The sequence below is a fragment of the Strix uralensis genome, chromosome 4, assembly GCF_047716275.1.
Source record: "Strix uralensis isolate ZFMK-TIS-50842 chromosome 4, bStrUra1, whole genome shotgun sequence".
NCBI classification, from domain to species: Eukaryota; Metazoa; Chordata; class Aves; order Strigiformes; family Strigidae; genus Strix; species Strix uralensis.
This window is the reverse complement of record NC_133975.1, coordinates 58,504,499-58,567,309: the sequence shown is the minus strand read 5'-3', so window position 1 is coordinate 58,567,309 and position 62,811 is coordinate 58,504,499. Positions and strand designations below refer to the sequence as shown.

At 38.7% G+C, this 62,811-nt stretch overlaps 1 protein-coding gene across 2 annotated transcripts; it reads right to left on the bottom strand.

Moving 5' to 3' along the window:
- Positions 1-2,743: 2,743 nt before the first annotated feature.
- Positions 2,744-40,790, bottom strand: SGMS2 (sphingomyelin synthase 2). Of its 2 annotated transcripts, none has more exons than XM_074866898.1 (7): positions 40,756-40,790; positions 40,606-40,678; positions 17,119-17,775; positions 16,216-16,333; positions 14,254-14,407; positions 11,365-11,531; positions 2,744-10,541 (listed from the first exon to the last, which is right to left on the bottom strand). In XM_074866898.1, the coding sequence occupies exons 3-7, from the start codon at positions 17,571-17,573 to the stop codon at positions 10,338-10,340; spliced, it is 1,098 nt and encodes a 365-aa protein (XP_074722999.1). In that variant the 5' UTR covers positions 17,574-17,775; positions 40,606-40,678; positions 40,756-40,790; the 3' UTR covers positions 2,744-10,337. The 2 variants fall into 2 exon arrangements, with proteins under 2 accessions (XP_074722999.1, XP_074723000.1); XM_074866899.1 differs by having other exon boundaries at positions 40,606-40,675; positions 40,756-40,766.
- Positions 40,791-62,811: the final 22,021 nt, after the last annotated feature.

Genomic DNA, 62,811 nt, shown 5'->3' with positions numbered 1-62,811 from the left:
AGAAAAACTAAGATCACAGATTTAAACAGGCAGAACAGAATGCAGCTTTTTTTGTCCATATTTGGCAGAAATTCAGTGGTTAATTACAATGTACACCAATAAAATGCATCTGTTAGAAAAATACAGGAACAGGTGAAAATTTATCTGAATCAAACATTTTAAATCTGAGTCTGAAGAAAAGTTTAAGTTCTGCAGTCTGAAAATAAGAAGCTAAGTTATTCAGCACAGCTGAAACACATGACTGTTTTTGCCTATTTTCTTTATAGAAGAGTAATCTACCCTCACTTCCTTCCCAGTCTAGTTGAGAACTAGCACTAGATAAAGAAATTCTCTCATTTCCTCTATATGCTGTTAAAAGATTGGTTTCAGGGGCACATGGCCAATTCTAGGCTGCCCAGAGATTAAATTTCATGTTCATTTTTATAAAAATAAAGCTACCCTCATAGTTTTAAGTGAATTTACTGATCAAATGTAAACTTTGCTCTGAAGTATCATTAAATGGAAGTTTCTGCTTAAAAGTAACAGAAGTTGTTGCAACATTACTCAGCCTTTCCAATTCAAATCAAATAGCCTCTTTTTAAAGCATAAAATTAACAGCAAAATATAACCAAGTACTTTACTAGTATTCTGCATACCCCAAAGAACTACATACACAAGTTTTAGCACTATAATGCTTTCCTTGGAAGTCATTCCTCTTCAGTCCTAGTATCAGTGTAAGAACCACCACCCCAATTTAATCCTGCACTTAAGGAAAGTCCATTCCTCAAATTTTTGCCCTACATTGAGTAATCAAAACATTTGGTGACTCTACTTTTAACAGGTAAAAAAACCCTCCATGTAACAAGCAAACAAAAAACCTCAGAGTGAAGACTTGTCATTGAGTGTTTTTTTAAAAAACATCAGAATAGTTCAAGTTAACTAATTTTTCCTTTAAAGATAACCATTACAGAGTTAAGGCCAAAGCAAAAACATTATAGATTTAATTAATAAACTCTTAAAAGCAATATAATATTCCTTTCTCAACCTTTATCTTAGCCTTTGAATCCTACCAACATGACTGTTGACGAGTTATTCTATACAGTTGTTGAGTTCTCTTCAAGTATGGGCTGTGTTTTTATGTGCTTTATTTAAGCTTGCAGGCAACTTTTGGATTTTTATTTCCACAGGCACTTTATTCACAAAAAAAACCCCACTCCTTGTCAAAAGAATATTGAAAATATTTGGAAGTTCTGAGTTAGACTAGTGCACTGACAAACATGTTTCTGTAACTCACAGCAGATGCCAATGATAAAAATCCGCTCTCAGTCAAGTGTGTCACATGCTCGCAAAGGTTTTGGTTTTGCAGGGCATTTAAACATGCAGCCATTTATCTCTGTTAACATTTCTGTACATATTGCACTTTTTTGGTAAATTAAAAAAGACAGCCTGTTTTCCCTGAAGCATCTAGTAATTAAAACATAGGAAAGTTGTATTTCAAGGTGGCTTTAGAACTGTTATGGATGACTTTGTTCTATCTTTGGCTCTTCCAAGTGTCCCCCTATTAAAGCAAGCACCGAGACATAGCAAGACACAATACCGACTGTTGTTACTAGACTATCCATCTTTACTCAACAAAAAACCCAGTCAGCCCTGCTTTTATCCTGGATGGTGGGTTTGTTGCTGCTTTAAATTAAGTTATTCTAGACCTGGACTATTCTTTGCACAGACACAGAAGTTCCATAAAATAAATCTTTGAAAAGCCTTTTTATTTCTTGAAGTACTAGGTGCAAGTGATTCAAGACAACTTATTCCAGGATATGAACAGTGGTTTATTGACCAAAATCTCAGGGTGCAACTACTTCAGAGCAGTGAAGTGTGCCAGTGTTCCAGACTGTACCCTGCACATGCACCCTGCTCGCTCACTAGTGTGGACACGGCACCTGCTCTGCATGTTCACATGTCCGTATCAATTAAGAGCATCATACTTATTTCAGAGTTGTCTATAGCTGTCTATAGGATTTCCAAATATGTTTACAACTGCAGGTTGAGAAGTGAGGGGCCTTTAACAAAAAGTAAAGGCTTTGTATTGTCCATGGAGACAAAGTGTAGGTATTGCTGCTCCAAGATGCCTCTTGAAAAGATTTGGAAATGCATTGTCCTTCATTATATGCAACATAAAATCATAACCAAAGAGAAAAAAAGCAACAATATCTTCTGCAACAGAAGGCACAAGCTAGTTTTTTTTATCTTGAGGTTGCTTGTGAAGCTTTAAAAATTAAGTTAGAAAATTACTTTGCTGTTCCACAATCTAAGTTTAAGGTTTTCATGTGTTTTTATCCTGTCCAGAACTTCTGTTCTGTAGATACAGTTACATGGTCATGTTCCTTCAAGCATTTGTTTTTCAGAAGTTTCAGCAAAATGGATCTACACTGCATAATCAGATGTTCTCCTGATACAGTTTTGTCCATTTCACATCCTCTCTACTAGGCTTCAAAAGTGATGACTAAGCCAGAATTTTTTTTTAAACTATTAGCCTATGCCTTAATCCTACCCAATACAATTCTTACACTTTAGACCAAGTTTCAGATCATCAGCTATCCCAAGCATATATGAAAATTTAATCCTGGACATGTAGTCTAGACCCATATACACTTCTAACATTTTCCTGCATTAAAAATACTGTAATGTTTTGCAGTTTTTATATAAAACAGAAATAGAAAAGGGTCATATTTATACAAAAAGCATTTGGAACAGGCTTAAAATGTAGAGAAATCTTGCTTTATTGAAAAGGTGTCACAACAAATTTCCTTAATGTTCATGGGTAAGAGAGTATCAGCTCTTGATAATTTTTAAGAGATCATTAGCACCATAAATGGACATAGGCTTTTGATTTTTAAAGATGTGTGGTCATGTAAGTAGTCCAACAAAGTACTGCATTTTTTACTACACAGGCTAACCATAAAAACTTTCAACTTGTATGTGCTGAGTAAACCACATAGGACAGTTTCTTTAACATGTTTTTACCAAATTCACGGTCAACAGTGCAAGTGATCATGACAGATAGCACCTTTGGAGATAAAAGCTACAAGATGCTCACATTATTGCTTTTTTTTTTTTTTTTTTTTAAGTACAGCTAGTGCAATAGCTTTTTACACAGTGAACATTGATTGCAACATCCTACAAGGCACAACTCTAGTATCTCATGGTATACTCCAAACCACAACACTGAGTTGTCATCCACTTAACCAGAACAGCTGATGTGCTAGAAAGTGTAATCCTGAACATTTTGCAACATAAAAGCCAACTCTTACTAACTATGAACAATTTATGTAAAAATGAGGCCCAGTTTGCAAACATTAGTAGAAACTACAGCACAAAATGTCTCTACATCGTATCATTTGTTATTGTAGCATTATGCTGTACAGCATTTGCAGAACTGGACCCTAGAGCTATAAAAAAAGGCCTTATATTAGCTCCTTATCATACAAGCATTACAGCATTCCTATATTACCATCTAGGGTTCCTCAGCTGCCAACAGCCATTCTTGCCCAGTTTTCCCAGGTTGGATATGTATCTCCAATTAATGTGCAGAGCTATGGATTAAACCTAGGAGAAATCATGCAAGAAAAGCTGTCAGCCGATGAGGATGAAACCATGTTGCAGTTAAAAGTGTTTTTACGTAAGTCTTCAGAGTTCTCCTCTAAGTCACATGGAAAGCACGAGAACTGCAACCATCAAACCATTGTTTCCTCTTTTACTTTCAGGTTCCTTGGTGTGACCCTGACCTCACAACTGCCAGAATTTATCTTCTTCACATCTCACACATGCTCTCCTGAATCAGGAAAATAAACAAAATTAATGTACCAAACATTTAAAGAGCAAGAATTGATTCCTGAGATAAAAAGTATGCCCTAGGATGTTAGGTTTTGTACTTTAATTTCAAGTCTCAAATTTGTGCAAAGATGTGTCTGATAAGAACACCTTTTGGATTTAATTTTGGAGCCTTCTCAGATGTAAATTCTACTCTTCTGTATTGAGCCATTTAGGAAAGGCAGTTAATAAAGACAGGAGCCCAAAGCAGGCTAGGCTAAAGCATAAGCAGCATTTTGAGTAGCAACAAACGAAAAAATTAGAATGCAAAACTGTTTTTCACATAAGTAACAAAGCACTTGTAACAAACCACTCAAAATGGAAGAGGGGTTGGAGTTTAGCAATATTGTTTAAGGTCCATATATGAACATGTCACTGGTAGAGGTAAAAGTAAGCAGGGAGATAAATTTCCTCTTGATATTCTCAGCACTCCTGCCATCTCTAAAAAAAAATGACAACATCAATAATATAAAAAGAAACAGACCCACTCATTTTAAATGCAACTCACATGCTTGAAGTAACACCAGATTATATACTCCGTTGAATTAGAACACAGCTCTGTGATGACTGGCTTTACAGTGGTTTGCCTTTTCAGGCCCCTTTCATAGTTTTCTGGTTTGTAAGTGATCTTCACTACACTTTTTAGCTATTGCCACCTTTGGTACTGTGCCCTCAGTCTGAAAGGAGCTCAACAGGACAAGCAAAGATGGCTCACAGCCTACTATGCAAGTACAAACTAGTTTATCTTCTCAGAGAAGCCTCTGTGTATTGCATCCAATACTGCATATGCCGCAGAGACCCCTCTCCACACACACAAGTGTGCATGGTGCCTGGGTCCCCAACTGCTCATGATGCCTTTACTTCAGGCTAGTTCCGACCACTTTTTATTTTAACTTTAAAAAAAAACAGAAGTCACCTTCAAACATATTTCGAAGTTATTTTGTGAAAATTAATCTCAGTTGGCACAAAGTAGATGCTTCTGTAACAAGTCTTTGCAATTTCACAAATGCTAACCTCCTAAAGACCTTATTATGCAGAGCACAAATACAAGAGCTGAAATAAGTATTATATAGGCATAGCTTGAAAGAAGAATATTCCTGCATAGAGACTTTAAAAATACCTTAGGCACTGTGTACAATGGATTGACATTTTTTCCATTGCCATTTACCAGAACTAAAACTAATTATAACTAACCATACAGCAAGCAGAGAACAAAAACACTCACTCCTCATCTAGGGGATGGACTGGGCCAACCAATACAGAATCATTTGAAAAAGAGTGAACACTAAATATAATAGTATAATACAGCATCTTTTTTCCACTATGGTACAGATAAGACTGCCTGTAGCATTCAGCCAGTATCATTTGAATTCAAAGAGTCAAAAACTACTTCCAGCAAGAGCTGGTTTGCCCTCCTCTCCTGGGTTAGCCCACAGCAAACAGCCACAGTAAACAAACTTCTCACAGTATTGGCTAAACTCTAAGTCCTTAGGAATTAAAACGTTTTCATTGAAAAGTGAAATCTTCCTGAGTTTTTAAGTACGAATTTTCACCAGAAGGAATCTTCAACACCAGTATTTAGATGCACACTAGAGACCGCACAATATCGTTATTTCATCTTAAAACATGATTCAGGCATCCTAAGTGTTTTGTTAGGAAAGATTATCTACTGAAATAAAAGATGAGTTCAGAACTAGAACTTTTTCCTACAGTATTTAAGTTACATGTAGGTAGCCTGAAATCCTTATGTGCTGCCTGCTAGGTTAATAAGATTTAATCAAATGGTTAAATCCATGGAAACTTCAGCCAACTAGAAAAAGCTTCAGTATGTTTTAAACATTGCAGCACTTTGTTCCTGTCTTAGAAACTGTTAGTGACAGATTGGAGGAACAGCTTATGAAAATTTGCTTATCATATTTAAGTATTTTTATATCTCAAAGTATCTCTGAGTTGGGTTTTATTTTTATATTGTAAGTTATGGATGAGAACCAGCACAATCCACAGCACAGACACATCTGTACTGTAGAATGAAGTGCTTAATGCTGCCTACTTCCTTGTGGGGTTTTTTACAGTACTATTACCTATGAACAATTTAATTCTACATTACTTAGAAGTTAGGTACAGTTTTAGGTCAATTCCATGTAAAAAGCAATGTATGATAACCATCTACTTTATCTTCATTCTCAGTTTCTTGGCACAAATTATTTGTTTTTTGGACACTGGGAAGCATCATGAAGTAGCATATGAAGGCTAACTTACAAGCAAAGTTACTTCAGCTAGGATATTTTTCACATGTGCACTTAAGCAGCAATGCTCATTTGAATGGTGTCCAACAGAAGTATTTATTTTTAAACGCCTTTTTTTTTCAGTAACTGAATTTAAGACACTGATTTTACAATGTCTGGTATAGAGCACTTAAATTCAGAAGTGTTACAGTATTGCTCTGGTTTTGTGTGCCTATAGAAGACTTCTAGGTAAGCCCAAAATGCGTATGTTGTAAAGATACCAAGATGACAATGAAGCTTTACGGCTGTTAAGTCTGCCAGTAAGGAAAAATGGTTCTAGTACATCTGATAAGATCAGGTATGTTTTCAAAATTGCGCCACGAATCTTTAAAATAGTTTAAGTTTTTTTTTAAAAAAAAAAAAGAGCTCTGGGAAAGTTCATTTAAAATAAATGGAAAGACTTCATCTTGCACTGAAGTTAATGGATCTGGTCTCTAGAACTGTAAATCATACTTTATACCTACTGAAATAAGAATTTGGGTTAGTACCAAAGAACTTAGGACAAATTGACTGGGATAATGATGGGATAAAGCCAGAGTTTGAACAGATTCTGATTTAAGATACAGGTAAGTGGATTTGCAATGATCTAAGAATTCTCTCTCATCTCTTAAAATACTTCCCAGGTCTGTTACTGAGCTTTATTTCTCTATTACGTGAAGCTAGTGCATCTTAACATATAAATAGTCTTGATTTTTTTCTTTCCTTCCTTCTCTCCCACCCCCTTTTTTAAAGGAGGGAAGCAAATCCAATACTAGGTTCATAGCAATGTTTAGCACAGCTTTTTGCTATTACCCCACCTGTAGCTATCTTTCCAAGAAAACAGCAGTAAAGGATGATTAGTACCATTTGTGTCCACATGGGAGTGCTAAGCACATACCATAAAAATGTCAGTTTACAGTGGTTTCAAGTATATGTTAATCATTTCTGGCATTGGAATTAAGCATCTGTAGCATGACCACGCAGCAGCACATTTCTCTAAATGCTCAAGTTAACCTTTTAAATCCAGGTTTAAATTTAGGTTAGGCATTTAAGAAAGCTTGTTTCATAAATGGAAAGCACCCAACAGCATCTAAGTCATACTGATATGCCAGATATATAAGCATAGAAACTTTTTTTTTAAGCATCTGGGAAGTTCAACATGTAAATGCTCTTCAGTAGAGAAGTGCATTTTATTTATAGTCACCATACAGGTGCAGTTCATGTGACATCTATAAGAAAGATTATTACTGTAACTCTAGGAAAAAATAATTACAGTGACATACTACAAAACACTGGGCATCTACAGCCCAAGTAAGCCTATAATCAAGTGATCAGTACATTAAGTGAAGTCTAAGTTTCTCCGGTTCTTTTTGCCCACTGCAATCCTTTTTCCTCTTAGGATGAAACCATGTTTTCAGATTCATAGTATGTATATACAATGATCACTAAGGTCTTAAAATTAATAGTTTTTATGTATCAGCTGTGGTTTGTATTGGATAAACTACTAGAGCAGTAAGCACTAGCATACACCATTACTTACCCCATTTTATTTCCATACATACAGGCCTAAAGAGTCTTCAAATTACATCTATACCATCCAAGTTTGCAAAAGCAATTTAAAGCTATTGAGAGAGTAGAGAAGCGGGGTTTTCTGCTAATTAAACACACACACCCCTGGGCTTCGATACAGTGGAGAGAATTTAAGCACTTAAGGGAAGGCCGAGCCAGAACAGGAATAAAGTATTTTGAGCTAGAGCTGCCATTATAATTTTCCTTTTGTATTGCAAGAGAAGTTTCTATCAAATTCAGCAGTAGAATGAAAGCTCACACTGCCCAACAAAAGCATAATCTTTACTTGGTTCTATTTCATCACTTTCACATTTTTTCCTTCCAGAAATAGAAGTATAAAAAACCCAAACACCTCATCCTGCATAAAGAAATTCTACTTTGCTGATATATTACAGAAATCCCACTGAGACATGGTGGTGGTTACGCAGAGAATTAGCTATCTAGACTACCAAAGCATTTATTATTCAGCCACCAGATGAAAACCACTGCTTAAGCCCCTTACTGGAACACTTTTCGTCATGTTATTTTCAAGGCATGGTTACCACTAATGAAATTCATTCACAATTTCTGAAAGATAGTATTACAAGTGGCTTAACATGACCATATTTAAGATATCACAAAGCTTAGAACTCAGTTTAAAAAAAACCCTTTATGCCCTATGAAGTAGTATTGATATAACAAGTATCTTCAGATATTTACAGACTGACATTGAACAGACTCATTTCTGTGATACAGAAAAAGGCCTTTCATATAAATGTTTTGATAGTGGCTTTGTAGCTACTCCAGGTCTGCCAGGAGCAAGCAAATGAAAACACAGGTGGATGCCCATACACACACAACTTCCAGGGGCATGTTACAAGACTTTAAGAAGCTAACTTTAAATAAAACCAAACATCCCACAGAATTTCTTTCTTAGCTAAGTTTTACCAAATATGTATTGTAAGGAACATTGTTTATTGTATTACTTTGATAATGCACAAAAATATTTGAAATGTACATCAATAGTACAACTCATATCAATTAATCCCCTTAACTAAAAAAAAAAAATTTGAATACTCTGTTGCATTTTATAACTTTAACTGGACTTAAAAAACAAGTTGTCATTATTTAAACTGTTCAAACTTGTCACTCAGTTCAAGACATTCTTAAAATAAGCAGCATTTCCTTTATATTAGTATCAATTCAACACTTAATGCAGTTTTATCTTTGCTATCAGGTTTTACTGAAGATCTGAAGATTTGAGTTAACTGCAGAAATTAATACAGAACATAAATGGTTAAACATGGTATGCTAATTTTCTACTTTCCTTTCCCAACAATACAAACAATAAAACCCAACAAGAACCAGGTAGCTGTTAATTTGTGGTTTTGTTACATGTTTACCCCATGGTAATTCCCCACCTTCTCAGCCAACTTGCTTAAATAGCCATTTTAGTTGGACTAAGGAATCTGCATGCAAGTTCTACCACAGCATCATTTAATATTAAATGGTTTTAGGTAGTAAGTGAAGAAATGCTACTGTTGTAGGCATTCACCTTGGCATTTCTTTGTTTGGTTTTGTTGTTTTGTTGGGTTTTTTTAAAGTCACAGAAATGTGTGCCAACAGGTAAAAAAGAAATTAAATGCAGAACTATGGCTCCCAAGCAAACTTGCTACATAGTTTCAGCTACTAAAATTAAAAAGTTTATTTTAAATACAGCCCCCTTCTGGATTGCATTCCTCAAGCAGGTGAGATCTATAGGACTTTTGCCTGAATTAAGAACTGTATGATCACTCTTTCCAGTAAGTAGTTTTGTTTAATATGTGTTTAACTACACAGCAGTGTGTGCTTTTGTGTGTATATGCATGTACCTACGCTGACAGGCACTGTATAGCTATATACACAGGCCAAACCGCAAGTAAAAATTTAGACTTTGAAACTGTGTCCTTTTTTAAAAAGAAAATTTTAGGCTCCTTGAGCTCTGATGTTAGCAGCTTTTCCTAATTTGCGAAGTCATCAGGTAGCACAACAGTTTAAATATAAAATTACTAATAAAAACGTAAAAATTGGTACATAGTAGAATATATGGGAGATAGTGGTGGTAAGTAGTATTTTAGGGTCATAAGATATTCATACCCACAGAGTGTAAAAAAAGTCAAGACTCACTTCCAGCTGTACCAGTCATGCAAAGGCCTTACCTTCATTAGCAAGAATAATGCAACAAACCACTTCCCACAATTGTGGGGTTTTTTATATACCTCTGTACGCTGATATTGTGCCTTTCAATTTTAGCATGTTTTTGCCCTTACGCACTCCAGAACTCTGAAGATGAGATTTTTGGGTGCTTCTGTGGATGAGTGATAGTAATGAGAGTGTTAATGTGGTCTTTGGCACCTCTATCTCATTAGTAAAGCAAAGGCCTGCTCCATTTTTTCTTTAATAAAAAAATCCCATCAGTGGTGCATTCTATTAGTACTGAAGAGTAGAATAGGTCTGTACAGCCTGATGATAGGAAAACATATGAAATGGCAATATGTTTGTCTACAATTGTCTTTCCAATCAATTGCACAGAAACTTGGTCCACTTCTTCAGTTACAGCATAGTCCTCTTAAGAACTTTGGTTACAGCATTAATGTTTTGGTAAAAAAAACAAAGCAGATGCTTTCCTTGTTTTCTTCAGGTAGATTTTTCATTATCCTCTCCCGTCTTCTGAACCCGTGAATACTTTTTGCATGAAGATTTGAAGCAGCTCGGAGGCCAAGATATCGGCCAAGAAAAACTGCAAGGAACAGAGCCTTGCACATTCTTCTCAAAGAAATAAAATATTGGATACCACCATGCTCGAGAGAGAAAATTTGTCTGCGAAGAGACCTTTAAAGTCTGTATTGGCATAAGTAGGTAAAGAGGAAAAGGAAACAGACAATCAGTTTAAAGCATTATAATCAATTATGTTAAGACAACTACAAAAATGCAAAATATTTGCATGCATTTCTGCAAAGACAAGATGCGTTTAGCCTAGAAAAACAGTACTGAGATAGTATAGACACCATAGTCGAAATGTATAGTACAAACTGAGCATCTAACACAAAGACATGCTTTGCTGATGTACAAAATTTAGAGAAACAAAACACTCAAGTCTTTCTGAACGTGAGTCTTCTCAGGCATGTCATGTTTCCATTGATGAGTAATCTAGTTTTCAACTACTAAAATGGCTGGAGAGCTATGCTCCTACTTGAAAATGTTCTTGAAACAACTGCAGCCGATGCCTTCTGAACAATGTACTTTCAGTGATATTTACAGAACTGTCTCTAGAATGTTAGGGTAGTCTAGGTAATTTAGGTTTGTCAGAAATTTTATTACTAAACTACTGTTTATTCATAAGCTTAGACAAACTATTCTATACATCAACTACAGCAATAAAACCCTGAAGTTCAAAAAAATGTGTTTAAGCCAAAATACCAGAATTTCAAAAATAACTTTATAAAAAAATAGATTTTGAAATAACTTAGTAACAGGCGCAGATTAAAAAAGAACATCTTAATCCGTTAAATATTTACCTAAACCACAATAAAATGGAACTCCTTGCTCAATTTGTTTGAACTTCAATATGGAACCTCTGTTCTTATTAAGAACTAATTTTGACCTTTGAGCAGTATTAACAAATGAAGGCTATATGTTGATTCTAAAGGTATCTGCCACTCACCTTTTCATTAGCCATTGAGTGGTACCACCAGAAAAGCCGTGTGGTGATATAGTAAGCAATGATGACATCTACAGTATAGTGTTCATGAGCAACAAGGATACAAATTATGCCAGCAGCACTCATTAGCCAACAGATTAAGTGATACCACCAGAAATGACGTGGTGAATCTGTGAAATAGGGAAGCGATGGGAAAAAAACACACAAAAAAGCCATATACGTTATTATAGTAGTCCACAAAGGGAAGGGGAAAAGCTAAAAAAAAAAAGACGATTTAATTAAGGCTACTAAATTTTAAAGCACAACTCATTTATACCACACTAGTACAAGAACCCTGTTTTGACACAGAAAACAAGACTAAAGAATTATGCAAACTTACTGAGGTGTTCTAACTTTGTAAAATGAACCCAAGATGAGCTTGCAGTTAGGCAGCACTGTCACCCGTTTTCTAGTCAAATTAAGTAAGTTTTCCAGTTAAACAACTTCTAGGGTATGGGGTGCATGGGAAGAGACAGAATTGAGGCAAGACATACACCTTGATTATTTTACTTGGGTATATTGCATCTCTGCTCTTTTTACAGTCTACGCTCAAGTAAACTTACACTCAAGTAAAATGTCTAGAATTGATATATCCCAAGCAGAGATCACAGATTAGAACAGGAAAATATACTCTTATTTTAATTCCTAGGTTTTAACTACTTTGCATGAAGCCTCTGTTCTCTGAAACAATACACTGTACAAGGAAGTACAGTATGTGAATTTATACCCTTTCATTAAAGATTAACAAATGGGAGTGAAGCTATTCTTCAAAATGCATTTAAGCCACTTCAGTGGAAAAGTTCCCCTGCCCTTCTTTTCCCCACTGAAAATGCCTTGGGTGTCACAATTACCATTCATAACTTCTGACAGGCTAATGGGCTTCATTTCACTCACAGTGGGAGGTTTTGGCACCCCTTGCCTTGTGGTGCAATGGTCAGCCTTTTCTTTCACATAGTACCAGCAGAAAAGTTACTGATCTCAACAAGCCCACCCAGTAGCAGTTTGAGAGGTCTGTGCAAAACAATTACTGTAGGAGGACTTAAATTTTGCTCTAAGTGTCAAAAGAGTAAATTCTCTTAACTCTTCCCAAAACATTGCAGACAAATCTGTATCTACTGATTAAAAAAAATAATAAATATCAGGAGCCAAGTCATCTCAGGAAGTTGATGAAAACAACCCCAAACAAGACAGACATACTGAGGCTAAAAATGTAAATAACTATTCTGGGCAAAAAAGCTGAAGTGTGGGAGAATAAGTGAAGAAGCAGCAAACATTGAAAGGAAGATAAGATCAGAGCAAAAAATCCACTAAGCCAGAAATAATAAAAACTTCAGAACACATCTTGTACTGAAGACATGTCATCAAAAGAATAGAAAAGAACACCATAGGCAATCTCTAATTCAGAGCAATTATAGGGCTTAGCCCTTGCTCAAATAAGATTTTGCTAATTATATGGGAGGCAGAAAAAGGAAAGCTATGCACTTCTCATTTTACAGAGCACAACTCCACTGAAATATATGCCTAACAATTAGGCAGCAGTCAAAGGGCTTATTACAACAATTTGTACCATACAATTTCTCCAACCCTTTATGATAAAAGTACATGAGTTATACTGGCCCCAAAAATACTGGGTTATCTGCAGCTTTCTTGATACTAAAGATATTAAGGAGTACATGACCAGCATTAAGCTGCAATAACGTACACAAACCAAGGCAAACAACAAGTCTACTATAAGGCTATTTTCCTAATTCTGTTCTGCTCATTTTGATGAGTAACACATGCCATTCCCCCAGTAATGTTCATTTTACAAGAAAGACCTAGGCCTAAGAATCAGCAGAGTATAATCAACATCTTAAATCACTGAAGAAGAATGTCTCACATCCAGAGATATGAAGTTTGTCATATTAAACAGGCGGTTTTATATTGTGTTTTTTGTTTAAGGCAGAATGTAGCACTGCAACACTTGTTAAAATGTTGAAGGAAGGAAAAGGAAGACATTCAACAAATGCTGGCTGGTCTTATTTTTGTTTCAGTGAGAACCACACATTCCCATGAGCCAAGCTAGCATTTGCACAGTTTGGGACACAATAGTAGGGAGAAGATTCCAATTCCAAACATGTGAACTGGAAAGGGAATTCCCCACCATGCGTTCATGAGCAGCCAAGATCCCAGGGTAGAAGCTTCGCTTACCATGTATCAGAGTTAGAAGTTGGTGCTCAATTCTCCAGTTTCAATCCGTGCTGCCTGTGCAGCACAGATTTTCCCCCCATGCCTCATACCAGTGTAAAGCAAAAGAAGAAACCATAACCCCAACTATATCTTCTCTGTGCTTGCCAAATTCTTACTAACTCCAATAGGCATAAATAGGAGATTAACAGAAGACATTCAAGGAGCATGAATCAACTTCTCATTGTTTGCAGTTACTAGATGTACAGCACATCAAAAACATAGCTTTGCTTCTGGATATACGTGTGCAATAGCGCTGTGCTCAAGCCACAAAAACCCCTTAAAATCTAAGGTAAATCAGCCAACTTGCACAGAGATAATTTGCATAATTAACTACAGCATGTTTTACCCCAAATTTTAATAACCTATCAATGAATAATGAAAAGCTAGCTTGCTTCAATCAACCAGTAAACACTTTTTATATAAAGTGTTCATATAAGCCCTTAAAGCCCACATCACTTACTATACCACATCCCATTTTTGCCGAAAGTCATGATTTGTATTTCCAACCCATACACATACAGTCTGTTTACAGCTGACTAATAACAATAGTTTTACATGCACTTTTATCATGTGTCTGCCCAACTGATTTGAACAAGAAAAGTGCATTGATATACCATCACTTACACTCTTTGATGAACAGGTAGATCAGCGTTAATACCACAGTGTGACCACTAAACAGGAAGTCTCCACACAAGATGTGTGATCCAGTTATGGATAGACCACCACCAGAAATCAGTCGCAGGATCCTCTGAACCTTTGCCTGAGAATCTCCATTCAACTAGAACACCAGGGAAAAAAGAGGGACAAAAAAGTTTAAAGACACACCATAAGTGACTTGAGTAAACTTCTTGCCCAAACATATGTGGAGACAGGGAGAAAAAGACACAAATTATCTTCATTTTCTTTGGCTTTCCTTCACATATTCTTAAATGAATAACCACACAAAGTTGACAGGTGCTAAAGATCATCTTGGTAACACTAGCATTCTGTCTGTGCTTCCGCAGGCTATTTTAAAATATGCATTGTATAAGAATGAGATGCAGAATATACTGGAAAGGTAAACATTAAAAATTGGTGAGGTCAGGTATCTCATGACAGCCATTGGCAGAATGCATAAAAACCATTCAAAATAGATTTTAATAAAGTACAACCTTGTGTACCGCTTCTGTCATTCTGTTGACAACTGAGCAATGTTTCAACAGGATAAACACCTCAAACTCGCTTAATTTTAGATTGGTTACAAACTCAGTCAGGATTTACTCTGATTTGGAGGATTTTTTTTTTTTTTTTTTTAAACATGCATTAGGATCAGGTTTTGATTCCTCATGGATACTAGGCAAACACTCAGTTTCACCTAGCTGTTTAAAGATTAACTCTGGCTAAAAAAACCAAACAAGATAAATGGGTAACTGAGTATTCCATAATCAGAAAAATATTTACATGGGACAAAAAGGAAAATCCAGAAGAACTATCAAGTTTTTCAGAGTTCAAGTAATTCATCCTGTTCTAGTGCTAGCAAAATACACTTTCAGCACAGACATTTAAGTTATCCTTTGCTTACCTCTTCCCACTCCTTGATACAGTCTACTATACAAAGTCATTCCCCAAGCTAGTAGAACACAAGTTGAGTCCTTATGATAGTGGTACATAAATAAAGCTTTTTCAAAGAGATACTGATTCCTAAGAGAAGTAGTTAATTTACTATTTTCCGAAACTGTCCCAACGTGAAAGAGTAAGACTGAACAGACATGATGCTGTACCTCAAAGACTGATTAGATCCTACCCAAGAAGTCGCAAACTTATTCCCCAAGCAAACTGGCAATATTTTTAGGTTTCAAAATGCTTATCTTTTCACTGTACAACCAAACTCCTTCTTACTCTTTCAAGTGCATTGTTCTTTCAGTGCAGCTAACATAGTACAGTTTGTTCCAAGACAATTATATGTCTACAACTTTTTATTAGCAACATAAAATGGCATTAACAGAATTCCTTTGTGTCACCACTTAACTACACTGACACAAATTTTTTAAATAGTCTTGTAGAAACATTAGCATGTACATGTTTCTGTATACATCAGCTCATTTAAAGAACTCATTTTAGTCACGTTTATACACATTTTGCAGGTTGGAAGCAGAGACAAGCAGCTGACTTCAGGTATTGGGATAGCTCTTGACAAAATAGCATGAGAAACAGGACAAAGCGTATGATAACGCAGTTTTTTGAAAGGATGCTGCAACACAAGCTTATGTATCAGCCTATGAATTACAATATTGACCTTAGGTATCCCATCATGCAAGAAAAAAATATTGCTGCAGTATTAGAGTGATTATCTTGAGCCTCAGAAGCAAGTTCACTAATTTGGTAGCAACACTACTTCAACTCTCCTTTAAAGCATCTTCACTGCAGCAACAGCTTGAGGCTCTTTCTGTATCACACAACTTCTGATTTATCACTATGTTTCTGAAGACATCAATTGAAAGTAATTTGTGTTATTAAATAACAGCTGGAACATCTTCTACTTGCTCTTATGAGCCATAAGGACTTGGGCAGAGACTAAGGCAAGGATTAAGGAGCAAAGGCTCTTACCTTTGGCGCACACTGAAAATGCATTCCAGGCACAGGTAAGGTGGTAACGTACATAGTAATACAGCGGTACAGATACAAAGTTCCTATTATAAAAAAGAACCTGCGTCCCACTATTGATCTGCAAGTAAGGGAAGGGGGGAAAAAAGATTGAGTACAAAGTTCACATGCAGGATACATGTAACAGTTATGGAGCTCCAGCTTTATTACACAGCTAAATCCCCAGAATTGAAAAGCAGCTCCACAGACTGCTCTTTACCACACACTTCTCTAAATCAGATACTAAAAAGTCTTTCTTCAGGTTTTAGTCTTGCTAGTTCATAATAGTATATAACTACCACAATGCTCCCACCAAAGCTATCTAACCAGTTTAACATGGCCTTAAGTCTAACTTAGGCATGCAGTCAGGCACAGTTTTCCTTGACTCAACGACCTTCTCTTTTCAGTCCCATAACATACTATGTACTTGATTTAAATATGTCTAGTTTAAGCAAATGAAGACAAAAGAAAAAGCTTCTAGATCTAGGTGGAGAGGACAGTGGATTCCTCCTCAAATTTAGATGAGTTTTTAAGTCATCACGATCTCCCCTGTCTAAACATCACCACGTCACACTTTGAAAAGCCCAATCCCAGAATATATTTGACTAGTACAACATAGGTCTCAAAAATTCAGATCTAAAAAACGTTAATCAATAATCAGGAGAAACCTGTGTTTCCATATCCAACATGGACACTGGAACATTTTCTACAGAAGCCATCCCTTTAAGTCATTTTTTCCACCAGCCCTACTCTACAATATTGCTACAGATTCTACCATAAGATTTCTTCTACCAAAAGTGAATGAGGGAAACCAACATTCTGAAAACATACAGCAGAGAAGGAAAAAAAAAAAATATAGCTACTTACTTGTATCTAAGAAACAACCACTGGAATATCCATAGCCCAACTAGTATCATTCCATTTATTTCTGATACAGAAAAAGCCCATTTCACACGATCAATGTAATCAAAAAATTTGTCAGGCAAGGGAGGGCTTAGCTCCTTTGGAGGTACTCTCTCATGGACCACAGTGATCATGACAGTTGTTAGAATCAAGTTGAAGAGAGCATAGACAAAGGCAATGCCTGTTTTCCACCATTCCAAAGGAAATTTATTCCTAGACTCAGCAGGCATAGCAATCTGGATGTAATCAGGATATTTCTTTGTTGTTTTTCGCAAGCCATTAGACAAGCCCTTTGGTTTGCTAGTGCCATTTTTATTCTCTTCACTGGCAGAGAGAGTAGGTCGTGAGTAGCCATTAGAAGTATCATTGTTTTGACCCTCCATATGCTCTTCAAGTTTTGCTGTCTCAATGGTGTTCATTCCCAAGCTGTATGGCCAAATCAGGTTTATCAGTGACCAATTTCTGGGCTCTCTAAAGTCTGTTATTCCTTGAAGTCCAATGTTCTTGTTCCTAGATGATTGTTGATTTCTGTAAAATTAAGTGTCCATTGTGCTTTCACTATTCAGATACTGTATAGCAAATTGTGAAGACAAATCTTTCTTTCCTCTAGAGCTGTATCATCTGAAAAAAAACCAAAAGAAACAAAGCAGATACTGAGGACCTTCAGAACTAGTAATGTGACACTGAGCAAGTATCGTAAAAATGCTTATTCTAAATTCCATCCAGGTCTATTTACATATACAGGCAAAAGGCAAACCAGAGTCAGGTGGTTACTGTGAAATATATTCAAGCCAGTTCCTACTGAGTAAGTTGATAAGTCTCTGATCAGTTTATGGACTAGTACCAGTTTAGTCCTTTTTAAAAAGAAAAAGTCAAGATCCACAGACTTTAATGATCATGATAGCACAGTTGTCAGAATTAAGACTAATCCATCAGATATTAACATGGTTTGTCCATGTAAATCAGGCAATCTTGTTAGTCCAGATGACAGGACAGAAAACAGAAAGCACTACAGGATTTGATTTTGTAAGGAAGAAAGGAATTTATCTAGAAAATCTACTCAACAGATAACTCCATTAAATTTTCTTCTAAACAAGTATTTCAACCAAAAGTAAAAAGTGTGTCTACATAGCTACTGTAGCACTAAATGCCGAAAACTTCAGAGAACTGAAAAAATATACCTCTGGATTAGATTCTTAGTTATGGTAACCTATATGTAGAACAGACTACAAATGGATCAGTGTTTGTCCTTTAGTTACTTAAAAATATGTCTAAACAGATTTTTTTAAACAGAAACAAATAGCAAGAATCATTATCGTACAGGATTTATTTCAGGCTGCATTTGACAATTCAGTAAAATCTCATTAGATAAAAAAATTAGGTAAGTGCCTATATTTTATAGCATTTTTTACAAAGAGAAAAGAATGCAGTTCACCCGCTACACAACTGACATTGCTCCAGTCAAAACAAAGGCCATTCCCAGCCCCGATATAAGTGAAACCACTTACCATAGTTGCAATGTACCTATTTTTATTACTCTGCTCAGCTCCTATGTAGTATTATCATATACAAAGTCTTCACTATATACCAACAAATTATAATATTCTCTTGTTTAAATTGTTCCTCTAAGAGAAGTCCAACCATACCACCACCTCAAGTCTGTTCATGCCAATAGGCTGCCACAGTTTGCCATGCTATATGTACAATTAAGTCATCATGATGGAAACTAGAGCTACCAGTCTCCCTAACCGTACATCACAGAACTTGGCTTAAGAGAAAACTACCTCCTTGGGAAAAGTCTCTTGATCTCTTGATAGCAAGGAGAATCTAAAACAAAAACAGCCTGGAAAGGTCAGGTGTTTGTGCTTTGGTCCCTCCCCTCTCATCCCTCCGAACAGAGAAGACATTTAACATGATCAGCATCTAAATCCTACTGATTTCCTAGCTGCTGCTCTTACTGCTGAAAGAAAAGGGGTAAAGGTTCAGATCCCAAATATGTGAGATTCACACAAATAACACTGAAATAGTAAAGCATTTCTAAATTAGCTCTCAGCAGTGTTTCTGAAATACACTGTCACTGGTTGACCTTTTCTAAATCCATAATCAACAAGCGTATGAAAACTAGAACACACACACAAAACACCTGAACAACTCTCTACCACTCACCACCATCACACCCCCCCCCCAACACTCAAGAACACAAGCAGTGATTTCAGATGCTTTTTCTAGCTCTTACTAATCATACCATAAACTCTGCATCCATAAAAGAAGGGGATGTTTAACCCAGCAGCCAGGCAACGACCTCTCTGATGCTTCCTATAACTAAGACTATTCTTTTAGAACAGCTACAGAAACAACAGCCTTACTTAAAACTGTAGTAGAGTAACATTTCAGCTTTCACAAGTCCTTTTCTTAACATGCACATTCTTCTATTCCCTCTGTCTACTAAAGATAGACTGTCATGGTTTAAGCTCTGCTGGCAGCTAAGCAACAAATAGCCACTCGCTCACTCCTACCTGCCCCGGTGGGATGGGGAAGAGAATCAGAAGAAAAAGGTAGAAAACTCTTGTGTTGAGATAAAGTTGGTTTAACAGGACAACACAACAAGAAATGAAACAATAATACTAATAAAAGAATATATAAGGCAATTGATGCACAATGCAACTGTTCACCACCCAGAACCTGATGCCCAGCCTGCTTGTGACCCCTCCTCCCCACCCCTGGCCAGCTTCCCCAGTATAGAATCATAGAATGGTTTGGAAGGGACCTTAAAGACCATCTAGTTCCAACCCCCCTGCCATGGGCAGGGACACCTTTCACTAGACCAGGTTGCTCAAAGCCCTGTCCAACCTGGCCTTGAACACTTCCAGGGAGCAGGCAGCCACAGCTTCTCTGGGCAACCTGTTCCAGTATCTCACCACCCTCAGCAAAGAATTTATTCCTTATGTCTAATCTAAATCTACCCTCTTTCAGTTTAAAACCATTACCCCTCATCCTATCCCTACACTCCCTGATGAAGAGTCCCTCCCCATCTTTCCTGCAGGCCCCCTTGAAGTACCAGAAGGCCACTATAAGGTGTCCCCGGAGCCTTCTCCAGGCTGAACAACCCCAACTCTCTCAGCCTGTCCTCGTCCTCACAGGGGAGGTGCTCCAGTGCCCTGATCATCTTTGTGGCCTCCCCTGGACCTGCTCGAGCAGGTCCATGTCCTTCATGTGTTGGGGGCCCCAGAGCTGGACATAGCACTCCAAGCGGGGTCTCACCTGAGCAGAGTAGAGGGGCAGAATCCCCTCCCTCGACCTGCTGGCCATACTTCTCCTGATGCAGCCCAGGACACGGTCAGCTTTCTGGGCTGTGAGTGCACATTGCTGGCTCATAGTCAGTTTTCCATCCACTGATATCCCCAAGTCTTTCTCTGCAGGGCTGCTCTCCATCCACTCCTCGCCCAGCCTGTATTTGTGCATGGGATTGCCCTGACCCATGTGCAGGACCTTGCCCTTGTTGAACTTCATGAGGTTTGCATGGGCCCACCTCTCAAGCCTGTCCAGGTCCCTCTGGATGGCATCCCTTCCCTCCAGTGTGTCAACTGCACCACACAGCTTGGTGTTGTCAGCAACCTGCTGAGGGTGCACTCGATCCCACTGTCCATGTTGCCGACAAAGATGTTAAACTGCGCAGGTCCCAACACCGACCCCTGAGGAACACCACTCATCACTTGGACACTCGAGCCGTTGACTGCACCTCTGAGTGCGACCATCCAACCAATTCCTTATCCACTGAATGGTCCATCCATTAAATCCATGTCTCTTCAATTTAGAAACAACGATGTCATGTGGGACAGTATCAAATGCTTTGCACAAGTCCAGGTAGATGACATCAGTTATTTCTCTCTCTGTGTACACTGAGCATGATGTCCTATGGTATTGAATATCCCCTTGACTAGCTTGGGTCAGCTATCCTGGCTGTGTCCCCTCCCAGCTTCTTGTGAAAATCAACTCTATCCTAGCTGAACCCAGGACATAAGCTTACAACAGAACACTTAAGTGATTGTATAGAAAAAAATCTGAACCTGTCTAATTGTTTAAGTTTTGGAACACAAGTCTACCTAGCATTCACCTACTAAATCAAGACCCTTCTCAACATGATGTTATACATAGCAGTCACTGATGTAGAGATCAGCAAAACCTCATACATTTTATATCTTGCACAGTTGAAGCATTTTTAGAATTATGTATTTACTTAAAAAGAGAGAGCATCACAGTACATAGTAACCTTTGTTCCTTCTCTTCTCCACAAATACCTAAAACCGCTAGTAACATAAGTAAAAGGAAGATTTTATTTTCCGATATTAATGACATTCAGGTAAGACAAAGACCTAAGAGCACCTGAACTACAGATGAACAATAACCAAACAACCTGAAGCAGAGTGGCACTGAGGTTTTTCTATTAACTTATTAAGCAAAGAAACTATACCTACAGCTTGCAGGAAAAAGTTGTGTTCCTTCCTGGTACTTTTAAATGGATTGTAAGGCATATTGATCTACCACTTCTGATGGCTCATCAAGGTTATTTCAAGCAGAGTGCATATTGTGGTCAGCCTTTGCTTACATTGATAGTTTAACATGCTATATATCATCTGATCGGTGACCTGTAAGAACATAAAGGCTTTCCTTCATAGTACCTTTTCAACCTGTTGCTCCCATACTCTAAAGAAAGCAGAAACTCTTTTGATGAAAAAGACAAAAACACTCTGCTTGAAGCTTTCAGTCCCTTGCCAATTTGACTGGCCAGAGAAGTGATAGATACAGAGCACCAACAGCCTAATCATCCTCTGCTACAGGCTGCAAAAGTATTTAAGTTTTTCTGCCAACTTCCTGTCTCCAGCTCACACACCTGTCCAGGTCCCCATGGAGGGTGTGGTTCCTTTTAGCCTCCCTGTTGTCCTTATGTTAATTTAGGTAAAATACCCTAGTGCTTCTTTTGCCAAACCTGGAACGTCCCCATATCAAAAACAGGAGACGCCCATAAACTACCTAGTAGCAGGCCTTAGACTTCAGTAACCAGGCAGCAATGCTCAGACCTGGCCATCCTGCCAACATCTAGGGTCTAAAAAAGAAAAATCAAACTCAATTGCTCTAAGCTATACAACATCCCTGGAGTGAGTGGCAAAGACCTACACAAAATTGGCCAAGTAACCTGAAAGGATAAATAAAATTCCTGCAATGGATACACTCAGGTTTAGGAACAAGTTTTCTTTTTGGAACCACTTCAATACCTTCTAAAAATAGACATGTACCTTCATCAACAAGCAGAGCTTCTTAACCAGCAATATTACAGCAGAAGTTGTAACTGCCACAAGGAACAACAGATTTCAAGGAAAATCTTAACAGTGAAAAAGATGCAAAAAGAGCAGGGGTCCCAACTGTTTATCCAGATCTTCTACTCACTCCCATACAAGTAGCTCTTAGTTTTCTGCATCCTCATTTGACTGTCATTCAGAAGAAAACAGTTGACTGGGGGTACAGCTTTGAGACAAGTGTAAGAAAGCACGTCTACATTTGGCTCTTTATGCTAGAACTTAAGAAGCAGTTTTATTTAGCTTGTTAGTCATCTGATTTTTACATAAAGGTCATTTTCACACACAGTTAGCTCACAATTTGTGTTTCTCATCCAGTATTTAGAACTTCTGTAACATTTCTCAAATTATTTTAACTTCTATAATTTACCAAGGACTGAAAAGTCACAATTTGCACAGGCCTTCCAAATAAGGAGTTCTTAACCTGCTGTTTCAAATATGAACAATACTATTGGAACAAGAGAGTCCAAAACAGTAAAACTGATCTACTCAGACATTAAGGAAAGCTAACTATTCATCTACAAGATGGAGAAGGTTTCGAGTCAGTAGTATTTTTAAGCCTCATTCAATTTTGTTAAGGTTGGCTCAAACATTTGATACAGCTGTAGTATACTCTTATATTTGGTAGTTGCAGAAAAAGGGTCTGTGTACTGCAGAAAAAAGCCACACAACTGGAGATAACATGAGAGAAGGTTATAGTATCGTAGTTATCTACATCCCAGTTAGCAGGAAAAAACTGTTAGCTAGCTTGTATTTTCTTCAGTCAAATTTTTAGGACTACCTATGGGACCAGAACTAGAGAGGCTGGGTAGCCTCTGCTACCTTGACAGCAATGAATAAAAACCAGCTTTTGGGGGTTTCTCTTTTAAAAAGCATTCCAGCTCTCTGTTTTTATAGTATCCCTTCTTCCATGTTGTACATATGCCTCACAGCACGTACACCCTTGGGAAAAACCAAAACAAAAAAACCCAGATCAAAACAAAAAACAACCAACCGAAAAACAACTGCTAAACCAGATCTGAGCAAAGTACATTTAGGTATGCAGAAACAGGACTGAGTTTAATGTTTGCTAATCATTACTATTTCTCTACAGTATTTTCAGAGCTGTGTTGATCTTTCAGCTGTACAATGCTTATGCTTACAATATAAAAATGCATGCACAAAGTGAACTGCAGTTTATCTAAAAGTTACAAGTTTATCTACATTCTCTAGTAGGCTGCCAACACATTTCTTGCTCATGCAATGCTAAAGAAGATAAAGCTGTATTACAGAAGCACCGTTCTTTCAAATGCTCTCAGAACTGAGATTATCATCATATTGTCACTTGAAATAAATTTCAACTTTTATAAAAAGAGTTAACTACTTACCCTGTATAAAATTCTTTTCAGTAGTAGAGAGCAGATACTCCTTCTACCTCTTGAGAGGGGGATTTTGCAATTCTCTCATTTTGGATTACTAATGTACCAACAGAAGCTGTCTTTTAAGGACTAAATCCCTACACTTACCCAGATAGAGGGGAAAAGCTTCAAGGTTACTGGTTGTCTATTTGTACAATCCAAGTTTTACCAGTTCTGCAAAATTCTGCTTCTTCACACCTCTTCACAGTAAGAAGGATATTAGTTTCCATTTTCCTGGCATTTAGTATTCAGTACATTCCACAGCAGTGCCAGGTTTCTGAAGCAGTATGTCCCCAAAAGCTCAAAAAAATATTCATACCCACATATGTGCAAATATGTAGATTATAAATAAAATATACATAAATTTTCCTTTAAGAGCACTCACCAGGACCCCAGTGACTACCTAAGCAAGAAAAAAAAAAAAACCAGAAAGGATCTATTTGAGCTCTTTTGTCATTCTGAACACTGCTGAATAGGTTTGCCTCAATCATGTGAAGGCATCTTCAAACTCTTCAACTGTTTGGTCCCCAGACTCCAAATTATCATATTCAGTAACTAAGAGTTTGATGCCCTTTAAAAGGTGCTTTGCATCCTGACACCGTGACAGGCTTAGATTTTTCTCCCATTTATTTACCCCTATCTTTTAAGAACCAAGGTCACAATATCTATTGAATGGTAATTACTTCTTATCTTACAGTGCTAGAGTAACTCATTCTGGCAATAATCCACATGTATACAGCATAGACACAATTTTATTTATAGGTTAACAGACTTTCCTAAAACAAAGGTTTTGAGGATGGTCAGAGTTGTATCTGTAGAATCAGAAGCACTAACACAATAATTCGGGTTAGAAGAAACCTCAGGAGGTCTCTAGGCCTCTGACCAGGATCGGCTATGACATCAGATTAGGTTGCTCAGTGCTTCATCCAGCTGTACCTTCAACACCTCCAAAGATGCACAAGCTCTCGAGGCAGCCTGTGCTACTGCATGGTTGTTGTCACAGTGAAAGTTTGTGGGGTTTGTTGTTTTGTTTGGTTGTTTTTTTTTTTAATTTCCTTTGTTTATAAATCTACTTCTTATTACAAATTATGCCCCTTGTCTCTCATCCTCCCACCACTGTGAAGAGCCTGGCCCTGATGTTTCTGATGACCTCCTCTGAGGTATGAAGGGGCTGCTGTTAGGTCCCCCTGAGCCTTCTTTTCTTCAGGCTGAAGCAACCCAGCTCCCCCAGCTTTCCCTCGCAGGTCTTGTGCTCCAGCCCCCTGACCACCCTGACAGTCTCTCTGCTGGGCTTACTTCCAGTTTATGTTTTCCCTGGATCAAGGACCCAAAACCAGACACAGTGTTCTAGATACAGCTAAGAAGTACTGAGCAGAGAGGAACGATCACTTCCCTATAAACACTGTCTCTTCTCCTGTTAAATACAGCTCAGGATAGTGTTGGCTGCCTCCACTGCCAATGCACATTGCTAACTCCCTTTTCAACAGAGCTGAAAGAAATACTGACCTTTTTCCAGCAGGCTAAAGACTCCCTCAACTTCTTCACTACAGAAAAAATAAGATTAAGTCTTCTTCCTACTTAATCCATGCTCTCCAAAACGAGCCTGTTTCAGTATTTCAGATCTGGACAGAAAAGTCTGCTAACCTGAATAGATATTTAAGCTCTGAATCAGCTGCTTTTGAATCAAGGTAAAAAAGGTGCTGTATCACTGCATATTTAGTAACATTGCAAAGAAATGTAGGGCTTACATCCTTTTTTCCATTCATTATAAATTCCTATTAGAAACTCTCTACAAACAGTGGAAGTCACTGTACTATCTCAGTCTTATCAGACATTAATAATTCCGAAAGAGTGCCAAAGGAAGCCTCTGGATCATCAGGCTTTTATGTAGGTTTGTTGTCTGAGCATCTCGGGCTTCTCACTGCTAACTGCTTTCATTCTGCTGCAGCTTTGCAGACACTGTTGAAGAATCACTATCCAAAGCAAGACTCTTCTCAAAGAGACAGCAAACTTTAAAGATTTGTTAAGAGCCTAGCAGCACATCTGATGCCCCACATCCTTTCTAGCTGGCACAAAAGCTGCGGATGACTGCTGTGGGGTGGGGGTCCCTGGCACAGAAGACAGGAATGTTTTAGACTGTTTTGTGAAATCCTCTGCCTAGTTACAGAGGGTAAAGGTTGCACTTCATAATGGAAAGTTAGACCGAGAGATTAGTCACCACTTTCAGTACAGGTCAGTGAGGAATCACAGTGACTAATGTGTGCTTTAAAGTGACTCTGCTACAGCTTATCGGCCACCAGGAAGCTAGAAGAGGAAGTCACATACTTTGAGTAAATTTATCAGTGATACACCCTAAAAATACTTCAGTAATAATCAAGAAGATAATGCCTGCCCAATTTTTCCCCTGTGCTACTCCAAAAAGCAGCAGTGCCAACTTCAAAATAAGAGGTCACGTTTATGAGAACATTCTCAGTATTTCCTGCGGCAGTAAGAACCCTTTTCCTAAAAGTTTAAAGTGAGAGGACAGTAACTCCGGAAATCTGCAGAATATTTTACAACATTAGCAGGAAATAAGTAAGGAATACATGTACAAGTTGTACAACCCAGACAAAAGCTATTTTAGCACTTAAGTATACACAGAGGTTCATTCTTCATAACTCTAACTTAACACAAGTCAAAAACAGACCTTGGTCCTTGCAAGGTATATAACATTAAAGAGACGATCATTAACCGCAGTCCTCATCTAGTGATAGCAGAAAAACACCACATGAATTCTTGGGACAGTGCATGTTTAAAACTGATTTGTATCATACTATAAACTAGTTTCACATATCCCTCAGTTTAATTGGCACATTACAAATTATGGGTCTCTACACAGGAACAACACTTGTGTTCAGAGGTTCAAGCAAGTAAAACGTCCCTTTTCAGAAACACCAATACCTCCTTCCACTGCCCACCCCCCCCCCCCCCCATCTTGGGGTATCCTGTAGATATATATATCCTGACCAATGTTTCACCCTCTGTGTCAACACTAAAAATCTAGCACACTGTCAAACAAATCAGGAAAGAGTCACTGAATACTTTCTCTTCTCTCCCCCTCCTAAAAACTCCTAGATGGTTTTCAGCTTACTCAACTCTAACGTAGCTGCCTGGAAAGCTCCATGAGTGTAAGAGGGATGATACAGACAACACATTCTCTATCATTGATGGTAAACACACAGATTGGCTGCAACTGATCATGAAACCATCTGCTCCACTATTTTGGTCTTCCCCTCTACCTTCTTGACACAGTTACTAGTTCCTAACCTCACCTACCACCAAGCAGCAACAGCATAAGGCTCTTGCATCACAACCAACACCCCCATTAAAATAGAGATGGGAATACTCAGACCTCTTTCAAGCCATTCATTCACAGGTTCCGACACCCAAATCTAGGTCCAGCTCACACACTGAATGTTTGGTTACCCCCCTCCCCCCCCCCCCTTTTTTTTTTTTCCAGCTTTTCATGACACACTTTCAGGAGTAAAACCAGATAAATTTAATTCTAACTCCATGAAGTCAAGACCACTGAGCAATTCAGTGACTACCACGATCAACCCACACAGATGTTTATGTAGGGAATCAGAACAGCACAGAATCCTTTCATAATATATTATTCAAGCTTCCAGTCTGCAATAACCAAAATTAAATCAAGTTTCCTATATGCAACTGGGGTTTTCACTGAAATCCTACCCACCAAGTTTAAGCACTACAACGTTAAAACTGTTAAAAAATGTCATCACAACCTAAGCTTCCAATGTAGTCTCATGGTCTTCCTTAAACTTTTTTATATGTTCCATTAGCTCAAGATTTTCTATTAATAGAAGAAAATACTTTCCACATTATGCTGACAAGAAAAAACATTTCCTTTTTATATTATTTAATTAGTCAAGGAAGAAGACACTGTTTAGCTTTAAATACTAAACACTTAAGTGCTATGCACTTCAACACTTCCTTCTTCATTTTTGTTTCTGCCACAGATTGATGAACAGAACACACATTTCCTTAAAATTATCTCTTCTCCTGTCTGGCACACTATCTCCCCACAACACTGAGTATCACGGTTAAATAAAGTTTTAAGAGGATGGTAACAGTGGGACTGCAAATATCACCCAAATTCTTTCTGTAATACCTTTCCCAGACATTTTGCTATCTCCATTTGAGCCTCACCCCACAGGTCAGAAGAGGCCAAGAATACTATTAATGTGTTTTTACTGCCCCTCACAGAGCTACTAATTACCTCAGTATCTAACTAAACATCTCCAAAATAATTCAAACTTCATTATTCCCCGCTAAACTGCAGCCTTTGGTAAGAAGTATTTTCTATCCTCTAGAATTTAACAACCCTGCATTGAACATCACCGCAGTAATGAAATCTTTTTATGCCAAGCCTCTCACGAGGCTCAGCATAGAAGCTTTTACCATTCACAACAATCCTTTCATTTATTTTCCTTCCCCTTCTCACCTAATAGTCTTGAGAAGTTTGGGGTTTCTTTAAGCTTTTAAAACAGATTTAAAGAATCAGGTTAGTCAGAAAGGATTTAAAGAACAAAATTAGTGATGCTCATCCTGAATTCCTGTTTATTAAGACTGCAAGATTAAAACTATTCCTGCAAGAAAACAGCCGAGTACCATCTTCAGCACTGCTCCTAGAAAAGCCATCATTAGATTCTCATTGTACCATTAGACAACTGCTTTGTAACATCAATATCTTGTCCATGCACACACAACATGACTTAAAAGGTACAAATAAAATTAGTAATTTAATCACTGGTGTTATCCTGATTTTATCCTACCAATTGGTAAAATCTGGTGTGAAAGTACTGAGGTTGGTCTGAACCCCAGGTAGAATGCTTTTATAATACACTGTACCACATACCTCAGGTAGAACTTCCACTCTGTAAACTATTCGTTATGCCCAAGGGAGGCTTCTAGTCATCAATGAACACGTTATCTTTAGAAGTATAGGAAAGTAAATGATCGCTCAAACTAATCAAGCATGAATGTGAGGTGAAATACAAGCTGGCCAATCAAACTCTCTCCTAAATGGCTTTTGTATCAGTTGCACAGTGTGCTGCAGCTGAATATTGTTTATTTTCCACTTATTTAAAGACTTGAACAGTAACACTACTATTACTTTAAATCTTAAGTCAAGACACTATTTCCACAGTAAAAAACACAAGCTGGAATCCAAGTCCAGTACTGAACACTTGTCTTACTGTCCATGAGAAATTTTGGTGGGGGGGGTGGGGGGTGGGGGTGGGGCGCAGAAAAGAATGTGTGATCAAACACGATGTTTCAGTAAGGACGTTTAGAAAAAGTTATTTCCAAATATATTTTGTAGTTCTTGGTCACATTTTCATGTGGGGTCCTAAGGCTCTAAAGCTTCTTTGTAAATAGAAAGCATTTTATAAAAATTATTCAAAAAGCATTTTAAATCATTCTTATCCCATGTCCAGCCAGACATCTATATATACTCTGATTTGGGAAAGGGAGGGCATAAAGAGGTGTCACAGACTAACTGAAATTTGTAAAGACTAACTACAAGGTGACAAACAGATTCTATAAACTGTTCCCCTAAAACATACTGCAGCAGCCAGAACTGCAGTTGACAAAACTGTTTAAGAGGATAAAGTCAGTCTCATCTCTAGACTTGCCAAGACCAGTGATGTTGTGAACGTGTACTAAGTAACCACAGTGTACAGTAAATAAGTGGTGAATTAACTAACTCCACATGATCAGTTACAAAAGTCTAAGGAGAGAACTAAGTGTTCAACTGGAAATAGTGTAATCAGTTTTAAAAGAAGAGAATACAGAACTCTGAAAAATTAGGGCACAGTAAAAACAATTAGTCTACCAGCTGATGTCTCATGAAGGGTATCTGATTTTATATTGCCATCTTTTCTGTGCTCGTGCATGAATCTTCCTCAAAAATACCAATTATGCCAAAAGAGATTTGCATGTATCAGCAAAGGTAGTTCTTTAGAAGTGACCTCACTTTAGGGCAAATGGACATAATCTAAGAGAATTATTGTCTAGAGCAGAATTTGAAAGCTAGACACTGTAGTGGCTTGGATTTCAAGAGCTTTCATCACCATAGCACTACAGCAATCCAGGCCACTTGTTAAGATACCTACCTAGCTAAACACAGGCCAGCACAAGGGCTTGCAGAATCTAGTCTCTGCTAAAACCAGCTGTTCCAGGAACTGCTGCTGCATGGCCATTTCACAGCTAGAGCCATTGCACATGCTTTTGCTCTTAACTACTCTCCTCAGGGAAAGTATCATCTTGCCAGGAGTAGGTCAGTGCATCCAAATATCAGTGGCGCCAACATTACCCTAAGAACCACATCTACTCTAGAGACAGCAAAGGGCATGGAAGGAAGTCTCATCAGGACTTAATCTAGAAGATCAACCATGCCAACTTCACTTTATAGTCGCTACTTAAGAAGTATGTAACTGCACAATTTCATAGCTGCATAACTGAAGCACAGAAGATAACACCTCCCAACATGACAAGGACAACATTAAACATGTGAATACCATGCCTTGCATGACAGACACTGTATCATAAGAAACACCTCCACGGTAGCAATTACAGGACTGCAAAGAAGAGAGACAAAAGCCCTCTAGACTAATGCAAACCAATTAGGAAGAAAACAAAAGACCCGTGTGCATTAGGCTACAACCCTAACATCTGAGTAATACTAAAATGTTAATGACAGCTGGGGCAGCCCAAGAAGGTGGCCTGGAATATTCTACACTAATCCCAGCTCATGCTATCTCTTAGAACTGCTTTATCAAGACCAGATACAAAGATGGGGCTGGTTCAGGACTTGCCATACAAGCTGCCACTCAGAAGAGCATCTTTTATTTAGCTGGAAGCAGAATTCAAGCTGGGATACTAGCAAATTCCACCCTGTGTTAAACTGATCCACTTCCCTCAGTGCAGCAATAATTAGAGTTAGTTCATGCAAACAGTCTAGGTCATGCAATTTTAACTCATATTACAGGTCAATGTTAGTTTTATTTAACTGCATGAAGTACAGTTATCTCTATTGCATTTCTGTATAAACACAGTGTTTGTTTATTGCATTTCTGTTAAACAAAGACATAACAAACAAGTTATGCATGTGTAGGGTGGGTTTTGTTGTTTTAAAAAAAGAACGTAAGGAATTTATCTAAAGTCCCAGAGCCAATCTATTTTTTCCCCTTCCTGATACTTTGACTGTTAAGAAGTCAGAGTCTGTTTCTGCTGAATTTTTTTTTTAATAACCAGAAGTTCTTTTAATAGTATGCCCATATGAAAAAAGATTTTAAAAACTGTCTAAAAAGTCTTTACACCACAAGGAATGCAAAATGCTGCTCTGGCGTAAGATACAAATTGAGTTAGAATTTCGTATGTTAAGTCCTTCAGAAAGCAGGACCTATGCCCTACAACTTCCCAGATGAGTTCCCATCATTCAGTATCTCATTCAAGACAAAGAACACACAAGAAACAGGTCTTCTATATAGTAGTGTTAGTATTACAGCAAATACTGGGAAACAAGACAGCCTGAAAACTACATCCAGCCTCTGAGAAAATCCAATTTCCTTTTATTTAAGCTAATGTACATTATGCCTTAAGTATTGAATACTCAGATATGTGGGTCACAAGCAGAAAAGGAGTGTTACATCTTTTGAATAAAGACATCTTCCAAAACCAAAAGTGATTCCTCCTACATTCCTAGGACAGCTATACTAAAGCATACACTCAAAAAAAGTTATGTCACCTTCAGCTCTGAAACAGAGTGATTAACTATCCTAGTCTAAAAAGCACTATTCAGAGAAAGTTCTCACCTTCTCAAAGTTTCCTCCGGTCCAACAGTAAGATTTACAAAACAGATTTGGACAGAATTGAGACCTATTCAACTCTGCTTCTGTGGGGCAACAGGACAAGCCCTGTGATGGCACGAGCTGGCACAGAGCTCTTGCTCTGCAAGAATTCACAGTAAAATTTGCTAAGCATGTTCTGACACCAGAACACTGAATACTCATACATGCATACTGAGACACTTTCCAGCAAGATCTCATGTCTCCACTAACCTTCAACATTTGAGCTAAAGTGAGGACTTCACAGTAGGCACTTAAAAAAAAACCAACCACCAAACAACAAAAAAAACAACACCAAAACAAAAACAAAAAAAATAGGGCACAAGTTATTATTCAGTTTAACTATATGAACCATTTTCACCACACATACAGGAGGCAGAATAGCATGACAAGAGAGTGCTCACACACCTACATACTTTCTCTGAAGTAGTAACTTCACTTTGAACTGTTAGGCAAGAGGCTCTATGTTGTTTGACATGTACCAATGTGAAGATCTATTTGAAATACAGCTTGATTACCTGCAAACATACTTCAGAGGCAATCGCTCTATACATGCTGCCAGACTAAGAGGTAAACACAGACAAAAAAAGTCCTCTCAGACAAGGGTAAACTTAAGTTATATCAGGGTGTACATTAAACATTAGGCCAAAACTGATTAACCAGTTTTGATGCCTTGATCTCAAGAAGGTCCGGTTGAGCTAACGTATAGGTCAATTCATGACTACATCTGGCCTACATGCCTTCAACTCCCCAAACAGACTTGCTTTGGGTGAAGCATTTTAATCTGTTCCCTCAGTCTGAGTCTGACATTTTGCTCATAACATATTTGTGTCAAAGATGATGAGATTTAGCAGAGAAACAAGCAGCAGCCACTTCATAGTTTAAACAATGCCCAAAAAAATCTAAACTAAGAAAGTAGAGAGGTTTTCTAGATGTATACGTACTTCAAATTCACATGCCTGGAATTATGAAGTGACACAGCACTGGCGAAAAAAAAAAAAAAAAAAAAAGAGAGGAAGCAGAGGCTGCCTTTGCTCTAACTCTACAAACTGTCCTACACCTATAGGTCCCACGAAAAGAGGAGATGAGAGGTGTGGAAACAGAGTGTTTTAGAACAGTCATAATGGCGAGAAGACAAAAAAAAAAATCACCCTAAATAACAGTACATTTTCTGTCTTTTACTCCATTGAATCACACTATTACAAATATACAACAACAAAAATACTGTGTCCTGCAGTTTACAAGCCTTCTGATGAAAGGAGAAAGGGTTGTAACCTAATTCTAATTGAAAACACTATACAGTATCGCTATAAATGCATGTGTAAGTAGATTTTATGTTCCATTTTCAGCAATGTGTAAATCATAAGCTATGTAATATCAGTCTAACACCTGCTGACTAGTGCAAACCATTAAAACCAGAGTAAGCAATTTCATAATAGTGTGTGTTATGGAAGATTAACCAAGATAGTAGTTCTTTCAGCAAATTATGTGAGGCCTAAGTACGATACTTCTCTCATAGCTGTCCTTATAATTGCAATACAGACTTTGATAAGCAACAACCTTTTCTGTGTATTACATGCATCACAGTGAAATTCTGACTAAACCGTGTTGCCTTAAACACATGTTCTAGAAAGGCTTGCAGTGCTAAAAGCTTTGTGTCCTATTTCACTACAACAGGATGCAGGGGGAGAATAGGAAGAAAGCGCACATGCATGCACACTCAAAAAGAGTTGTGGGTAAGGTAAAAGAACATAGTTCTAGTGTTTACTGTTAACCCATTACAATAGAACAGAGAGCTCCTGCTTTCCTGCAACTCTTCTCTGCACTCCAGGTCTTTGAGAGGGAATAGTGTCCCGTTTTGACTTTAGTCATTCAGCGCTGAGCTCCTCAAATTTAAGAGAGCTGAAGAGTTTAGTCCAAACCCTATGATGTTTAAGAGCTTATTTTAGACCTTCTCAAAGTCCAAATTCAGAAGAAAAGAAAAAACAGAAACTGTTTATAGGAACATTCATCCTGCAGAGTAAAACTAAGCCAGACAGCTACTTATCTTGTTCAGATTGTTCACTGACTAGAAGGTGATGTACACAGGAAAGTAAACGGCCTGCAATCTGTGAATTACGCTTTTTAAAAAAAGAAACACTAGATAGAGAAAAACTTTTAGAGCAAGAAGTGTAATTATTTAGATTTTTGTTAGAGCTGAAAATTTCTTCAGCCCCATTACTTTAACTTCAATGTTTGACAGGCACTGTGCCTTGTCCTGTGGTTGATCAGCTGCTATATATTTGATCTATATTTCCAACTTTTAAGTCAGTACAAGTTACTGACTTTTACTATAGACATACACATTATTCCACCCCAGAGGTTTACAGAGACAAGTTGCTCTACACAGAAGAAATAACTACTTATCATAACATATGCCTGCTTGTGCATACGAAAATAGCTTAGCCAGTTTTTTTTAAGAACTGCATTGAAGAAACTAATGGTTACCACAAAAAACAAAAGCTATCCTCAGTGGAGAGAGCTTGCCATTCAGCTGTATAGCACATGTAGTATTCAATTTCATGGTGGTAAATACTGCTAAGACAATGAATTTTAACTACTGTCTGTAAATTCAGGATACAATCACTGCAGTAGGCAGAAGTTTAAACCCAAAACACTTGACTCTTTCAGTAGGTTGTCTTCATGTTAACTTCCAAGTTCACTATGGCACCTTAGAAGGAGCAGTTTGGCTCTTGCTTCAGAGCCAAACAGGATGCCACCGCCCTTCCTCTCAAGGCTGAAGTCCATCATGGAAGTTAACATATTTGTAGGAAAACAGAAACACTGAAAAGAGTTGGTTTTCTATTTAAGTGCATGATCACTTCTAATAGTCAATACAGGATTCAAACCCATTCACTCAATCCTCTTTCTCACAGGATGGAAAGAAACACAGCTTCACTTTGGAGGGACACCTTTAGCTTTCTGGCACATTGTGCACATCAAGTAGAGTTGTTTGGGTTTTTTTTAAAAAAAAAAATCCAAAATCACTCCCTATATATATGCAGTGAAACAAAACAATTCTGTGAAAACACAGCAGACTCTGCATTTGCACTTCTTCAATAACTGCAGCTCAGCAAGTGTCTTAAGTCGGCCTTGTTGCTTGTTAAGTAGAGCCAAATTTTGTGCTCATAATGAGCCTCTACAAGCCCAAGGTGATATGCCAGAAGACAGGAACGAACTCTTGTCAAGTGACACAAAGGGGTATATAAATCTGCGAAATCAAATGAAGACAAGTTCATGCTTCTGAGAGTGGCACTGTAAAGAACTCTCACATAGCATCCTTACAGATTAGTACAGTATTATGAAAATAGGAAAAAACACAAGCTTTGGTAGGAATTTTGTCACACTAATACACAGGAACTAAAAGTAACATAAGTTAACTTTAAGCTACAGCATATTGATAGTTTCTATACCCTCCTGAAATAGGCAAGTTACCAGAAAAACTAGTAAGTATGAACTAATCCAAGTTAGATCCATCGCAATTAATTTCTCTCAGCATTAAAAAACAAACTGGCTTTCAAAATTTCAGTTTAAATGCTTTTGGTTTTATATTGAAATTGTAATACATAAATTTGAACCAGAATAACTGGTAGAGGATGAAGAGACAGACTTCTATATTACGTATGTTTTTAGCACTGTTAAGACAGTAACACAGCATTCCAGTTTTTAAAGTGTCCTTTTGAAGCAGTGGCAGTGATGGGAACAGTTTGCTTCAATACAGCCTGTGTTCAGTCTCAAACCAAGACATGGACAGTGGTATTTGGCACCCTTATAAAGCATCTACAAACAGCAAGTGTTGTTTCCCATTTACAAGGTTGATGTGGGGGAAGTAAAACAAAAAAATCAGATGAGCTGTAATTACTGTAGAAACATATTAGAACTATCAACGAGCTATAGGATTACATCATGTCCTCCGTATGAAAGGCAGAATTAATGACTATGAGGCAGGACCATCTCTACTGCTGTTTCCCTTTAGCAAATTGTCTCCTTATTTAGGTCCGCTCCACTAACCAACTGTCCAGCACTAGAGTGAACATAAGCAGAACTTGGGTGTGTGCATAAGTAAACATTTTGTCACCGTTAGGTACATTTCACAGAACTGAAGCTGATTGTGGGAAGTCATTCAGCACCCATCACACAGTTCAAGATCTTAGGAGGCTAAGCAGAACAAAAGCTCTGAACAGAGAAAAACTAAGAAGTGCAAACATATTTCAACAGGAAAAAAACAATCAGTGAGAGCAGGTGACTTCTTGAAGGACTTTTACAGATGCAAGCATTCTATTAAAGATACACTGGGGAGGCAACATATGCCAAAACACTTGTAATAAACACTTCCATAGAGGAAAACCATTACCCTTCACTTAAGGCTTTAAGCTAGGTGTTACAAGATCCAGGTTCTAGACAGGCTCTGCCAGAGACTTGTTCTTTGAGGCTGCACAGATTCCTGCACTCTGAAACGGTTACAAACTCCCACTTATTTTACAGTTAACCAAGATTTTAAAAACAAATCAACAAACCAAATTTAAGTTCTAGTATTAGAGGCATGAACACCAGAGATCTGTAATTAAACAAAATTTAAAAAAACCTCCCATAAATTACACTCTACAAATGCAAACTCCACTAAATTTTGCTAGCTCACAGTGACACTTTGCCCTCAGAACTTGCATAAAGACAAAAACTGAATAAACATACCAGTATGATTTAACCCATATTAGTATTTAAAACTTAATTCCTGGAACATTTGAATTTACAATAGTAGCAAGACTGATCTGGGCCTAAGATATCAACAGAGACTCTAGGCAAAAAGGTCTTCTGTCCCAAAGATTGGGACATAAAGTTACATAACTTTACATAGAACATACTGGTTTATGGCCAGTAACAGGTAAACCTGCCTCAAACATTTCACCAAGAACATTACCAACTGCCTGGGGAGTTTCTGAAAACCAGTGATTAGAAATTGCTGCAGACAGTCTGTAAATTCTCAGATGGAGGATTAGAATGAACATCTTAAATATATTTAGCTTCCTGGTTTTGTTTTGCTCGCTTTGTTCAATTTCTTTCATGATGTCCATCTCTTTCACCATCAAAGTAACATTACTGTAATTGAAGATTCACATTTAATCATTATTTGCACTCCAAACTTTTCTACTCAGTTTCAGCCATGCATGATAGGCTTACATCCTATCCAGGAAACTGAATTCAACTCTACATGCTCCATTTAAGATTTCAGATTACTGCTAAAGCAAAAATAATCCTGAAAGAATTTATTTTAAAATTTAGTCATTCTTAAGCAAAAGCATCCATAACTGCTCTGCATCAGTTCAACTTCAATCACCCATATTAAGCTGATGCAACTTACCAAAACATTCGGTGCTGCACCCAAGAGGCTCAGCATCTTTTCTCAAGGAAGAACAGGTGTACACCCCTAGTCCACTTTGCATCAGTAACCACAGACGCATAAAACCTGCAAAGCTTAGCGTGAAGCTTACTGCATTGCACGGGATTCTAGTAAGATTCAGTATAAGGAAATCTGAATATATAAGGAAAAAAAGAAACAGAAGACTACAGAAGGGAGCAGCAAGTAACTCTAAAAGCCAGGAACAGCTTCGTGCAGCAGCAAAGCTGACCCTTTGGGAGCCTCACAGTTCCACTGATAGCAGCAACTTACTCTTTATAAATTTCATAAACAAAAACTAAGAGGGATGTCCTTGAAACTTAAACATGGCAGTTTCAAGTTAACCTACATAAATTGGGGAAAGTAAATGAAAGCAAGACACCTGTTTTTTTATTCAAGTACCTTCAAGTGAACAGGATGTTGTTCTTTTCTAGGGTTACACATCTGAGAAAAGGTATTTTACCTGGAAAATTAAATAGCTAAATACAAAATACATGCTTTTTTACTATAAAGCTGTCTCATCAGAGTGAATGCAATGAAGTTTTCCTGAGTAATCATGCTCAAGAATTATTTTCTTTGAGGATTTAAATCTGAACGCTGTTTTGTTAAGAACCATTCTATTTGCAATAATTAATTCAACAGTTTCAGATACTCTGACAAACTATTTTAATTTCTTAATCTGTACAACAGACCAGACTTCAATATTTTTAATGTCATCAGACTGCAAATAACAAGAGGACCACAGCTGATGTTGCATGTTTTGGAAGGGACTTAACACACAGTAAGGCAGAAAGTTTTATGTAGGAACCACAAGCATGACCTCAAGGCACAGTAGTCCCCTTCTATTACAGATACCATAGATGTTAGCTAGAGGGTAACAGGTTTTCCTGAAGCTGACTTAGTTTTAGTATACAGCTGAATCCTATTAAAAGTTTATATCAACATCTATAGACTTCCAAAACCAACTATATTGGTAAGAAGTACTCTATGCTTTCTATTACACATATGTCCGTCCACACAAGAGCTATTCTGGGGAAGAGAAACGGTGGTAACATAAACAAGTGTCCTAATATAGGAGACACTTGTGGTTATTAAAAGTTCTGGAGCCTCACTAAAACAGTTGGGTTCAATATAGTTAAGAAATATCTTTCAAGCAGGTGCAGAACGGACAAGACAGAGCTATCTGTGTTACATAAAAACTTTCCCATCAGCAGCTCTTAAGGTCTTAAGCATCTGCTGGGACAGTGGTGCCTGGACGCCTGACAGTCTTAGTGTCTGCAGCATCTTCGGTGACAGTGGTGTCCATGGTACAAACAATTCTCCTAGCAGACAGATCTCTTAAGACAGTGGACCTAGTGTTACATTAATCTTCCCAGCATCTGTTCGGACGACTGCAATATCATATCCATACTAAATAAAATGTCACAGCATCTGTATTGTCCACTCCCCACAAATAGTATCAAAAAACATTGTAGGCCAACAGCTCATCAAAATTAGAAAAAAATCCAAACAGAAGATGCAGACGATTTTGTTATAAATATCTGCATCTTCAAAGTCCATTTCTAAACTAGGAGACTTAACTGTAACGAGACATTTCTTCAAAAACCTTCTTTTACATTCTCTGGTCCTTAAGAAAAACTACTCACTTTTTAAATCCATCGCTTGTTTCAATTTTTTCTTTTTATTTTGTTAATCCTTACAAATCAATACATTACTTTCCAGACTTCATACTTTTATTTGATATACTAATACACTATAAATAAAGAATTCTCTGGTTTTTAGAATGAAAAATACTTGAGATGAAGTCTCTTATTCAGCTCTCCCAGAAACAGGGGGGAGTTATGTGGGGGTTTTTCTGTTGTTTTGGGCATTTTTATTTGATAATATGAAGTTTTTCACAATACTGCATCCATATAATAATTCTGATGTCTACTTAGAACACTGAGTTTTGAATTCACAAGAAAACTAATTCATAAAAACAGGATTGTTAAGCCCTATCATTTTTGTGTCTTACAGTATTAAAATCACAAGATGATTTTATGATCCAGATAAATAGATACTCATCAACATGCCAACCATAGCTCATATTTAAAGTTTAAGGGTACATAAAGTTATTCTAGATTCAAATTACCAACCTAAGAGTAGAAAAAAAAATACCCACCTTTGCTCTCTTCGTGTTTTCATTTCTCCATTGATTTCTGTACTGTCCTTGAAGTGAACTTATACAACCTCATTAGGGGCCTTTATCTACATACTATTGTCATCACCTTGCAATTTCACCTAAAGTTTCCCCCACACACACTTTGGCTACATAGGAGTATTTCTCTGAAGGACAGAGACATGAGTATATGTTTCTCTAAAATCAGATATGGATTATACATTTTTACTGAAAAGCAGTGTAAATCTTATCCAAAAGAAAAAAAATATGGAAGCAAGCACATTTACCTTTCTAGTAAATTAAGCCCTAGATCATTTAAGTTACATTAAAATAAAGTTATTGGTTTCAAAGAAAAAGTATCTAAGGCTATACAGACTCCAAAAACGTGCCCTATCAAATAATAATACACATAAGCAACTACATTAAATATAATAAAAAAGCAGTTTGGTTTTTAGGCAAGCCATTTAATAAATGCAGCTTCAAGTGAAGCTTGCCAGAACTTCTGTAAGGCCCACTGTCTCAGAAAACACTGTGCACCTGCTCGGTTTATGCTAATCCCTCTATGGAACCATTCACCTATATAATTAACTGTATAAATTAATAACTGTTAAGCGGTTTGAGGATAGATAGATATTTGATCTTCTAAGGTCTTAAAAAAACAAAAATATTAGAAATGGATTAAACTGAACAGCTAGTCTACATTGTATTCTAGGAGTTTTATCTTGCCAGAGGATTATGCATTAACTACTTTTCACAAGGATTTTGAGCTAAATTTAAGCCAGAAACCATGCAATGTTAATAGAAACGTACTCTGCTGCTAAGTCAAGAAGTTTAGTTTGGCTGCACTTCAGGAAGTTTAAGAGTGGCTTCAACGGAGCAGGCATACAGCAATGAAACAAACAAACCAACCCTACAGCAACGCACCTTTACAACCCCCTTATGATCCTTATAGTAATCTTTCATCTTCCTGAGCTGAAGCCAGGCATTTTGAAGGGTCCTCCTGATCAACTAGGTATGCGGTACTGCTCTAAGTGGTATGCATGCATTTCCCACATCAAGAATATACAATTTTACTAGCAAACTATGTTCCATGCATTACATATTTGCAAGAGAAATCAAAACAGCAGGTGCCCCCCCTAATTAGAGGGGCCTCTTCAAGAGAAAAATTAAGACTATTTTACAGGTAAAACATACGTACTCTAGAAATGGAAGAGACGGCAAGTGAAGGACGGCTCTTCCCAGTTTCTGTCCAGTTCACGTGGAGAGGTCTTCTGCGAAAGAGGTTCTCTAAGTGCGTGTCTGTGGCATGCCATGCTTTTTTAATCCACCTGTGCCGTTCCCAACTTACCTACTCGGCCGTATTTGTAAAAGCTTGCACTCCTGGCAGTTCCTCCTCTAAAGGCAGCTGGAAGTCTTTTTAGGAGCCTCAGGGCTCTCAGGTTTGGGCTCTGCAGTTCCTTGTGGCCAGACACTCCCACCGCTGAGGTAGCAGCACGCAGAAGCAGCTAGAAAGTTTGCCACAATCTCTACCTTCCCCTGCGATTCGCTCCTCTCCTCCCTGGCCAAAGGGACTGGCTTTAAGGGCGCCGGCGGAGCCGACGCTTCTCGGAGCGCTCCCGCCCGCCTCGCCTCAGCAGCGCCGCAGCGGGGAGCGCTCCCCGGTCGGAGGGCGGCTCCGGGGCGGGGGGCGCCGGGGGCAGCGCTGGCTCGGGGCTGCCGCCGCCGTGTTTACCGCGAGTCTCATGCTCGCCGCGAGAGCCGCCGGCCCGCCTGACATCATTCATGCTCTTACACACGCACCCGCCCACTCCATTGCCAAACGGTGACTCACCCCGGCGCTGGCTGCTGCGGCGGCCGCTGCTTCGGAGAGGCAGGGCTAGAAAAACCGGCAGGACCTCCACCGACACCCCGCCCGCCGCTAAAGGTGGCGGGTGGCGGCGCGGCCCCGCCCGAGCGCTCCCGGCCCCCCCCCCCCCCCCCCCCCCCCCCCCCCCCCCCCAGCCCGCGCCTCTGCGCGCGCGCGCTGCCCGCGGCCCCGTGCGGCCGGGCCCGGCGGCGGCGCGGGGTGGGGGGGGAGCCTCTTCCCGGCCCTGCCAAACCGCCTTAACGGCGCCGGGGACAGCATCTCCTCCGGGGTACGCGAGGTCTTGGCAGATGCAGGGATGCCGGTGCCCTTCCGTGGCTGCCCCCCCCGCCACGCCGGCAGTCTCTGCCCAGCTCCCTCAGCCATGCCCCACGGCTGCTTTCTCCTCCGCTAACTACGTACGTCCCTCCCGGGGCGGAGTGCGTGTGTGTATGTGTCTGGGGGGGCGGCTCAGCCCCCCTGCCGCGGGGAGAGGGTTAAGTTAGCTCGCACAACGGGATACCGACATCCACACTGCCCCCGCGAAACGTCTGCTGGGGGACAAGCACTGCCCCTGCCGGGAGCCAGCTCGGGGGCAGGGGCGCAGGTGCTCCGGGACTCGCCCCCCCCCCCCCCCCCCCCCGCCGGGCCAGGCCCCAGCGCCGCGGCCCTGAGCAAGGAGAGGCTTCCCGGTTTTGCCGGAGGATTTAATTTCCCGGACTGCTCTGAAACGAAGGATAACCGTCACTGAAACCCCCTGCTTCTCATGTCTTTCATCCCTCTCCTCGGATTTAGCCTTGATTGGTTGGGTTTTTTGGGGGGGCGGGCGGTACGGTTTTTCCCTTCTTCTGTTTTTAGTAGAAGCGTGTGATTATTAGTGTGATTATTAGAAGAGTGCTGCATCATTATGCAGCAACCGGATTTTGTTTGGAGTTTTCCAGTGTAACAAACATGGGATAGCGGGGCGGGGGGGGGGGAAGGAGGTGTCAACTCATCCCCACGGAAACTCACTTTTGGCCGAGATACACCTGTCCTGCCTTAACGTCAGACGGCTTCGCAACGAGCACGGTCACATGAAGGCAGGCCTGGTGCACAGCCCTGGATCCAAGGAAGGCACCTGACCCTGTATTTGTCACACCCCTGGAAAGCCCCCTTCACCCAGCTATTGGCTATTCTGCTTGGGTTGCTCACACTTTGTTTTTTTCCACAAAAGCTTGGGGGAAGGGAAGGGGGAATCTGCTTTATTCCAGCACAGGGTGGAAACATTTTCTGCACTCTCATAGTTCTGTGGGACAGGGAAAGTCTGCCCTGGTCTAACAGCGACAGGCAGTATGCCACTGTACACAGGATGCCAGGATTTTAACTTTTCCCTCCTGCAGGCTTAATACAAATAATATATTATACCCAGTAAACAATTCAGCCAGACTACTGCTGTTCCTGTGGCTAGTTGAATGCACATACACACCTGTAGTGCTGAATCAAAGTAATCTCTTGGAACCTCACAGCATTCTTCACTGCCTGCTCCGATACACAGACACACACCCCCACTCCCCCCCCCCCCCCCGCCCCCAATTCCTATAACTGGGTAATGAATGCATCCTTTAAAACAAATCTGAAAAAAAGGAATAGAGGTACCATGAGAGAGGGAGGGTGTTTGTTTTTACTGATTACAAAGACATATATATATATGCTTAATTGCATACACTTAATCACACACAAGTCTCTGCAGAACTGGGTTTTCCTTGAAGACGTTACACAAAGAGGATAATAACTGACTGATAATGATTCAAGAGTAGAAATAGTAATGAGACTAAAAAAAGAAAAAATGTATCTACAGACAAACATACATATAGATACAACAAATGCTAGACAGAGCCCCCCCCCTTTTTTTAAAAAAAAAAAGTGAAGGGAAAAGTTACTGGCATTTTTCTAAATTACTTAGATACAACAGTCATCAGTAACACTCTTTAAACTATTATTCTTTGAAGCACTGCATTTGAGAGAGCAAAAAACAACAGTACATTAGCTCACTCTGTTCAAGGCTACGCTTCACGTCCAACCCTACAAGCCTGTCCTCACAGGTGACCTGTTGAACTCTAGAACTTGGTCAGGGAGCTCCCGTTGAGCTCAGAGGTACATCTAATGAAGAGCTGCTTGCAGGAGATGGTCTGTAACTAATTTGGTAACTACTGTTTGCAAGTCTTGCATAGCAACAAACTTTTGAGAGCAAGTGGCATATTTGTGAAGTCACAAAACTTGGCAGAGACATTAGCAGTACATCTCTTGATCATTACTTTAAACTAGATTAACTTCACAAGGCCCTTTTCAGGCAAAAATTATGAAGGAGAGAATTTAAGACTTGCAGAATGCTATTTTATGAGAAAAAAAGAAACCTTACACACACAGAAAATTCCATGGGAGACCAACATACAAGTCATATTCCCTCTCACCTCCCAGGGAGGTGGATGGGAGGGAAGGAGGAGAAAAGAAGAGTTTTGAGGGAAAAAAATTACTGCTCCTTTCAGCTGGAACAAACCCAGCATCTTTTTCATTACTGTTTATTTTTTTCCCCTTTCATGAGATCAGCAGGGATATTATTGGAAGCAGTAATTCTATAAATGAACACAGCCAGCCTGTGCATTAAAATTCTGACTATTTCCAAAGAGACACCCAGGCAGTTTTCAAAGGCAGCTATCACCAAAATCCTGCTTAGTTCTGCCATGGGACAGAACTAAAGCTGCAATATGCGGTTTGTGTGTGGGGGAAGCAAGAACCATATAGGAATTTGTAGTCCAAACTGACTTTGCAGTTTATGGACAGAGTAAACAGTAGTACAAGAAAAAGTTTACTTCTGTAGCCAAGACAACATCTATGCAGCAATTTGATAAGGAAGAACTATACATCTGTGCTCATATTAAGTAGTTTCAGAACTAATGAATTGTGTAAGCACATGTATTCTAATGAGCTCACACATATTTGTAGCCTTTGATACAGCTATGCTAAAGGTAGATAAAAACATACACAGGTATTATACACTTAAGTGTCCCATACACCCCCATAAGTATAGTCCTACATAATTCTTCCTTGCTTTTTATTCAAGTAGCATATAAATTGGGGTAATCCTGCAAACTACTTCTATACAGGCCTAATGTTATATTCTGTACTCTGGTTCTCACAGCAGCCCTATTATATTTATGAATTTGCTGGTTGATACTCCTCCCTTGAAACAGATGAAGTAACTACATAATGATTTATTATTCCCATCCAATTATGAAAGAATAAACACACTAAAGCCGAATGTATGTAGAGTATCAATTCATGAAGAGATTCATCAGCATACACTTGCTAAACACTTAACAACACCTAAGAAAAATAAGTTTCATAATTTTGGAATTACACACATTTCAGTAGTGACGTGAATTCTGTCTCCAGCTAATTATTTTAATCAATTCAGTAGTTCTTTTTCATCAAGAGCTTTCAAACAAGAAAAAAAGCTTACCTTATAGGTTCACCATTAATGTCACTATTTTTTGGCAACTGAACAAGTAGATGAAAGAATAATCCACAAAAGGAATTGTAAGACAAATTTTTCCATTACTACTTCATAAGCATCACAGTTCAAAAGTACACAGTACTGCCCTACTATTGTAGGAGTTAGGACCTCAAGAAACACATCTATAGCTCATCCCAGCTAGCACAACCACAAGTTCAGCTGCTTAGATAGCAAGCCTACCTTGACAACTCAGTAGAAGCTGAACCCAAATAAATATGCAAAGAAAAAGAATATTACCTACTATAAAGCACCAAGCTGTCACTGTACTAAGCATACAAACTTAGAAGACTTTGATTACTGCTACCACTTCGCACGAAGACCCTTGAGCAAGGAAACCTCAGTGAAGCTCCCTGAAGTCAACCGACCACGCTTTCAACCTCATGAGGGAAGACCGCGAGAAGTGAACGCTGCGAGCGAAGCAAGCTGCCCCTAACCGCCCGGGGATTACCTGCGGCCTCCCGCTCCAGCCCGCCGCTCCCGCCCGGGGCCAGCCCAGCCCTGCCCTGCCGCCCGACTGCCGAGACGCCGCTGCCGCCCGCCCTTCTCAAGCTTTCAAAGGAGGCGGGAAGCGGCGGCAGGCCAATGGCGGGCGGCCTGCGGCCGGGCGGCCTGAGGGAGGCAGCCCGCGAGAGCCAGCCCGCCGCGCCCCGCAGGTGCCCGGCCCGGCCCGCCTGCCGCCGGGGGTAAGGGACCCTCGCTGCCTCTGGCTGCCGTCCTGAGCGGGGCTGGTCTTCAGGAATAGCCTGTCCACAGCCTGGGACTGCCTGAAGCATCTCTGAAGGGTTCCTTCGGCAACTCTCTTTTGAGTTACAACACTTACAAAACCTGTGATTATTGTTTCCCATTTGTCTAATCTTAGTACTTCATACAATTTACATTCGTCAAAGATTGCTGTATTAGCTGTTGTCATAACCAAAAGCTGAGCAGAGATACTGTTTTCCAAACTAGTTTTCCAAAGGCTTACATGTTATTGAGAACATCCTTGGATTATTTCAGGAAAAAAATGCTGAAGCTTTGTGGAATTTATACTCCCTGTTAAAGCTCACGGGAAAGAGAAAACTGATTTAGATTATTGTGATTTTTTTTTTCTTTAACAAAGCAATAACTGAAAACAAACTTTGCACTTGCTCCTTAACATTTCACTTACATAAGCAGAAAAAGCTGAATCACAAAGTTACCCTATTTTTCCCTTTGGCTACTACTGGGGGGGGGGGGGGGGTGTGTGTGTGCAGGAGAAGGGGAGGCTGTTTGCTGGTTTTAGTAATGCTTTTAGTATTCAAACTACCTGAAATCAGACATGCTTTAGAAGCTGTGAAAGAAGAGAACTGGTTCAGTTTCTTTAAACCAGTTTCCCTTATGACTGAAGCCAAAAATTGATTTTCTATCTAAAAATACACGCATCCAAAATAACTGATTCTAGCTTCAGAGCCCTTTCTATATGCAACAGCAGCATTTGAAGAAATGCTTTTCTTGTGTAAAACAAGGCTTCAGAAGAAATAGTAAGAGTGCAGGTACTTACTTGACAGAGGGTGAACAGGAGATCAGGGAACAATAAATTCTAGTTTATCATCTCTACCTGCAAGTTTGAAAATCAAGGTGATTCTAGGAAACTACATCAAGCAGAGATATAGGAAATATTCTCAACCTCTTTAGGAAAAGAAGTAACATTTTTGGGAACAACTAGTAGATCAGAAGAATTATGCCAGGCAGCTGAAAAGGCTTATTCAGGCTTTTCTGTAACATCATAAGAATTTCTGGATGTGACATTAAATGCATTAGAATTAAGAGAAGACTGCTTAGCTGTAACAGTTATCAAGAAGTCAACTGACAACTGAATTAGCCCATTTTCTTTGCTACTCAGCCTTATCTTATCTTCTCTTCATGCTCCTGAATAGTTTCCCTCTCTAACTTCTCTGATCCCATCTTTCCTGTGTAGCTTCCTTTTCATTTCTCAGCCTTAGGATTTTTTTGCAGCAGGCCCATCTGAAGCAGAATAGTTGTGCTAAACCTTTGACTGCTAGCAACTTCAGTCCTCTTCAACAAAAAGTTTGTAGGTCTTTTCCCCAGTAGTGCAAAACAAAAAGCCCCTAAATTTTAGTACAAACTAACAGTGGCTGAACAGGTGTTGCTAGATGATCTCTTTTTGTCTCTGTGAGTGTGCTTTTTCTATGAAGGAGAATTTTATCTTATTCAGCTGGGAAGAGAGGAAAAAAGGGAAAAGAAAGTAAGACTGAAATGTGAATGAGCAATCCAAAACTGCTAAGATTCACCCCTCCCCATTGAAGTTTATAAGCAATATAATTTTTATCTCATTATCTTAATTTTAGGATTCTATTAGTCTGAAGACTTTTTTTTAGCAAAAATTATTTTTAAACCTAAGCAGCTGACACAGTTGCATGAGGGACAGGTGGCCTACTTAAAAAAAAGTGACTGCTGTTATCATCTGAATGTAAATTCAGTATGAAACATATCTATCACACTAGGGTAACCTCCTATCTAATCTCCTGTCCTGGCTCCAGTAGCAGGCAATGCAAGAAGCTTTAGAAGAGGCACAATGGCAATATCAATAAAATCTGGGAAAAGGACAGAAAGGAGTAAAGGATCCTTCTATTCTAGCTGCTTATCTACTTACCCTTCCAAAGTACTCACTTTTTGTTTTCTTTCCAGCTAGCATAACAGGAGATGCTTTTTCTCCTTTTAATGAAAGGACACACAACCAACAAGTAGGGCTTAATGAAGTTATGCACTGAACACCAAAAGATTGCTGATTTTGGTGTATTTTTTTTTTGGTGCCTATTTCTTCAAGAGTTTAAAAAGGTTTGAGGAAAAATACTGCAAGGTAAACAAAATAGTCTCAAATGAAATCTCGCTATTACTTCGTGCGAGACTGTAGAATAAAGTCTGACTGTGAAATAACAGCTAAAGACAGTCTGACAGATATCCTTCAAGTAAGTGAATGAGTCAGGAACCTCAGAGATATGAAGACGCAAAAGAGAGCTGACTCATATATCAGTTCTGAATTTCAAATGTGACATGCTTCTTTTGATATTCTCTGTATTAGCAGGGCTTGAACATGTTTTCTTTTTCAGAGGACTCAAAAGATGAGTTTGGTGAAAAGATATATGTAGACCTTTGTTCCACTGTGTTTGAAGTGTATCCAGAAGTAATTTGGGGCTTATTCTTACATGGGAGCAAAATGCCCTGGTTCTACTTACGGAAAGTCGTAGCCAAGAGATTTGGCACAAAGGCCCCAGTTGAGAAAATGTTGATTAATGGATCATTTTTTAGACTGAAAAGCACTTCCTGATGAGACTTTATGACAGTTTGTATGTACCATCACACAGATGTGACTAGATGGCTTCTGATGTCATGAAGCCAAAGTAAGGGGATCCAGGTAGTGTTATATCCTGCCAAATGTACATTTACTCTCATGAAAATGTGTTCTAAAGTGTCTTTTCCTTTGATTCATATTTTTCAATTGATTTGGAGGAGGATGCAGAAAGGATGAATCATAATACAGGGAGGAGGATTCTTCCTATAATCTGATGAGAAAAAAGATGAAGAGTCTTCTCAAGTCTTTAGCTTGAGAAGAGGGACAGATCTCAGAAGAGATGCGGAGGCTGACAGTTTTCCATGAAATGTCTCAATGAAAAACACCGTATCATAATCTTGTCTTTAGGTACTACAAGTTTATATGTAGGCAGACTTTTGAGATGTCTTCATTGCTAAGAGTGGAGATTCTTGTTCTGCTCTTATAAATAAATCACAAGGAGTTGTAAATATAGATGTCTTCAAGGTTGCACACACTAGGAAAGGCAATAGAAAGTAAGATGGCAATGGAAGAGTATTCTGCAATCCGCAGCTGATGGGAATCTTGTATCTAGTATGAATATAATTGGTACTGATTAATTATGCGCTGAGCTGAATTGGCATTGTGCCAGTTCAGGGATAGGCATCAAAAGTATGAAAGTATGAAAGATCTACAGGGTGACAGGCTTTGAAGAAGCAACTATACTGGAACCAGAAATATAAGGATCCTTAGCTATATAAAATATGGTAAGTAAGGTGGAATGCAAGTGTCTTACACTCCTTATATCTCTGGAATCATTTGGGGATTAACTGCCTTTGAACCAGAAACCTCTCACCTAGAGATCATGATCTAGTTTACACAGGGCATCCTGAGAACTGAAAAAGAACTGGAACCCACCAGTGTCCACTGTTAATCACTTCCATCCCACTCTTTTCCTGTACCTCACTACAGTCCACATGGTGACGCTAACAGGTTTGTGATCATGCAGTCCTTTTATGCAGACATCAACTCCTGGGGGAATTTTTGCTTCCTGTATATTTCTCTTAAACAGTTGCAATACTTAAAGGTCACTTGTAGAATTACATTTTAGTCCTTATAATTGATTTGTGGAAATAACTTTCTCACATGGTGAAGTTTTTATGCCACTACCCTTTCAAAAATACCAGGCAGATTAAGGCACAAATGGGATGCATGCAAATACTGCTGACTGTGGCTGCCCAAAAAGGCTTCAAGGAAAACTGTAACATGTTCATTGGTTTTCACTTCAGTTACTAGGAGCAAAGTGGACTGCAGCTTGCCTATATTTATTCTACTTAGCTAAATTTTCCTTGAGAGTATCAGAGTTACATCTTGCTTTCTGTCCTAGACTCTCAAGCACTGCTGCATGCTGCCTGTTAAAAAGTTGTCACATTCAGCATCAGGATTAGCTGCAAATTGAATCTAAGACTCAATCAGGCAGGAATGGACCTCTGGGAGTGACCTACTGCAATCACCTCCTCGAAGCCGGGTCAACACTGAATTCAAGCCAGGCTGCCCAGAGCTTTGTCCAGTTGGGTCCTCACAACCTCTGAGACCTCACTGGGAAAACTGCTTCAATGCTTAAATATCATCATACTGAAATATGTTTTCTTTATCTAGCTGGAACTCCCTTTCTCAATTTCTGATGCTGTTTCTCATTCTCTTTTCCTGCCCTCTGTTGAGAGCCTGGCCTCAAAGTCTCGGTTGGTAGCTTTCTCTTAAGCATTGGAAGGCTGCTGCTAGGTCCTCACTAAGGCTTCTCTTCTGACAAATTTATTCTCTGCTTTAACTGACCATCTACCAAATCTATAAAGTGTTTACGGAGGTACTGGATTAAAAGTTTTGGTATTAATGTAAATCCATGAAGTTCTGCAGGTCACTAGAAATTCTACAACATTTCTATATGATAAAATATTCAGAAATATTTTTGTGGACTTAACATTTTTAAGAGAAATCCAGAATCACATTTTATTTCAGTCCTTAGCAACCAAGTAGGTGATGGGTCAAATCACCAGCTCTTTCTTTATATTGATCTAGGAGGGAGTTTCCAAAATGAAATGGAAGAAAGCCCTATATCCCTTTTTCCGTAATTTAGGATAACGTGAAAAAGGTTGAAAACAACAACAATTTCTGTTCTGTAAGATTTAAAATGACTACTTATATTTTTTTTTTTACCAAGAATAGAAGCTGTAGTATGAGAATAATATATTTGTTGAGATTAGGTATAGTTATATATATATTTCATTTTCACACTGACTATTCCATTGTAAAAAACTAATTCTTACTGGTGGTAGAATCCCAGCCAGTCGTGAATTACCAAACTCAAAAGTCTTGAGGCATATACACTATGATGGCTTCTCTTCTGCCTAAATTTACTATAACTTTCCCTGTTCATTATTATCTTCATCCTCCTCCTCTGGTACTCCTCTGTGCTATGCAAATTTTCTGATGGCTGCAGTGTTTTCTGTTTATTCTTGCTTTCATTCGAGGTTTGTATGACCTGCCTCTTTTCTTTATATGATTCTCAAGGTGACAAGAAGTTAAGACTTTGTTGAAGAATAGTAACTTAAACACTTAAGTTAGTAAGAAAATAAAGATACGCTTATTTTAAGGGTGTTTAAGTGTAAACAAAAGTTTTACATAATTTCAATGTTTTCAATCCTCCTTGAAAGATTAATATGTAATGGATATTCAGTTGATTTTTCTAAGCATTTATTACTACTAATATAATATTCAGTATTTTTTATCCATATGCCTCCAGGCTTTTTTAGAATGGAAGGTATGTAGGATTTTCCCAGTTATTAGATAAAAATAAGATCGTACAGTGGTGGCTTCTCCAAGGTTCAGCTCACATTGGAGACAGGAGGAGGATTCCTGACTTCAGCTCACTGATCTATATACTGTAAGCCAACATCACACTATTTTTTATCAGTGGAAAATCTAGTGTGTCTAGAATAAATAGATCTTGGAAATTTTAAATAAACCAAGAATTCAAATATATTAGCAATAGGGGGAGTGGTTGTGTGCGTGCTTGCACAGATGAGAGACAATCAGGCTTCTGCTATACAAAGTATGAGAAGGAACTTTGGAATCAGAAAGTGCTGGAAAAATCCTTTTAACATGACCGTATTATAACACTGTTCCAAGAATGCTATAGAGGGAAAGAAGGACACATAAGCCCACAGTGTTATGCTAAACTTTGTTAGCCTGCCAAAAAAAAAAAAAAAAAATCCCCAACTGTATAGAAGATAGGGAACACTGTAAATCTAGTGTTTATCTTAGGATTTTTAAAGAGAAGACTGGAATTCTATTTCTAGCTCTGCATTGTGATGTTGGGCAAGTTGCTTTTAATTATATTTTATATATATTTTCACTATTTTCTGACAGCTCAGTTACAAGGGACCTGTGACCAGCCTCGTCTATCAAAGATTTTGATAGGTTGGGACTGTATTTTGAAGCCCTCAAATAAGTTTATACATTTTTTTTTTAAAAAAAAAGCCTTTTTTTTCTCCCCATTTATCTGTCCATTTTTTAAAATACTTTTGAGATCCTCACCTAAAAGTGAAAACCTGGAAAACTGACTGTATGTCTGTACTTGTATTATCAAGTATGGGTGAAAAGTTAAGTTTGTCTGTATTATTTATTTATTGACTTTTCAGGGTTTTGCATGATTATATACTAACTAGGTTAGGGGTTTTTTTGTACAGGTATATTGCTTGTATTGTTTAAGTACTGCTAATGTTAGCCCAGCTAAGATATAGGCCATAGCATCCTAAGCGCTAATGGATGTGCACTTCTATTAAATGCAACCATTTGAGCTTTTAGAGAACGCCTTCCTAGTCTACAGAAATTAACTGTGTAAGAGAAACTGCAGGGACCTCTTTATGTTTCAACAATCTATCCCAGACAGTTTCTAAGAAGAAGAAAAAAAAATAATCTTTACATTCCTCATACCAAATACAAATAACATCAGTAACAGTAATGGGAAAAAGGTGGACTAAAATACTGTTTCTTTATTTGAAATTTTCATAGGTTTCCATCTGAAAAGTTGTATTGTACAGCAGTTGTGTGTGTTTCCTAAAATTATATTGACAGCAGCACTGAAAAAACAGAGATCCACCTTTCTAATGACCTCTGGTTTTGGCAAGATAATAAGTACAAGAAAAAGAGGAGATCTGTTCTTACCATAAACAGGAAAAGAGGCTTTGTAACAGCAGCATTTGCTAGCACCTCTAAAATTAACTCTAGGTCAAGCTTTCCATAAGTGCCTTTTTTAGAGTTAATACAAAGCAACTCAGCCTATAAACACATTAAAAAATATATTTCAAACAAGTCAGTGTGGAAACTAAGTTTTAAAATAGTACAAGTGGAAACAGAAACATAAATTTATACCGAGTATCCATTTTCTTTTATAAATTGTCTGGCCTACAGTATTTCCATCTTTCCCTGTTATTGAAACATTAGGTAATTTAGGGCACAGACAGTTGGCTGTAAATGTAGCAGAGGTTAGGTGAGAAGGCACTTCTAGAAGTCATGCAGTCCAACCTTTTATCAATGCAGGGCTAAACGTAAATCTCTATCTAAGTTTTGACTATCTCCAAGAATGTAGATTCCATAGGGTTTTTGTCAAGAAATTCCAGTGCTTAACTTCTCCATCAGGACATTTTTTTCCTTCCATCTATTTGGCATTTCCTCCTTCTACTTCTAACAATCCCTATTTGTAATCATCACCAGATGATTACAGTATGAAGGAAAAATTATTTTACATTTTCTGTAGTATCTTACGCAAACACATTTTTCTAAACATTGCAGCAAGCCCAAAATGCATTTTTGCTGTGTAAGCAGTAACCCCTCAGACCACATTAACCAATGGCAAATGTCTAGTAACTGTCTGTTCAAAACATTAATCACTCTTGATCATAAATTTATTTGTGTTGGACAATACGAAAATATTGTCATATAGTTAAAGCTGAGAAAAGAGCTCTGATTGATAGACAATTTTGACATTTACTAACTGATATGATTTCTTATTAAAATTGAAAATATTTGTTTGGATTCTAAGTTTTCCTGAAGTGGGCATACACCAAACACCATGAGAAAATGTTGATGAAAGGAAAAAAAGAAACTGAAAGCACAGCTAACTGTGTGTACTTTGTGTATACTTGGAATAGCACATCACGTGCAGATAGCAGATAGTACAGGTAGGGAAAGGCAATTTCACTTTTTAAATTGTTCAGTTTTAACAGTAATTATTACCTTATATATGTGACCAATAAGGAAGTTAGCCAGGCTTTGTCAACTTTTCTCAAGTTTTGTCAGTTGCTGAAGACATTCTCATCTCTAAAAACTGGATGCAAGATAAGGGTAAAAATGCTTTTATTCTGAAGAACTAGCATCAACTAAATTTGACATTACAGTTTCCTTGAATGCAAAGCCCATTAAAGAGGTTCTTGCTACCCTCTGCCCCCAAACCCCTCCTCCCCTGGTACATAATATTCATGTTGTGTTCTCTTTGTGTGAGAGTGATTGATGACAATGGGTAAAAATGAGGCAAGAAAGAAGCTCCTTTCTTTAAGAAAATGAGCCTACTTTTTGAGCTATCCAAGCTAAATACGCAGAAAGAAGATTCGCTTTTGCAGAGAACAAGCGACATTACTAGTGCTGATGTCTGTTTCCACATTTGTTTTTCTAATTTATCAACTTTTTCTCTTTAATGCAAGAGTATGAGTGGTTGAATTAACTCTAATTTGTCCCAGAGTGTGGAAACCCTCCTTCTACCAATTGCTTTTGGCCAGTGTATGGCAAATGACATGTTGACCTCTTCTGCCCACCTGACCCTCACAAGTAGTGATCAGGTGCTTTTGTGCTGACAGAAACACTGCCACAAATGTACGTCCATGGTTTAGGATGCTATAGCCCAATTCTGAAGCTGGGCTACCACTAGGACTGCATTTTGATGTGGAAGTTAGCTACGTATTAGAGACATGTTGTGCCACAGTACCTAAAAAAGGGGGTTCCTGAGATGCAAATCCATGTATATTAATATAGAAACAGAAAACACAGTATGGTGGAACAAAATGATGCAGTAATTTATAAATAAGGACAAGCCTGGAAAGGAAATCAGCTACAACAGAACAGACACACCAGATTCCAACTTCAAGATGACTAAAAGATGTATTAGTAGTCTGTGCAAGAATTGTCCATTTGCCTATTAATGATTAAAACATTTCCCTATATTTCTTTCATGTGCCACTGCAATTAGAAAACATAGGAAATTATTTATCCCTGATATTCAAAAAACAATATTGAACAAGCTTATATGTATTGTATTTAACTATCCTAGTAGAAGGTCGTTTAGCACATGCAGCATTAGAGATGTTTAACACATTTTATCATCTCAAGGGAAACGTAGGAAACTTTTTGAAGGTCTACCATACTATGGCAGTGTAAATTGAAGACTTTTCTAGTCTTATCATATTTAGTATTTAAAAATATTTCTAGTCTTTTTAGTAGAAAAAAAAAAAAAGTAGCATTCTTTATTTTGGTGTGGCACATCAAAAGGCATACTTCCTGCTCTGTCCTTAGAATAGGAGTTCCCAGTGGGAATTCCTGTGGTATGCACACTGCTCTTGGTCAGTGAGTGATTTCAAAATGATACAGAATCTAACACAGGGAGAAGAGCTGCCACTGCCAGTGGTGGCCTGCTATCTCTGCAGCTGTTGCTACAGCTGCTGGTGTCTCTGAACTCCTAACATTGAAAAGGAAGTTAACTAATACCTTCCAAAGCCATGCACTTCTCTGCTGACATTGCTAATGAAACTAAACTATTCCAAGTGAGAAGTGCAGCTGGGCTTTTGAAGTTTTCCCCCTCACTATAGATAATGGGAATGGGAAGAGGTAAGATTGAAAAATGAGTCTCAAGGATATTTTTAAGTTTTAAAGGAAGAAGTACAAGTTAGACGCATCACTACATCCTAATGGTGGCTGCCAAGATTTTAAGACACTGCACAGGGAGTGCTGAATCATTCCAATATTATACAGAAGAATATCCCCCATAAGGGCAACTGGGTAACATTAGTTTTAATCCAGAATATAAAATACACTACAGAATCTCTCAGGAGCAGAGGCAGTAGAGGAATATGGTTTCAAACACTGACAGCAGCCAAGGTTAAATGAAAGTGTAGGTGCACATTACTTTGTTATTCAAATTTTAACAATAGTGGCCACACCTGGGGAAGTGTAAATTTGTATTATACTCCACATAGTCACATATTTGACATTATACAAACTGTTTACCCCAAGGGTAAATCTTGTGTTGGTTCATCACTGAAACTTGAAGACAAGAACTAGTAAAACCTGTCAGACTTGGGAGTTTGGCAAAATTTATGTTTTGATTACAAACTAAGTGTAATTTCTAAATATTTATTTTCTCCAAACTTAAAGAAGTTAAAAAAAATGTATTTTATGCTATTTTTGGAACCAGGCAAACCTTGACTACGATGTTATCTTTTACTGGTGGGTGGTAAACTCTGCATATACATATTCTAGAAAAAAATTTTGAGGTTTCACAATAAAAACCATGAATTCTGGGTGTGTGGTGAATGTACTCTATCTTAAGATGTTGCTGTTTACAGCAACTAACCACTTACACTGGTTTCTGTCCACTTTTTGAGATTAACCAACTAGATTCCAGTTAGATATTAATGTCAATTAAATTTTCAAGTTATATACTAGGGCATCACCATATTCTACATGCTCCTGAATTCTGTTTATGTGGATTGCTTCAGTTACAAAACTTAGGTCTCAAATGTAAATTTTCAAATCAGATCCAAATACATTCTAGACAGAGCCAGTTATCATCATTCACATCAATATTAATTTTTGAAGCCTAATTATAACAGCATAAAGACTGATCTATGTACTTTGTAGAACTTAGATATTCACAAAGGCATTTCTCTGCCTATTTGTAACCATAAAGCCAAATAAGTATAGTCCATCTAAATAACTGCATTTCCTAATATTCAATTTTCTTTTGTGCATAAGTACATAAAAGCATAAATATGACAAAATATATATCAAACACCTTGCTACCCCCATTATGGAAACACAAGTTTTAACTATTAGTATATTTACACAGATTTAAAATAGAAATAAGCCCCGAGAAATGAATAGCCATTATTGTTCCCTAAGCTAAGTACCGAAAAGCAACTTGTTTTTTTGTTGGTATCTGACTTTGTAATTGGAAGAAAGATAGAAGAACTAAAAATCACTATTAGCTATTGAATTAATGGATAGCTTGTATGATTTAAAGCAAATAATCTGTATTGAATTGGTGCATATGTTTGCAATTTGTTCTGCGAAAAGAACAGCGTGGCATTTTGCAATAGGCGGCATATACAGTAGTGGGTATGTTTTATATCTGTATTGATTCCTTTGTGGTGTCTCGTAAAAGAAGCCTGTAAATTATTCATGTCTAAACCAAATTAGATTCTAGAAAAAAACCTTTACTGAAATCCATTTTAAGGGCAGCAGAATTGTGAAGTCAGCTGGCTTAGCTATAGTGATTTCTAACAATCATTTGGTTGCTAATAATACCTCAATCACCATGTAAAAACCACCCTCAGACACTGAGTATAAAAGCAGTGGTGCAAAGTTTAGATAACATGTCTCAGAAGGTACCTTAATGGGATATCTTGTTGCCCCAGAAGTGCTAGTCTGCTTATGCTGTTTCAGGGCAGAAAACAAAACCATGCAGGTATTAAATGATCAATCCTAGAGGCTTGAGACTAACACTCTTCAACACATTGAATAGTGTCTTATCACATGTATATTCCCCCGAATAAGGGCTGCAATATAAAGCAACTTAGTGAAATGATCCAGGTTTGAAGTTTTCAAGAGGAATGGAATCAGGCCTTCAATGGGCACCCTGAAACAGCACTGGCCAAAGTCACTACACTCTTGGACTCCTCAGTTTAACAGTGCAGAAACAAAAATAAGTTTCTGAAGTGATCATCTGAATAATTAGATGAATATGTAAACACACTATTTATAGAAAACATATACAAGAACTGGTAATATTCATTGGCTACACTGATAATGATTATACCTTCCTCTACAATGGGGGATACTCGAGTACTGGGGAGGGAAAAGGTACTGACAGCTCAAGGCTAGGAATAAGCATGTATTACGGTCTCACATTTTTGACTAAGAAATTACTACACAGATACTCGTAAAGAATTGGTATAGTTTTCCTTTTCTTTTACATTTCTTGAGCACTTCCAAGCCTGTTGTGCAAGGCATGGAGCAGCCAAGGAGGTACAGCTATGCTGTCTTCTTAGGCTGAGGTCATCCTGAGCAGCATGTAAAATAGCTAAGTAGTGTAACTATTGTAGCACAAGAACTCTGCCAGCAAGTTGTCCAAATATTTACTTACCTTTACAGGCAGATTTTACAGCTGACACTGAACTGCTTGCTGCCATGGCTACGCTGCTTCCACTAGCTGAGCTAGTTCATTTAAATCTAGCTTGAGTTTCTCTTCAAAACACTGCAGACATAACTGTACAGCTCTACAATGTATATGACTTCAGCTACCAATATACAAATTTTCCTGTTCACTTTCTATAGCACAGAAGACATTGGAGGATTAGGTTAAGTATAACAATGAGAAAAAAAATTTACATATAAAGCACAGCTACTCCATGACGACTGTAAGGGAATTACATGCTAAAGCATGTAAAACCAGCTAGATTTAAAGGTGTTTCTCAAGATGTTTTAACACCATTAACTTCTGATGAAACACTCAAGGCACTCCAGGATTTTAAGTTGTGCTATAGAGAGTCTATAGAGAGTTTAGAGACTGCAAGTAAAACCTGCATTGTTCCTTTTTTTTTTTTTTTACTTTCTTGTTATGTATTGCTCCAGATATAGCACAGACTTTCATACTGCTTTAATGTATTACAAATCATGTTACTGTAATTAAAGCTATACTGTTGAATTGGTAAATGGATTAGATGCTGGAAAATAGAGCTCAGCTTAGGCTGTTTGATTTCAGTTTACTATTCTGTACCAGATCCAGAAGTATTTACTCACCCTCCATTTTAGTGAAGCATGTCCAGAAAGACCTGTAAAGAGGGAGGTGACCAATAAAATTTGTGTTAATAATTACAATACAAAGCCCACTATTTTTCAGTTGCCCCATAAACTCACATGCAACCTGCCTTTAGATAGATCACATTTATAAAGATAAAAATATTCAAATAGTTATGGTTTATCATTTGAATTAAATGTCCTGTTGCAACCTTCCATTGGACTGTCTGACTCCACATATTCTTCACTATAACCCCCTAAATATTTACATATTACATATTTATTATTTATTATTAAATATGTATATATATACACACACATTCATGCAGCTAACTCTTGAGGGATTAAAGCTGTGCTCCAAAATTGTTAATCTTTATATGAAAGAGATGCAGCCAAGTTGCAGACTATGAAATTCATCTTGTTTGGTTTGTCTTTCTAAAACTGGTATTTACTGTAAGTCATGTAGGCTTTCTTCAGCCAACCTAAAAAGACATAAATTAACACACCCCATTCAAAAGCAGCTTGGATAAATTATTCCTCTCCTCTCCTCTCCTCTCCTCTCCTCTCCTCTCCTCTCCTCTCCTCTCCTCTCCTCTCCTCTCCTCTCCTCTCCTCTCCTCTCCTCTCCTCTCCTCTCCTCTCCTCTCCTCTCCTCTCCTCTCCTCTCCTCTCCTCTCCTCTCCTCTCCTCTCCTCTCCTCTCCTCTCCTCTCCTCTCCTCTCCTCTCCTCTCCTCTCCTCTCCTCTCCTCTCCTCTCCTCTCCTCTCCTCTCCTCTCCTCTCCTCTCCTCTCCTCTTATAACTATAGAAGGATAGCAGGCAACTAGCTTAGTTTTGATACGTACCCAGCTGAAGTTAAATGAGATGAATCTTATCCTATCAGATAGATCTGGGTTCTCTGAAGAACACGTTAAAGGTAGTTTATTTTCTGTGTCCTGAAAGAGGCAATGAGGTACAGCTTCAATTTAAAATAACAGTTACGAACAACCTAATTTCAATTTTAGTCTTATTTTCTTCCTCACAGTCTGTAGCACCCACTCAATTTTTTGTATTGGGATGAGACTCTCATGATCTGGATTGCTGTCAGTGGTGTTTTTCGAAGAACCAACATAAAGCATTTCTCTTGACTGTTCTTGAAGTGGTGCAGCCTGAATATACACACCACATAATGTTTTGGCTGCACAGATGACCAAGTCGAGAAGCTTTTAGGCAGGATCAGTATTTGGGGGAGTATTACATCTCAAAAAACTACCTTCTTTGGGTATCTAATAAGGAACATCGAAAGCCGTAAGGACAACAGTGTTCCTGAAGCCTTTCTTTCCACTTCATGGATGGTCTTTATTTCATCTTCATTGCTACAGTTATAAAAGTTCAAATATTCCTGAATAATTTTAGGCAGTGAACTAATACTCAGTATTAGTAGCATGACATAATTTCATTAAGCCTGTATTGAGCCCAATAGCTACATGGTATAGGGAAAGCAATACCATTGGAAAATTCTACTCTTTTCCTTGGAAACTGAGAGCTGAGGTGAGAACCCCTTATGGGTATGATTAATCCTATGGCACATTTACAAGTATCCACACTTATGCTCTTGAGTAATCTCAGTAAATTACTTGAGTAATTGCAGTTGGCTTAGTGGTTTTAACTGGTTTAGTATTACTCCCTTTGTGTCTAAAATTACAGAAGCTACAAATTGTGTGCTCTTTGCTAATTGCAACTTTCCATTGCAGAAACACTGAATTTCAGGTTAGTTTGCCTATAAATAACTCCTTTTAAAAAAGGCTGTAACAAGTTTGCAAAATTTACACTTTACAACTTCAGTTATCTTATGGCATACGGGGATGCATGGAGCACATATCTATCAATGCTGCTACACTGCTGCTACAATGCTGCTAGGATTTTAATAATTTTTGGATGCATAGTACAAATTTTAGATGCATAGACAATTGAGTAATTGTCAGAACTGTTTAAAATGAGGCAACATAGCTTTTGTTAATATTAGGAAGAACTTCTTTTAACTAAGAATCCCATCCAATGCATAGTAGTCATCTGATGGAAACACTTGAAATTACTGTTAACGCATTTCTGTAGACACAAGGGTTCAAACAGGCATCACAGACTCAGTGTGGTTTCTCCTGTAATTAGAAATATTTTCATTTAATGGGAAAATATTTTTATTCTTGTTCCAAGAACACACCACTGCAATCCAGTGTTTAAACCAAATGTTTTCTTTTAGCTTTCCTCAAATCCTTAGCAGCCAAACTACACATGACTAGAGTGGATTCTACTCAAGCTTTCCCATATAAACCAAATGGCTTTCCTATAAATGTAGCAAAGAAAACCTGTGAAACCTGTGTTTCATGGTAAATATCAAGTCCACTCCTACTGGAAAAGTTTACCATTTGTTCCTGAGAAATAAGCATCCCGATCCTTCAGCCAGCACCTGGCTGAGATAATTCAGATCCATTAAGGTGTTTCCATAAATTTCATTAGACCAAACTATACAAGAAGACATCTGAAATTTAATTCATACTATGTATGCTGATAATGCTCTAAAGGGAAATCATAATGTAGGATGTCTATCTGAAGCCAAGAGTGCAATTTTGCTTAGGTTGGGAACATCACTGAGAACTGCACGTGAGATACACTTTGAAAAAAACAGATTAAAACACAAAGTAGGCAATGCAACCAGACATATTCCTAACACCAAAAAAAAAAAAAAGGGGGCACTTCAGGTATAATTCCATCAGCTGCAATAATTGAATTTGGTTTTGGAAGGCATGAGACACTATAATCTGGATGACAGAGAGTTTAAATAGGGAAAGGAAATCTTCCTAATCCTCAGTATTGCTTTAGTACATCATTTTGTTAAATTAGATCATCTGTACCAACTGCTGCCTTCAATGAGCTCCCAAATGAGCACAAATACTACTACGAATCTGTCTTTCTGTGTTTTGTTTTGTTTATTTAATGGGGTCCAAGGTCAAAATTACCTTTTACGAAGTTTCTTCCTAGAATCATAGGAAGAACATTCAGTGGGAGGAAAATAATTAAGGAGAAAATAGGTGTATCAGATCAAAGGCTTCCTCCCCCCCCCCCCCCCCAATAGATTAAAAGCAGATCTTGATTTTATCATGCAAGCACAAGTCAAGGATACATTGTTAGCATGACTTTGCTTTCATTTAATGTTTTTGCAATACAAACAACTTGAAAATACAACTCCCCTTAATACTGTTTTTCTATATAGCAAACAAATGGATTTAAAAACTTGGTGAGGGAGTGGTAGGTGGCTAAATAAATACATAGAAACCCCAGTGTTTTGTCATATAACAAACTATAACAGCACTTCAAAGTTTTGGACAGATTTCCTTATATTATTGGTTTAGGGTGTAGCTGCGTAGAAAATTGTAAATGTTGTCTTTTGGTATTTTCTTTACAACCCTTTGTAATCTTCAGCTGTATTTATAGCTTAAAGTGGGAAGAAATCAAAATTAAAGAGGCCTGTTTGAGCATCCTTTGTAATCAAATGCTTGTCCCATTTCTCCTTAAAATAAAAGCACAGCCTGCATGTTTGGCTGCCTGAGGAGACCACCCGAAGAGTTTGCAAGTCATGACCTTAGAGTGGAATATCTCTGTGGAAAAGCTGGAGCACACCGAGAGGAGTCATGGATAAACGAGCTGATTTTTGAGGGGAGAAGGGGGCTAATTTGAGTTGGAGGGTTTAACTAGAAATAAGAGGGAAAGGGTGAGCAAGGTGTTCTTGCCTGGGGACAACATCGGAGTGATGAGGTGCCGGGATTGCCACTCACTCTGGTTCACCGGCGCAGCCCAGCCCCACGGCCCACTCCCGGCCAGACTCGGCCAGAGGTTTCAGGCCCCCGGCGAGGCCCTGGCGGCCCCAGGCCCCTCTGCCCGGCTGCGACTTTGTGCCCGGGCTGTGCCCGCCGAGGGCTCGGCGGCGCCGGCTGCCGCCCCTCCGCTGCCGCCCAACGGCCGCCGGGGCCCGCGGGGCCCTCTGCTGTCCCCCGCGCGCCGCCCAACGGCCTGCGCGGGTGGGAGCCCACGATTTCTGCTCGCCAAAGAGCAACCTTGACCCGTTAGCCGGGTGTCAGGACTCCCCGAGGCCTTGCCCGGGCGCAGGGGCCTGTGACAAGTGGCGTCTGGGCTGAAGCGGGAGTGAGACCCGACTGCCAGGCGCCCGAAAGACCAGCCGGGAGGCCCCAGGGCCCCGAAGGTGAGAGCTGCCCCCTCAGAGCCAGGTACTGACCCACACGGCAGGAGTGCTGCGTACCCTGGGATCACCCGCGCTGGGGAGACAGAGAAAAGACAGTCCGAGGGGAGGTTGCTCCCGTGAGGGCATGGATATTGCAAGGGAAGAAATCCAGATACCAGCAGTGGTGGAGGCAGTGAGATGGCGGCAGTTGGTTCTAACCAGAGACAAGCGTCCAGCCAAACAAGGGCGCCAAAATGCAGACCCAAAGACTGGGGGTGAAAAATTGACTACAAGTTACTTTATTTAGACTTTTGGAAGTTGTTTCCATTGTAATAAGGTGGTCCAAGAACTGCCTTTCGGTTTTGACTTTCCCCTGTTG

Bases quoted from the DNA above. Each gene is read 5' to 3' on its own strand.
- SGMS2 (XM_074866898.1), bottom strand. From the start codon at position 17,573: ATGAACACCATTGAGACAGCAAAACTTGAAGAGCATATGGAGGGTCAA. The intron at 14,408-16,215 runs GTAAGAGCCTTT...CTGGTGTTCTAG, and splicing joins ATTTTCAGTGTGCGCCAAAG to TTGAATGGAGATTCTCAGGC. The intron at 10,542-11,364 runs GTGAGTGGCAGA...ATGCCAATACAG, and splicing joins ACTCAATGGCTAATGAAAAG to ACTTTAAAGGTCTCTTCGCA.